This window comes from Bos indicus x Bos taurus, chromosome 18 (assembly GCF_003369695.1).
Source record: "Bos indicus x Bos taurus breed Angus x Brahman F1 hybrid chromosome 18, Bos_hybrid_MaternalHap_v2.0, whole genome shotgun sequence".
NCBI lineage: Eukaryota > Metazoa > Chordata > Mammalia > Artiodactyla > Bovidae > Bos > Bos indicus x Bos taurus.
Window position 1 is genome coordinate 6,547,555 of NC_040093.1, and position 65,134 is coordinate 6,612,688.

The following is a 65,134-nucleotide window of genomic DNA, read 5'->3' on the forward strand; positions in this document are numbered from 1 at the left end:
GTAGATATTTTTCTGAAACTCTCTTGCTTTTACAATGATCCAAAAGTTAGGTTCAGTCGCTCAGTCATGTGTGATTCTTTGTTACCCCATGAACCGCTGCACGCAAGGCCTCCCTTTCCATCACCAAATCCCGGAGTCTACCCAAACTGATGTCTATGAGTCGGTGATGCCATCCAACCATCTCATCCTCTGTCGTCCCCTTCTCCTCCTGTCCTCAATCTTTCCCAGCATCAGAGTCTTTTCAAATGAGTCAGCTCTTCACATCAGATGGCCAAAGTATTGGGAGTTTCAGCTTCAACATCAATCCTTCCAATGAACATCCAGGACTGAACTCCTTGCAGTCCAAGGGACTAAGATTCTTCTCCATCACCACAATCCAAAAGCACCATTTCTTTGGTCAACTCTGTTTATGGACCGACTCACATCTCTACCTGCTACTGGAAAAACAATAGCTTTGACATTAGGGACCTTCGTTTGCAAAGTGATGCCTTTGCTTTAAAATGCACTGTCTACTTTATGATACCTTTCCTCTCAAAGAGCAGGCTGTCTTTTCATTTCTTGACTGCAGCCATGTTCAGTGAGGCTCCAGCCGCCTCACCCTCCCACTGTCCCCACGCAAGCCTGACTTCTCTCCAGCTCGCGACCCTGACCGCTGGCTCCACTCGGGCCCCGCCTCCAGGCCGCCACGCCTTTTCACTGAGCGTGCGCACAGCGTCACACACCCGGAATCGGAGAGGGGAGAGCGGAGGTCTCAGCCGAAAGTGAGTTTCTGTCTTTCCTGTCAAATTTTCTTCTGGTAGTTAGCTTTCCTCTGTAATGTGAGTTGAGGGTCGCTATTGAACCTAAATTCCCGCGGCCGTCCCACCACCCCAAGCAAATTCAGATGTCCCTGTGTGGCGAAGAGGCGCCTCCATTTTGTTTTAAACTCGCTCTGAAGCGGATGCCTGCGTTTGGTCTGAGACGCTTCTTTTCATACCTCTTTCCTGCTTAAAACCAATTTCTGAGCTCAGTGACCCCTTTGCCATTCCTGTACCACGTGAAATTCTTTTGGGCGACGTGGGTTTATTCGCTCCGCGGTCCCCAGGCTCGCCCTCTCGACCCCTGGAGGCCGCGCCGGCCCCCGCTCCCGGAGAGGCTCGGTTCTCTCCCTGGTCCTGGGATTCTAGAGCGCCCGTCCCGCTCCTGAGACCCTCAGGCTCCCAGCCGTTCAGTCGTCGCGTCTCATCAGGCCGGTAATTCTGCCTCTCAGGCATTCCTTTCTTAGAGCGTTACCCGGACTCCGTGTGGGGGGAGGTGGCCTGGGCCAGCCACGTGACACCAATGGTTCTGTGTCTCAAGAACAACCCGCTGGAATGTGTCTCTTGCGGGTGGGGGCTTCTTATTCGGTCGCCATCCCTCCCTGCAAATAGGAGGCCAGGAGGGTTAGAAGAAGCAGAGAGAGCGACTCCGAGAGAATTAGAAATTGAAGAAAGCATGATGGAGAAACGATGGCAACGAAGAGGATTGGTGAGGAACTTGAAAAGAGATAGCAACATGAAAGAGCATAAGCCTTGAAGGTAACGGTGGGTAAAGGAGAGAAGTTTAGAGAACAGCAGGGTCTCCAGTAAGTTAAAGGTGTGCAACACAGGGAGGTGGTGTTGAGTCCAGGGATGCTGTCTAACCATCTCATCCTCTGCCGCCCTCTTCTATAGCCTTCAAGGGAGAAGAGCTGTAAATCAGGTCCCAAAGAGGGCGACAGTGGAGAGGCAGTTCACACAGAGACCCCGCAAAGGGGATAGAAGATTTGGAACCTTGACCTACAGACAATATCCTGCTGGCAGAGAAAGGGGACTACTAGTGAATGGGATCAGCGATGCACTTTATGTTCTTGGGCTCCAAAATCACTGCAGACGGTGACTGCAGCCATGAAACTAAAAGACACTTGCTCCTTGAAAGAAAAGCTATGACCAACCTGCTGCTAAGTCGCTTCAGTCGTGTCCGACTCTGTGTGACCCCATAGACGGCAGCCCACCAGGCTCCGCCGACCCTGGGATTCTCCAGGCAAGAACACTGGAGTGGGTTGCCATTTCCTTCTCCAATGCATGAAAGTGAAAAGTGAAAGTGAAGTCACTCAGTCGTGTCTGACTCTTAGCAACCCCATGGACTGCAGCCTACCAGGCTCCTCCATCCATGGGGTTTTCCAGGCATGAGTTCTGGGGTGGGGTGTCATTGCCTTATGACCAACCTAGACAGCATATTAAAACATGTAGACATTAATTTATTTGCAGACGAAGTTTTAAATAGTCAAAGCTATAGTTTTTCCAGTAGTTATGTATGGATGTGAGAGTTGGATCATAAGGAAAGCTGAGCACAAAAGAATTGGTGCTTTTGAACTGTGGTGTTGGAGAAGACTCTTGAGAGTCCCTTGGACTGCATGGAGATAAAACCACTCAATCCTAATGGCAATCAGTCCTGAATATTCATTTGAAGAATTAATTGATTCTGAAGCTCCAATACTTTAGCCAGTTGTTGCGAAGAGCTGACTCTTTAGAAAAGACCCTGATGCTGGGAAAGACTGAAGGCAGGAGGAGAAGGGGATTACAGAGGATGCGGTGGTTGAATGACATCACCGAGTGGGTGCATGTTCAGCAAACTCCGGGAGTTGTTGAGTCAAGTCGCTCAGTCGTATCTGACTCTTTGCGACCCCATGGACTGTAGCCTACCAGGCTTCTCCGTCCATGGGATTTTCCAGGCAAGGGTACTGGAGTGGGTTGCCATTTCCTTCTCCAGGGGATCTTCCTGACCCAGGAATTGAACCCCAGGTCTCCTGCATTGCAGGCAGGGGATTTACCCTCTGAGCCACCAGAGAAGCCCAGGGAATTGATGATGGACAGGGAAGCCTGGCATGCTGCAGTCCATGGGGTCACAAAGAGTCCAACGCGACTGAGCAATTGAACTGAACTGAATGATTTGAGGAGCTGAGAAAGAAATTGAGCTGAAATGAGGCATTGCACTTGGAGGTACCAGAGAGTTCGGAGGAAGGGAGGGCAGAGATGGAGGAAGAAAGGCAGAAATACAGGGAGATTTTGGATTATCAGGGAGGTTGGACAGTAAGCATCTTTATGGGGAACAAATGGCAGAGAGAGGCAGGATGGGAGTCAGGGAAGAAGTAGAAAGGAGGACAGGCACAGCCGGAGAGCAGAGGGGAAGAGGAAGGGAGACAGAGAAAGAAACAGGGAAACAGATAAACCACATAAAGTGGAAACAACTAGTGTGCAGGTGGGGGAGGGGACTAGATCCAGAAGAGTGCTGAATCAATTGGATAAAGAATTAGGACGTGATACATTGATTTTTAGCTTTACAGTCTAATAAATTTAAATCTTCCTCTAAATTATACAGAGGAGGATGAGAATTTCTAAACTGTCTGTAAGGTTTCTGGGTGTTGTAATTATTTGTATCGAAGGATAGCATCCATGTGCAGTGCCTGTTGAAGTGGGAGCTAAAGCAGTGACTTGACTCTCAGAGGTGGGTCATCCCCTGTCCTTTTCCTGGTGTGGAGTAGAGGTTGTGGGAGAGAAGTGGTCCAAGAATTGACAGACTCTGTTACTACATGGTACCTTTTCAAGGAACTTTAAACATGTTCTTAGTGATGGTTTTCCTTTTTGCTTTCTCCTTTGTTTACATTTAATTCTTTTTGTAGCTTGGGTTAAAGATTAGTTCACTTGGTGCCTACTTCCTTTTCAACAACTATTTGCTTCTGATAAGATTTCGTGGTCTCCTATAATTAGGTTGAGGCATTCTTTTCTAAATATGCTATATTAAGTTTTTTCTTTCACTTTGCACCAGAATTATTCAGTGAAAAATTTTTAATAAGCTGATTAACTTTAGGTTTGTTGCATGTTTATTTGAGGCCCTTTTGCTGTCTTCTCTTTACGTTATATCTTGGAAATGTTTTTTGGTAACTAATAAATAGTTATAGACTATTTTGATGAGCGCTTAGTAAGGATGTCAGTGATAATTTTTATTGAATCAAGACCTAATTTCAGCAGGCCGTATGATGGTCCATTTTCCTCTCTTTTATGTGGTCTGGTGACTAGTGAGCTATGAGTTGATCTGATGCTGTTTCCTCAAGTCCAGAAGGTGAGCAGCAGTGACCCCTGAAATGATGGCCAAATTGGGTGTGTGACTGTGTGTGGCAGTTCTTGGAGGGAGTTGCCACTTGTCCTTAGAATTTGAAGTGCATCAGTTTTCCACAATGCAACAAGGACAAGAGTAGGATGGAGGCGGGAACATAGGCTCAGAGTCAGAGACAATCATGAGCCGTCTTCTGTGAATAAAGGTCAATATGAAGCGACGCCTGCCACCTCCACTTGCTTCCCCGTGTCCTCAGGGCAGCATCCTGACTCCTCAGGTGGCTCTACAGCCCTTTGTCATCCTCAGGTCTCTGCCAGTGTCTCCAGCCTCATCCTGGAAGCTGACCCTATTCTCATGGTCTGTCTGTCCTGGTCACATTCACTTAGTCCTTGTTCATAGACACCAAAACCTTCTCTGTCTTGGATCTTAGTTTTTCTTTTACCTTTGATCATTACATCACCGTGGCTCTTGCTCTTTCTGTTCCTTCAGGTCTAGGCCAGAGAGGTCTCCCCATCTCCCTCTGATATTTGCTGTCACATTAACCAGATTTACTGCTTCTATATTAATCACATTCATCAGAGATGCCCTTCTTCCTTAATTATTTGTAATCTTTCCTCTTTTCCCTACACTGAAGGATGCCCCATATTCCTTTTCCTCCCAGGATGCTTGCAGCATCTCACTCTGGGGGTGAGGACTGGAAATGTGGGTTCAGCTGAAGAATTCTCAGAGGAGACAGAGGGCAAAGGGTAGGTGATGATGGTTGCTATATCTGTTCTAGACATTTCAAGTCTAATTGATCCTTATCCCATGTGTTCACTTAATTACTCAATAAAAAAAAGATGTGAGGAATCCTGAAAAGCCTGATAGATCTAGTGTGTTGAAGTGCCACCTTGTTTTAGTCTGCTGTGTCATTGCTCACTGCAGCCTCCAGGTCTTCTAACCTCTGTCCATCCAGGGACTGTTTGCCATCTGGGACAGCAGCTTTGCCTTGTAGCAGTTCATCTACTCAGAGCAGGGGATGCTGAGTTTACTGTGGTTAGAGTGACCAGAAGGTATGGAAGTTAAATGCACATGAAGGAGACATCTCCCCATCCGACAAGTGCACGCCCCCTTAATGACCTGAGGTATCTGGCAGTGAGCTGTGAGCACAGAGAAGAGGAGCCAGTGAGATGGGACCTCTCTTTTGTGACTTCTTTACCAACCATCCCTCAACTGCATAAAGTCTGCCATTGCTGACAGGTTTTCCCAAGAGGATCAGGTTCTTGGTCTCCGTTCTGAATGCTCAGTGTTCTTGGATTTACAGCTTGGGCGCGTTTTTGTTGCGATGCCCATGCCTAGTAGTCTCTGCTCTTTAGCCCTCTTGTTCAGCTGTGCCTGGAGAAGAGGCAGTGAAAAGGGTTTCAGGTCAGCTGAGGTGCCCCCTGCTGCTGTGTACATGAGGCCTCACCAGGAGGAGAGTGTGATGCCAGGGAAAATGTGGGAAAGTGCCTGTGTTGGACTCTGTGCTGGAGTTGACTGTCCTGCGTCCTTCCTGAGACAGCGCGTGACAAAGAACTGTCTGTTCCACATGGTGAGGTCCTGCCTGTGTGTGTGGTTGGTACACAGGAAGGGGCTGTGTTGACTCTAAGCATTAAACTGCATGTTTTCCACTTTCTTGATACCGCTCTGAAGCCTCCTGTTGCCTGAGGATGCCCAGAAGAGGAAGAAGAGGAAAAAACAGGCAGGAATGGCTCTTTCTCAAGTAAGATCATATTCTCAGTGGATTCTCAGTCTGTCCTTCCTGAAATACCCATCTTTGGACTCGCTAATCTTGTCTGACTCTGGAGTATCCTGTCTCACACCTTTACATGCACACTCAACCAGACACCTTCTGTCAGGGTCTGTCGTCCTCACTTAGATCCTGTCTCCCCATGACCCGGTGACCTGGACCTTGTGAGGAGGTTCCCCTGAGCACCATCCTGGGCAGGGCTTCTCACCCACGGGTTGGAGACGGGGTCTCAGTGCTGTTGGGCAGCAGGGATTGCTTAGGGCCCATCTGGATGTGCTGTCTGCTCTCTGTCAACCAGGGTAAGGAAGCTGCAGGTGGACATCAGGTATTAACATGCACTATACGTTGTAAAATATGGATAGAGACCACTAAGGGGAAATCAGTCCTGACTTTTGTAGTACATTTAAAAGTAATTGAGCCTCCTTGAAAATCTTAAGGATTTGGGGATGGAATGGAAAGCTTAGAAAGAGACTTCGGGGCTAGGGTATGTTTCATTATAACATCTAATTGAAACTATGAAATCAACACTTTTTTAAAAATTTATTTTCTGGCCACATGATGCAGCTAGTGGAGTCTTAGTTCCCTGAGTAGGAATTGAACCTGAAACCCTGCAATAAAATATGAGTACTTAACCACTTGACCTCCAGGAAATTCCCCAACTTTCCTAATCTCAGTGTAATATTTTGTTCATGGAATAAAAAGATAAGCTCTGGCTTTTGTTAATAACTGGATACCTAACATTAAGGATTAAATCATATTACTGTTTTTTAAATATTTTTATTTGTTGTACTGGCTCTTCATTGTTGCAGTGGCTTTTATCCCATTCTGTGTGGTGGCCACTCTCTAGTTGCAGTGTGTGGGCATTGTTGGGGCTTCTCTTTTCTTGCAGCATAGGCTCTAGAGGAGGCTGGCTTCAGTGGTTTCACCTTCTGGGCTCTAGAGCCTGGCTCAGAAATTGAGGCTCATGGGCTTACTTACCCCTTGGCATATGGGATTGTTCCGGAGCAGGAATCAATGCCATGTCTCTTGCACTGACCAATGGGTCCTTTACCACTTTGCTACCAGGGAAGCCCTCATATTATTTTTAAATATAGATTTTATAGAGATTGTAGTTAAAGTCTTTTGTATGTTACTTTATGCTTACACTACTTTTTATTTTTTTGAACTAGTATAAAATAATGTTGAAGACTCCTCCTAGTACAGTGGAGAAGAATGTGCCTGCCAATGTAGGGTGCACGGTTCCACCCCAGGTCCAAGAAGATCCCTCAAAGCAACTAAGCCCATGCGGCACAACTACTGAGCCTGTGCTTCAAAACAAGAGAAGGCACTGCAGTGAGAAGCCTGTGCACTGCAGCCTCAACTGGAGAAAACCCGCTCATAGCAATGTTCTGTGTGGCAAGGGCTTTGATCAAACTGCAGAGCTTGCAGTTCATCAGAGATATACTGGGGAGAAACTTTGTAAATGTGTGTGTGGAAAGGACTTCAGGCAAACTTCAAGCTGTGCAGTTCATGGAAGAATTCATACTGGAGAGAAACCTGACAAATGTAACAATTGTGACAAACGTTTTATTGCACAGTCATCCTTAACTCCGCATCAGGCAGTTCCTATAGGAGAGAAAGCATAGAAATGTAATTTGGTGGAGGAGTCTTCAGTTCCCGCTCTTACTTTGCAGTTCATCAGAGAATTCTTACCGGAGAGAAACCATGTAAATGTGATATCTGTTGCAAGGGTTTTAGTCATATTGGAAAACTTGTAGTTTATTGAGGAAGTCATACTGGAGAGAAAGCATATAAATGAGATCTCAGCGGCAAGTCCTTTAATCTAAATGCAAACCTTGAAGTTCATCGTAGAATTCATACCTTAGAAAGGTAACAGTTGTGCCAAACATATTAGTGAACAGTCAGCTTTAACTCACCGCCGTGCAGTTCATGTAGGAGAGAAAGCATAGAAATGTGATGTATGTGGCCAGTGCTATATTTGAAATGACCATGTTAGAAATCACAGATAATTGATAGTGGAGAAAAATGTTAAGAATGGAACAATTGTGAGACACATTTAGCGCAAATGTAATGAGTATGGCAAAGCCTTTAATCTGAATTCAGGCCTTATAATTCATCAGAGAATTCATACTGTATAGAAAGCATTCAAATTTGGCAGAGCTTCTAGTGCTTGCTCAGCCTTAACTGACTTTTAGGTGGTTCCTAGAGGAGAGAAACCACATAAATGTAATTTATGTGACAAACCTTTCGGTCACAAGGAATGACTTTGCCAATCATCTGAGAATCCATATGCAATGAAAACTTACAAGTATAGTAAATGCAGAAAAGTATATCCACTTTTTGACTCTCAGAAAAGTCAAACTGGAGGAAAACCACATGAAATGTGCTAGGTGTGGCAAAGCTTTGATTCTGTGTTCAGATGTAATTAACCATTAGATAATTAATTAGAATTGAAGTCTTACCCATGTAGTGCATGTGTTATGTGTTTCGGAAGCCATTTGGTTTTTACAAAATTCATACTGGTGAGAAGCCATACATTTAGAGCGCAGTCAATCCCTCCAGTCTAGAGTGGAGGGAATCATAAATTTACTGTGTGTGGTCAGAGCTTTAGTAACAGGCTGATCATTCCCATCATGAGATTATTCATAATATAGAGAGACCTTACAAGTGTATGAGGGTGGCAAATCCTTCAGTTAGCATTCAGGCCTGAAAAGATATCAGGTGATCCATCCTGGAGAGACCATCCAAATGCAATCAATGTGGCCAGGCTTTTCAGGTGTTTACACATTCAGCTTCTTGAGAATATTCCCTAGGTAGAAGCTATATCAATGAAATGAGTGCATCAGGGGTTTTAGACAACAGTCTGAAGTCAGGATTCATTAAAGAACTCATTCTGGAGAGAAAGTTTACAAGTGACATGAGTGTGTAGAACCTTTACCTCAGGGTCACACCTTACCAACCATCAGATTCTAGCAAGAACCTTGCTAGTGTACAGAATGTGGCAAGGCCTTCAGGTACTGCTTCAAACTCGTGGTTCACCAAACACTTTAGAAATGCAATGACTATTATAGCTTTCAAAATTGCGTCTCGCTCTTTAGGGATTCTGGAATTATATATGCCTTTTCTTTTTAATACAATGTCTGGTTTTATCATAAATTTCCTTGCAAGGAGCTGCTGCTACTAAGTCACTACCATCGTGTCCGACTCTGTGCGACCCCATAGACGGAAGCCCACCAGGCTCCCCCGTCCCTGGGATTCTCCAGGCAAGAACACTGGAGTGAGTTGCCATTTCCTTCTCCAATGCGTGGAAGTGAAAAGTGAAAGGGAAGTCACTCAGTCGTATCCGACTCTTTGCGACCCCATGAATCGCAGCACGCCAGGCCTCCCTGTCCATCACCAACTCCCGGAGTTCACTCAGACTCACGTCCGTCGAGTCAGTGATGCCATCCAGACATCTCATCCTCTGTTGTCCCCTTCTCCTCCTGCCCCCAGTCCCTCCCAGCATCAGAGTCTTTTCCAGTGAGTCAACTCTTTACATGAGGTGGCCAAAGTACTGGAGTTTCAGCTTCAGCATTATTCCCTCCAAAGAAATCCCAAGGCTGATCTCCTTCAGAATGGACTGGCTGGATCTCCCTGCAGTCCAAGGGACTCTCAAGAGTCTTCTCCAACACCACAGTTCAAAAGCATCAATTCTTCAGCACTCAGCCTTCTTCACAGTCCAACTCTCATATCCATACATGACCACAGGAAAAACCATAGCCTTGACTAGACGGGCCTTTGTTGGCAAAGTAATGTCTCTGCTTTTGAATATGCTATCTAGGTTGGTCATAACTTTCCTTCCAAGGAGTAACCGTCTTTTAATTTCATGGCTGCAGTCACCATCTGCAGTGATTTTGGAGCCCAGAAAAATAAAGTCTGACACTGTTTCCACTGTTTCCCCATCTATTTCCCACGAAGTGATGGGACCAGATGCCATGATCTTCGTTTTCTGAATGTTGAGCTTTAAGTCAACTTTTTCACTCTCCACTTTCACTTTCATCAAGAGGCTTTTGAGTTCCTCTTCACTTTCTGCCATAAGGTGGTGTCATCTGCATATCTGAGGTTATTGATATTTCTCCCCGCAGTCTTGATTCCAGCTTGTGTTTCTTCCAGTCCAGCGTTTCTCATGATGATACTCTGCATATAAGTTAAATAAGCAGGGTGATAATATACAGCCTTGACGGACTCCTTTTCCTATTTGGAACCAGTTTGTTGTTCCATGTCCAGTTCTAACTGTTGCTTCCTCACTTGCATACAGGTTTCTCAAAAGGCAAGTCAGGTAGTCTGGTATTCCCATCTCTTTCAGAATTTTCCACAGTTTATTGTGATTCACACAGAGGTGATTACAGTAATGAATTGTTTCTCCCCGCCACCCACCCCACCCACTGCGCCCGGAGGCCCGGCCCCTGACGCCCCGAATTCCTCCTAACACTTCCGCTGTCCCCACGCGTGTTCCGCTTCGCTCAACGCCCCGCCCCCCAGCGGCTAGGCTCCGCTGTGTCCCCGCCCCCAGGCCGCTCCGCCCTTTCACTGCGCGTGCGCGCAGCGTGCCACAAACCAGGAAGCGGAGCGGGGCGAGTGGAGGTCTCAGCTCAGCCTGAGTTTCTCTCTTTCTAATCAAACCTGCGGCCTGCTGCCTCATTTCCTCGGTACCACGAGCCTCAGGTTCGCTAGTGACTCTAAATCCCTGCGCTCGTCCCATCATCCCCAGCAAGTTAAGACGTCTTGGTGAGCGGCAAAGGGGCGCCTCCATTTTGCTTTAAAGTCGCTCTGAAGCCGCTTCCAGCTTTTGGTCCACAGCGACGCTGCTCTTTCCTGCTTCAAACCATTTACTGACGTCACTGACCCCTCTGCCCTTCCTACACCGCATACAATTCTCTTCGGCGACGTGGGTTTATTAGCTCCGCGGCCCCCATCCTCGTCCTCTCGCCCCCTAGCCGCGCTGACCACCCCGCTCCCCGGTCCTGGGATTCTGGCGAGCCCGCCCCGCTGCTGAGACCCCTTCCCTCCCAGTCCTTCTCACCTGAAGCCTCCTCAGGCGGGTCCTTCCGCCCCGCAGGCCTTGCCTTCATAGTGACGTTGCCCTGACCCGTGTCTTGGAGGTGACCTGCGCTAGCCACGTGACACCCGAGGTTCTTCCATTCCAGATTCCACCCATTGCAGTTTGGCTCTTGCGGGAACTGGGCTTCTTATTCAGTCGCCATCACTGCAAATAGGAGGCCAGGGGGGTAAGAAACAGCAGAGACAGCGACTCCTAGAGAAATATTTAATTGAGATAAGCATGAGGGAGAAGCGATGGCAATGAACAGGATTGTGAGGAAATTGTGAAGAGACAATAGCCTGAAAAAAAAATCGGCCTTGAAGGTAGCGGTTAGGTAAAACGTTTAGAGAAAAGCAGAATTTCCTGAGAATTAAAGGTGAGCAAGATAGGGAGGTAGTGGTGTTCATTCCGAGTCTTTACGACCCCCCTATTTCCCAGAGTTTGCTCAGATTCATGTCTGTTGATTCCAGGGATGTTATCTAACCATCTCATCCTCTGCGGCCCCCTTCTATAGCCTTCAAGGGAGAGGGGCTGTAAATCACAGGTCCCAAAGAGGTCAACAGTGGAGAGGCAGTTCACACAGAGAGCCCGCAAAGGGGATACTAGAGTTGGGATCTTGACCTACAGGGCAATATCCTGCTGGGAGAGAAAAGGGATTCCTAGTGATTGGAGGAGCTGAGAAAGGAAGCTGAGAGGAAGCATAGCCACTTGGGGGTGCCAGAGAGGGGAGGAAGGGAGGCAGAAATTCATGGAGATTTAGGATCATCAAGGAGGTTGGATTAGAAGCATTTTACAGGGAACAGATGGCAGAGAGGCCGGATGGGAGTCAGGGAAGAAGTAGAGAGGAGGACAGGCACAGCAGGAGCGCAGAGGGGAAGAGAAAGGGAGACGGAGAAAAAAGTAGGGAAACATAAACTAAATGAAGTGGAAACAACTAATGTGCAGGTGGGGGAGGGGACTAGATCTAGATGAGTGCTGAATCGATTTGATCAGGATTTTTAAGTCGTGACACATTGATTTTTGGCTTTAGAATCTACTAAGTTTAAAACTTTCTTTTTTAAATTATACAGATGAAAATGAGAATTGCAAAACTTCTGTCTGTAAGGCTTGTGCATTTTGTAATTATCTGTATTAAAAGATAACATCCATGTGCAGAGGCTATAGAGGTAGGGGCTGCGGCAGTGACTTGATTCTCTCAGAGGTGAGTCACCCCCTTCCCTTTTCCTGGTGCAGAGCAGAGGTTATGGAGAGGAGAAGTGGGGCAAGAACTGACTCTCTTACTACATGATGCCTTTTCCAGGCACAGTAAAAATATTCTTTGTGATGGTTTTACTTTTTGCTTTCTCCTTTCTTTATATTTCATTATTTTGTATCTTGGGATAAAGATTAGTTCATTGAATACCTACCTTCTTGTAAACAATTATTCACTTGTGAAATAAGATTTGGTGGACTCCTGTAATTAATTCATGTCATTCTTTTCTAAATACTCTATATTCTGAATTTTTTTTTTTTACTTTTATACCAGAATTCTTCAATGAAAAAAATTTTAATAAGCTGATTCACTTTAGGTTTGTTTCACATTTATTAGAGGCCCATATGCTGTTTCTTGTTTATGTTATATCTTGAAAACATTTTTTGGTAACTAATAAATAGTTATAGACCATTTTGATGAATGTTTGGTAAGGGTGTCAGTGATCTTTTATATTAAGAGTCACAACCTAATTTAAGCAGTTAGTCTGATACTCCATTTTCCTCTCTTTTATGTGATCTAGTAACTAGTGAGCTATGATTTGGTCTGATGATGCTTCCTCAGGTCTAGAAGCTGAGCAACACTGACCCCTGAAATGATTGGCCAAATTGGGTGTGTGACTGTGTGTGTGGCAGTTCTTATTGTAGGGAGAGCCCACGTGTTATTAGAATTTGAAATAGGTCCCAGTCTTCGAAAATGAAAAAGGACAACAGTAGGATGGAGGCGGGAACATAAGCTCAGACCCTGAGAGGAAGTCATGAGCCATCTTCTGTGAATAAAGCTCAGTCTGTAGGGAGGCCTCCCACCTCTTGCCAGGGTCTCCAGCCTCATCCTGGGAGCCGACCCCGTTCTCATGGTCAGTCTGTCCTGGTCACATTCACTTAGTCCTTGTTCATGAACACCAAAACCTTCTTGTCTCGGATCTTAGTTTCTACTCCTACCTTTGGTCATTGTATCACTGTTGCCCTAGCGCTTTCTGTTCCTTCAGGTCTGGGCCAGAGAAGTCTCCCCATCTCCTTCTGATATTCTCTGTCATGTTAACCAGGTTTACTGCTTCGGTATTAATTACCCTGATCAGATATGCCCTTCTCCTTTAATTATTTGGAGTCTTTCCTCTTTTCCCTTCATTGAAGGGTTCACCGTATTCCTCTTCCTCCCAGGATGCTTGCAGCATCTCACTCTGGGGGTGAGGACTGGGACTGTGGGCTGGGCTGAAGAATCCTCAGGGATGATGGAGGTTATAGGCTTGGTGATGATGGCTCCCATATTTGTTCTGGACATTTCAACTCTGATTGATCCTTACCCCATGTGGAGACTTAATTACTCAAAAGCAAAAGGATGTTGGAGTCCTAAAAAGCCTGGCAGATCCAGTGTCTTGAGGTGTCCCCATGTTTTAGTCTGCAGTGTCACTGCTCACTGCAGCCCCCAGGTCTTCTAAGCTCTGTCCATGCGGGGACCAGTTGCCATCTTGGACAGCAGCTTTGCCTTCAGTTCATCTGCTCAGCAGCAGATGCTTAGTTTCTTGTGATTAGACTGGTCAGTATCTTAAGGGAGTATGTAGGAGATGACACCTCCCCATCCCCAAACCACCCTCCCCCCGTTAATGAGCTGATGTATCTTCCAGTTAGCTATGAGCAGGGAGGACAGGAGCCAGTAATATTGGGGTCTCTCTCTCTTTGTGACTTCTTTACTGAACTCAGTCCAACCATCCCTCAACACATAACATCCTTGTTGCTGAGTGGTTTCCCCAAGAGGACCAGGTTCTTGGTCTCCATACTGAGTGTCCAGTGTCCTTGGATTTGCAGCTAGGGCGCATTTCTTTTGCAATGCCCACGCCTAGAGGTCTCTGCTCTTGTTCAGCTGTGCACGGAGAAGGGGTAGAAAAATAGGAGAAAGTGAGGGGGAGCTTGTCGGGGTTTCCAGGAGGGTTGTGGGAGCAGGGGTGTGCCTTTTAATGAACCCGATGAATCGTGTGTGTGTGTGAGAGAGGGAGAGACAAGCATAGTTGTGAGATCACGGGGTGTATGGACCTATTGACACAGCCGGTCTCAGTTCTGGCTGGAGGCCCTGGACGTGGGCTCATGGCTAATTGTGGGCTGCGTGGAATGGGGGGCGTGCCAGTGTCTTAGCTCAGTTTTCCGGGGACACAGATGCTGTGACTGAGGTTTGCATGACTGGGTTTAATTGGGAATCTCGTGATCACACCTGTGGAGGAAGGAAGGCTGTGGGATTGGGAAGAAGAATGTTATCCTGCAGTGTGTTAGAAGCAAGGGCTGAGCTGAGCCCACAGGGAGGTGTGGGTGCAGGAGGATGGGCACAGTGGTCCCAGAGAAGGGGGATGTGATCCAGGAGGTGCCCCACAGCACCCCCTCCACACAGTGGATTTTTTGTGGTCTTTAGGGAAGGCGAGAATTAAGTATGCAACCCATAGAATAACTGTCAGTAAAACCACAGAGATCACTTTGTGGGTTACCTTTGGTATTCCTGTTATCTTGAGTTGCTCATGAAGAAAGTTTCAGATGCAATTTGGAAGTTAAAAAAAAAACACAAAACTTGGAGTGTTTCTGTGGAAGATATTGAAGTCACATTGAGATATGTGCATCAGCCTACATATCTGATGTACATATCTCAATGTGATATCTCAAAAAACTCTGTCTTTTATTATTAGAGTTTGGAGATAACAGTTTGGGAACTGGCTGGTGTCACTCATGTCTGACTTTTGCAACCCCATGGCCTGTAGCCTGCAGGCTCCTCTCCATAGAATTCTCCAGGCAGGAATACTGGAGTGAGCTGCCATTCTCTTCTCCAGGGCGTCTTCCCAACCGAGGGATCGAACCCGGGTCTCCAACATCGGCAGCGGATTCTTTAACGTCTGAGCTACCAGAAAAGTCCTGGTAGGTAGCATACACTCAGAGAAACACAAACACGTATATAATGACATGCACCCATAAAAATGGCGATTTTTGTCACTTGGGATCACTTGGATGAATGTAGAGAATATTATGCTAAGTGAATTAAGGCAGGTAGGCAAAGACTGATTGTATGTGCTCACATATATGTGGAATGTAAAAATCTGAAACCACTAGTAGCAGACAGTGGAATGGTGGTTATCTGGGGCTGGGAGGTGGGGAAGATGGGGAGATGTTGGTCAAAAGGTACAGAATGAGTTGTAAAATGAGTGCATCCTGGGGCGGTGTGTGCAGCACGCTGACTGTAGTTAATCCTATTCTGTTACTGCATGCTGGGAATTTGTCAGGAGAGTATGTCATCAGTGTTGTCACCACACACAGAACATGGGAATTTGGAGGTGATGGATGTATTGGTTCGTGGATTGTGATAAATATTTCACAGTGTAGGACGTGTGTCACATGGTCATATTGTGCATGGTATGTATACACATCCCTTCTTGTTAGTCAGTTCAATGTCAGTCAGGCTGGAAAAGAAGAAAGTGGGAGGTAGGCTGGACTTGACCCCTTGAGTGGTATTTAACCCAGGCTTCACATGAGATCATGAGGCATTTTGCCCGGGCATCTATTGTACCCCTCCCCCAACAGACATGCTCCTCAGGTTCTCGTTGTGAGGCCTTGCCCCAGGAATGTGCACAGGCCGCAGATGATTCTGATCTGGACACTGCATTGAGCACCAGGGCTCTTAGTCTCCACTTCTGAGACAGATCAAGCCCTGGGAGAGGGGAGGGCACTCTGCTCTGAGTAGGGCTGGACCAGGGCCTGCTGTGTGACCTGAAGGGCATCAGGTGAACGGAGGTGCTCCCTCCTGCTGTGTACATGAGGCCTCACCGGGAGGGGAGTGTGATCCGAGGGAAAGTGTGGAAAAGTCCCGTGTTGGACTCTGTGCGGGAGTTGACTGTCCTGAGTCCCTCCTGAGACTGTGACCACAGAGGACTGTCCGTTCCACACGGTGAGGGCTTCCCTGTATGTGTGGTTGGGGCTCAAGAAGGGGATGTGTTGGCTCTAAGCATTAAATACCATGTTTTCCACCTTCTTGACACTCCTTTGAAGACTCCTGTTACCTGAGGAATAAGTCCAGAAGAGGAGGAAAGTGAAAGAAAACGTGTCAGTAATGGCTCTTTCTCAGGTTAGGTCATATTCTCAGTGGATTCTCAATCTGTCCTGCCTGAAATACCCATTTTTGGACTCTCTAATCTTGTCTGACTCTGCAGTGCCTTGTCTGACTCCTGTACATTCACACTCACCTGGGGCCTTCCGTCAGGGTCTGTTGTCCTCACTTAGATCGCGTCTCCCCATGACCCGGTGACCTGGCCCTTGTGAGGAGGCTCCTCTGTGCACCGAACGGCAGGGCTTCTCACCCACAGGTTGTAGACGGGGTGTCTCAGTGCTGTTGGGCAGCAGGGATTGCTTAGGGCCCATCTGGATGCGTTGTCTGCTCTCTGTCAACCAGGGTAAAGAAGCTGCATGTAGATGTGAGATATTAAAATGCTTAATACATGCCAAAATCTGAAAAAGAGTCCAATGAGGGAAAATCAGTCCTACTTTTTATAGTACGTTTAAAACTAAGTGAGGATCTTCTTGAAAATCTTAAATTTTTGGGAGTGAAATGAAAAGTTCAGAAAGAGACCTCAGGGCTAGAGAGTGTTTCATTACAGCATCTAATTTAAACTATGAAATATAGTTTGCTAATTATTTATTCTTCCTTTTTGGCCACACGATGCAGCTTGCAGGGTCTTAGTTCCTTGAGGAGGACTTGAACCTGAAACCCTGTGGTGTAAGTGCAAGATCTTAAACCCTGGACCGATAGGGAATTCCCCCAGCTTTGCTAACCTTGATGCAATATTTGGTCATGGAATGAAAAGATAAACTTTGGATTCTGTTAATAACTACATACCTAACATTAAGAATAAGATAATATTACTATATTTAAATATACTTTTCTGCTGTACTGGCTCTTCATTGCTTCACTGGCTTTATCCAGTTCTGGCGAGTGATGGCCACTCTCTAGTTGTGGTGTGTGGGCTCCTCATTACGGTGGCTTCTCTTTTCTTGCAGCCCAGGCTCTAGAGCATGCTGGCTTCAGTAGTTTCACCTGCTGGGCTCTAGAGCTCTAGCTCAGAAATTGAGGCTCACAGGCTTAGATGCCCCTTGGCATGTGAAATCTTACCGACCAGGGATCAAACCTGTGTCTCTTGCACTGCCCAGTGGTTTCTTTATCACTGAGCCTCCAGGAAAGCCCTCATATTTTTAAATACAGCTATTATATACAGATTAGAATACATCTTCTGTATGTTACTTTCTGCTTGTATTTTCATTTTTTTAAACTAGTATACTGAGCGACTGAACTGAACTGAACCGAAGATAATATTGAGGACTTCCCTGGTAGTACAGTGGATAAGAATGTACCTGCCAATGTATGGTGCACAGGTCCCATCCCAGGTCCAGGAAGATGCCTCAGAGCAATGACGCCCAGGTGCCACAACTACTGAGCATGAGCTCTGCAGTCCGGGAGCCATAACTACTGAAACCCACACACTCTATGCTCCAAAACAAGAGAAGCCACTGTAATGAGAAGCCCGTGCACTGCAGCTGCAAATAGAGAAAGCCTGCTCACAGCAACAAAGACTCAGCAAAACCCAAGTAAATAACTTAAAAAAGACAGAATGAAGATAAATTACTGAAGTACAAATTGATGCATTTTTAATGTCCCAAAGATGTGGAAATACAGATGAATAAAAGAAAATGAGAGTATCATCCCAGAATGTGTCAAAAGGCATCACCTTGGAGTAGGAAATGGCCACCCACTCTAGTATTCTTGCCTGAAAATCCCATTAACAGAGGAGCATGGCGGGCTACCACGAGGTCGAAAAGATCTGACACGACTAAGCGACTAAGGAGCAGCAACCTCCACACACAGCAGAGTGAGCTCTGAAAAACAAATCTAAACCTCTGGTTTACCTCCTGTAGATTCTTCAGTGACTTCTAGTTACTTTTGGAATAAAGTCCTAAGTCCAAAGACCTTGTAGAAAGCAGCCTCTACCTGGCATCACCCCTCTTTGTTCCCTGTGTCCCAGATAGACTGGCTTCTGTTCACTAAATATCTTCGTGCCTCAGAGCTGGCACTCAGGCTGTTCTCTCTGCTTGCAACACTCTTCCATTTCCCACCTTGCCAATTCTAAGTGTTTCCTCCTCACGGAGACCTTGTGTGATTTCTTGATGTATGTCAAGACTTTCCAATAAATCTTATCTTAGCATCAGGCCTGTTTCAGAGCACATGTTGCAATAGTAACTTTAAAATTATGGATGTAACTGGATGGCTGGCTGCTAGACTGTAAGCTCCATTATGTTCACTGCTGTACTCCCAGTTTGGGGCCCACGTTGACACTCAGTAAATTTGGATTGAAAGAAAAAATAGACAGGTCTTCCTTGTTTCAACCAGTTGTGTGTTTACATTTGCATGTGAGTGCATGGATCTGTAATTCCATGGATTTATTACAGAACATCATCTCATAAACATGTTTTATGCTTTGTAGCAGTGGAAATTGTATCTGAAGTGTTTTCCATTCCCTTAAGTTTTTTTCTACCTCATCACGTGAACGATGGAAACAGTAGTAAGAGTATTGACATTGTGTGGTTGGTGGGAAGAGCGGGTGGCCCTGTACAGTGACCATTTATCCTATAGTCGTGTCCGATTCTTTGTGACCCAATGGGCCATAACCCTTCAGGCTCCTCTGTCCCTGGAATTCTCCAGGCAAGAATATGGGAGTGGGTTGCCATGCCCTCCTCCAGGGGGATCTTCCCCCCGTAGATATCAACACCATGTACCCTGCATCGCAGGTGGATTCTTTATCACTGAGCCTCAGGGCAACCCAGATACCTACATATGATACTGCATATTATAGTGTTCCCTGTGCATTCAGAAGGAAGTAGATAGTAAATTAATTTGTGAATATTTTTCTGTCCATCTATCATGTCTGTCTTTCCATGGCTGACAAAAGATCTGGGGTTCTACACCTCCATTGCACTTCAGCTTTCTTGTATTTGTTTCAGATATTCTCAGGAAACTCTGTCATGCACTTTGCTGCTCTGGAACTTAAGTTGTCAGTCCCAACCACCTGACCTCAGGTGTTGTTGCCTCATTTCTTAACTGTTCGATGTGCATGAATTCTTAGAATGACAGAGTTTTCTCTCCAGTCAGAGGGACACAGATCTTTCTCTAATGTGCTGTTATGTTGATGATAAGTTCATCTGTGTAAAGTCTTTAGAGTAATGATTCGTGAGTAGGAAGTGTTAAAACACCTGTCATCAGTGTGATGATGTCATAATCAAAACAGTGTGTGTTCTTTAAAGCCGCTGGGACTTTGTCATCTCTGAAGACACTAGTCTTGTAACTCATCTAGATAGTGAACGTCCCTCAGTGTGTATAGTGTAATGCTTCTGCATAAAGAACTCACTGATTGAATTTATTTGTATATTCTGCATGTACTGTCCATACAAGTGACAAATTCATGTTGACTGGAAGATGTCATAGTCTTATGAAACAACAGGAAAATTACCTGAATTGATCATTACCCCTCTAACCTCTTCTCATTTTGAGTGAAAATAAGAATCCTCCCGAGCGCCTGTTAGTGAAATGTGCTTTCATTTCAGACACAGTTGACCATCGAGGATGTGGACATCAAGTTCACTCCAGAGGAGTGGGAATGCCTGGACCCTGCTCAGAGGGCCTTGTACCGGGACGTGATGGTGGAGACCTACAGGAACCTGCTGTCTGTGGGTGAGGATCACTTCCCTGTGAAATTGGATTCTGGTTTGGGGGTATCTCTGCATTTTCCCTCTGTGTCTCTTGGGATCCTCTGTTTTGCTTGACTGAGTTCATAGCCTTGTCCTTTCTTCAGGTGATCTGCCCACTGTGTGATACACAAGTTTCTACACAGCTTAAGTATTTATAAAGCTGATTTCAAACTTTAAAATATCCAATTCCCTGTTTTCTACCCCTGTGTTCTTGGTGCAGTAGTTCTTGGAAAGAACTAGATACATGGATGCCTGTGTGCTCAGTTGGTACAGTTTTGCCTGACTCTGCGACCCAGTGGACCGTAGCCCTCCAGGCTCCTCTATCCATGGGATTCTCCCGGCAAGAGTACTGGAGTAGGTTCCCATGCCCTCGTCCAGGGGGCTCTTGCCCCACAGGGGTCGAAGCCGCATCTCCTGCATGGCAGGTGGATACTTTACCTTTGAGTCCCGGGGAAGCCCATGTATCTGCATATTATACTGTATATTATACTGTTTCCTGTGCATTCAGAAGGACGCCGATAGTAAATTAATTTGTGAATATTTTCTGTCCGTCTATATTGTCCATCACTTCTTGGCTGACAAAAGAAGTTGGATTCTACACCTGGCAATGCAGGAGGCACAGGGTCTAGGTCCTCTCTAAAGCAGGCCTCTGAGCTTGCTTCTAACTGGCTGGACACTGCCCTGACTGTGAGTGCCCTGACTGCTTGCTGTGAGTGCAAGGCTTGCAGCACCAGAGATGAGACAGGGGACAAATCTTGAGGTTGTTGAGCCCTTGGAGGGACCCTGGCCTACTCAGCTGCAGGCTTAGCAACATTATAAGTTTTGTAAGACAAAGAATAGTATTAACATGCAACCAGAGCTGCTATTTGCTCACAGATTACTGATGATATCAATTAGCATCCTGGGATTATAAGGGGGAACCCCAAACTGCAATCTTTGAAGTCTCACCCAGGACTGTAACATGCTGCCTGGGACCTTTTCCCCACTGGGTCTCCAGATGGGCTGTGTCCCAGGACTTCCCAGTGCTGTTTGATTCTGGATGTTGGTCAGAATCCAATTTGGTGATGTATCTTCTGCTCTTTCTACTTTTCTTTTATTGTTAGCATATTGAAAGTCAGCTTGACAATTCTATAATAAGTATTTGTATTATTTATTTCTACAGAACGAGTGACTTATTTTGTTAACAAATCTTTGAACTTGAGACGAAAGTGACAACGTTTGGCAAAACTTTAATGGGCCCTGTGAGCAGTATTTGTGAGACAAAATACCACTCTGTAAGAAAAAAGAGGTTAAGGTTGATGAAGTTTTTATTCCCTAATAGGAAGATTTGCATTACTACTAGTTAGCTGATACACGGGATGTCTTCACTGGATACTGTGAGAATTGGAACCTTAAATTAAAGAGGGCTGTACCCTTAGAAGTTACTGAATATTTGTGACTCTCACCCTTTGAGAAAGGATAAGAACGTAATGCTGGATGAGAGGCTGGATCCTTCTCTCTCCTACTGTAAGGTACATAAAATGAAAGGGAAACTCGCTCAGTCATGTCGGAGTCTTTGCGACCCCATGGACTATAGAGTCCATGGAATTCTTCAGGCCAGAATTCTGCAGTGAGTAGCCTTTCCCTTCTTCAGGGGATCTTCCCAACCCAGGGATCGAACCCAGGTCTCCCCTTCATTGCTGGAGGATTCTTTACCAGCTGAGCCACCAGGGAAGTACAGGAGGTACATAAAGCGATCTTAAAATTGTTTGAATAGAAGTTACAACTGGAAACAGAATTATGCGATTAGTGATGATGGTTGTCCATATTACAATGTCAAATTATATATTAGCTGATCAAATTCTCACATTTTAAGTGGGCTCTCTCCTGTGCTGGCCCACATCTCTTAACAGTGTCCCCCACTGCTTTTCTGTTTCCATTATGTCCCGTTGTGGCCTTTCACCCCTCCCACTCCTCTGTCTCCCTCTCCATCAGCTAGTCCCCTTCTAACTTCTCCTGTCTTTCAGTGGGGAGGGGGAGCCCAGCTTCCCCCACTCCTGCCCCGACTCTAGCAAATTTCGTTTCCCTTTCAGATTCTTCTGATCAAGTGAAGACCTCCATTTCCCCAGACAGATGATGGATTTTCATCATCCATCTGCCCCAGTTAATCACAGTCAATTTGAGCACTGTTTGCTCTGTATTTTAGATATAAGACTGTGAGTATTGAAAGGAAAGATGTTTTTTGACACAGGGATTGCTGTGATATTCTTTAAACTCTGGAGAATACTGATTAAAATGATTTTTCCTTTATTTTTTTTTTAAGTACAAAACCATTTCTTTTTGCATATGGAATAGAAACAGCTAGCTTCTTAAAAGCCCTGCCTACAGAAAAGCTTGAAGTTAACCTTTACCAGGAATCCCAGATGACTCTAGTGGTAAAGAAGCTGCCAGCCAGTGTGGGAGATGCAGGAGATGTGGCTTCAGTCGCTGGCTTCTGAAGATCCCCTGGAGGAGGATAACAGCTCCAGTAGAGTCAGAGAGACATTTAAAATCTGTCTGGACTTATGCATGTCTCAGTGTGTGTCTTTGATTTTGGATAATATTGCTGAGGTTTATTTGTAAATGAGCTCTTACTCAATTGGCTTTAAAAGAAAGGAAGCACTTGGGCTTCCCTGGTGGCTCAGTGGTAAAGAATCCACCTGCCAGTGCAAAGGACAGGTTCTATCCCTGGTACAGGGAGACTCCACATGCCGCAGAGCAGCTAAGCCCGTACACCACCACCACTGAAGCCCACGTGCTCTAGAGCTCATGGTCCACAAGAGAAGTAGCTACAATGAGAAGCTCATTCACCACAACTAGAGGGTAGTCCCTGCTTGACATAACGAGAGAAAGACAGAGCAGTGATGATGACCCAGTGAAGCCAAAAATAATAAATGAATTAAAAAAAAAAAAAAAACAGTAAGTGCATACAAATCAATTAGAAGGGAAATTAACCTAAATGAATTTCAGGTTCATGTGAACTGGGAAATATTCAATATTAAATATCTAGTATTAATGTTTACTCATCTAATTAAGACTTATCTTGAGTCATCCACATTGTGTAATAATTCTGTTGTGTTACATTGAGAGATTTAGGACTATTGATGAATATGTTTGGTGCTACCCTGAGATGCTCTCTATAAGAAAGCAAATGTTTTTAGAAGTTATCAGTAGTATTTATGTTCACTAATCTAGAAAATGCAATATAAAGCACAGTTCATGGTTGCTTAAGGAAGGTAAGATGTGTGTTTTCAGTGAGAAAGGTGTGAGAAATGAAATTGAGTTTGGATGCTCGTAGCAATGAGTGGAAGCGAGTGGAAGCTGAAAACAAGGTCTTCATTTCCCAGGCCAAGAGTCCTGACCATTGGACCACAGCAGCCAATAATTAGGGCTAAGGTCCCTGGTCTTGCCTGCCTAGTCAAGAAAGAATTCAGATGAAGAGGCACAAGGTAAAGAGTAAAGGAAAATGTTTATTGAAAGGAAAAGTACATGCAGAAAGGCACATGGGCTAGCTCAGAGAGAGAGCCCACCTTTGGTAAGTGTCAGTTCTTTTTAAAGGTACAGTTTTCCAGGTCTTTGTCTCCCCTCGGGCCAGTCACCTTCTTTTGTCCCCTCTGGTTAATTTGTCTCAGGCCCCTCCCCTGGGATGTGAATGCACACCCTAACCAAGCTGTATCTCTAAGTTAAGGAAGGCTTCTGGGAGAAGCAAGACTTGTTATGGCCTGAATTACCCTCTGACTTGACCTCAAGCAACCTTTCTGCACATGTGTAGTCACGTCTCTGTTAATAGACAGGGTTTTTTCCTTTCTTTGTCCTTGCCATGATTATTCCCTTGAAGTAAGAGACAAAGACTGGCTATTTACCCTGTATTTGTTGGCTGTAGATTCCTCAACTGGAGCCCAGCTATCTCTTATCTCAGGGAATGCAGAGAGAAGGGTGACATATTGTAGATATCCAATCTGAAGCCCATCTGTCTCCTACATAAAAATTACGTTTTATTACGGAAAAAGAAATTCGGTCTGACTTACAGGTGGCTGTTTACAAATGAAAAAAGTGATTTAAAAAAAAGGAGAGAGGTTTATGGAAAGTGGATGCCAAGGAAAGAGGTCCCAAAGGGTAGGTCTTTCTATGATCTGTAATTTGACTCCTGTCAATGTTGTTGCTTGACTTTGGGGAGCATGTGATGAGGTGTTTCAAAGGGATCTAATTCCTCTTTGTCCTCCTTCTGTGCTGGATTCCGTGGGATGTCCACTTTTTGGTCCATGTCGAGCAATGGTAACACCTCCAGAGCTGTAATCCTGGAGCCAGCCTGGTTCTCTTCCTATTTGCTGCACTTGGGAGACCTCATTGGAAGAAGGGAAGAGAATGGCCAATCTTTGATTGCATTTGGTGTCTCAGATCCTACACAGAGCTGCCTTCAACCTGTCTTCCTGTTCAGAACCCTCAGCTGTTCCTGTTGTTACTGCTTTTACCACAACCTTCACGGGTGTGTGTAACAGGAATGTGGTTTGGATCTTCTGTGATTGTAACTCAGGAAGCCTGTAAGGACAGTGGACTCTGAGATCTTCTCTTGTATCCCGTCTTGGATATATGAATCAGGCTCCAGGTTCCTTCCGTCCATGCTCATACTGTACAGAATGACCCGTGCTCATCCACTGAACCACATTTTCAGGACACGACTTGATATGTGGGGGGGTGGTACTTGGGAAACCATTTCTAGGTGAGATGGCTGAGTAAGGTTGTTAGTTACACAGATCAGTTCTTGTGTCTCACTTGACCTTATGTTTTTAAAGTCCTGAAGTTTGTTGTAACCTTTTGTAATCTGTTCTGCCTAAGTGGGCCCTCGTGATTAAGAACATGTATGAATTTGTAGGTCTGGGTTTCACTCCTGCTTTGCTCTTTACTTTCATGTGCCATGGAGTTGTGTTCATGAACCCTGGGAATCTACTACCTTTATTTGAAAAATTGAGGTAATTCATGCTTTTAGGTGTCATAGAATTTTGACTGTTTTATTAAAAAGGTCAAAAGTTAACTTTTTTTTTTTTTCCTGAACCATGTGGGAGGCGGGATCTTAGTTCTCCACTCAGGGATGGAATCTCTACCCCCTACAGTGTAATCATTTAATGCTGTCCACTAGACCATCAGGAAATTTGCCTCAAAGGTTACTTTTGCTTAAAATGCATATTTACTTCATGTCATGGTTATTGTGACATGTCTCTTTGTTTGCATTACATCCTGTATATTGTTAGTTTACATTTCATTCTGAATAGTTTGTCTCTGACTCTAATTAGTAAGTTTTCAAATAATATTTCTCTTCTATAGCAGATTCTTTACCTCTCAGATGTAAGAAACGCCCCAAAGCTTGTTCCTTTACATATATCTTAGAGCTGATGAACCGAGTAAGTGAAGGATACTGTATAGATAGGCAATTGCTATATTGAGTGGCTGCTATTTAAGTAGAGATTTCATTTATTAATTCTTTGTCATTTAAAGATGACGGTCTTTATGTTTTACACAGTATAACTCACATGAACCACTTGTTATAAAATGCCTGTATGTCTATCTACTTATAGATTTATAAAAGGTATTTAGAAAAGTGTTCTATCTTTTTTGTAAAAATTATTTTAGGGAATTCCCTGACAGTCCAGTGCATAGGATTCAGCACTTTCACTGCAGTGATCCTGGGTTTAATCCATGGTTAGAGAACTAAGATCTCATAAGCCCTGATGGGGAGGGGGGCTGTTTTAACAAATTGTTTATTTTCACTATGCAGTGTTTGTTGAACAGTTGTCAACTGCCATTTATGTTTTACAGTTTTCGTTAGAATGCTTCCTGTGGATTATTTACCATTACAGTGTATTGCCTTGTTGATCCTTTCTTGCTCAGTCACTCAGTACTGTCTGACACTTTGTGGTGTCATGGACTGTAGCCCGCCAATCTCCCCATCCATGGAATTTTTAATATTTTTTTGTCCTCAATTATGAGACAGAAGTGTGTTTACTACCAAGTAGAATGAGCTTTGAGATCATGGTGGGAAAAGATCTTTTTTGTTGAGAACTGACATGGGTTTGCATAAAATGAATGTTTTCCTGATTGTGTCTTTCAAACTTGGGTACCCTAAAATTAATTTGAGTTCTGTGTGATCGCTCTTTTCTTTTTTAAAGAGTTGTTTTCCAATAGTGTTCCTTATGTTTTTAAGTTCATCATTGGGGAGATTCATAATACTATTCAGGATGGGTATGACTTTGGTATAATATCTTGTGTTCAACAGGAAAAAATTTATCTATGAATTGTAATTAATAGGATACCTATGGTTCTTTATCGGAGAAGGCTCTGGCACCCCACTCCAGTACTCTTGCCTAGAAACCCCCATGGACCGGTGAGCCTGGTGGGCTGCAGTCCATGGGGTCAATAAGAGTCGGATACGACTGAGCGACTTCACTTTCACTTTTCACTTTCATGCATTGGAGAGGGAAATGGCAACCCACTCCAGTGTTCTTGCCTGGAGAATCCCAGGGACGGTGGAGCCTGGTGGGCTGCGGTCTGTGGGGTCGCACAGAGTCAGACACGACTGAATCGACTTAGCAGCAGCAGCAGCATGGTTCTTTATATCTTGTAGATGTGTCTCGTATAGATATGACCATGAAATTACAAGCAAAAGGAAACAGTGGAAAAGGAGAAATTTTTCAAAGAGTGATATTTGGGAGAGCCGAAACTTCTGAAATTAAAGATTTTTTTCCTCAGGAAGATACAGGAAAATTTGGATGGTTGGGAGAGTCTGTGGACAGATAATGAAAGAAGAGACAACGGAATATCTATATCTCATAACAAAAATCTCACTGATGGAAGAGATCATCAGAGTAGAAATGATGCAGGAGATAAGCCTGTTGAAAGGCTCGGATCAAGCTTTCATGATGAATTGCAGATGCTTCAGTCTGAAGGACAATTTTTGAATGTAGTCAAGTTGTGACGAATATCAACAGTAGCACCTCAGTTTTGCCAATTCAGAGAACTCATAGTGTCTGCAAAGGCAATTCTCATAAAAATGAGTGTGCTGTTATGCATCCCTCAGAACAGGCCCCAGACCCAGAAGTACACAAGAAAAAATCTTACAAAAGTAATGAGTGTGGCATAACCATTCTTCAGGACTCAGAACTCACTAGATATCAAAGAATCCATACAGGAAGATTACCATATAAAGCTGACGTATGTGGCAAGGCGTTTAATGATAATGTGAGCCTTGCAGTTCATCAGAGAAATCATACTGGAGAGAAAGCATATAAATGTGATGTATGTAGCCACAGCTTTAAACAGAACACAGCCCTTCAAATTCATCTGAGAGTTCATACTGGAGAGAGAGCATATAAATGTAATGTATTTGGCTACTGCTTTAAGCACAATGCATACCTTCAAAATCATGGGAGAACTCATACTGGATAGAAACTATATAAATGTGATGTGTGTGCAAAGGCCTTTACTTGGGAAGAAAGCCGGGCACTTCATCTGCTCCTTCATACTGGAGAGAAACCATATAAATGTGATGTATGTGGCAAGGCCTTTAGTGTAAATGGAAGCCTTGGAACTCATCGGAAAATTCATATGGACGAGAAACCATATAAATGTGATGTATGTGGTAAGGCCTTTAGTGTAAATGGAGGCCTTGTATCTCATCGAAAAATTCATACCAAAAAGAAACCATAAAAATGTGATGTATGTGGCAAGGCCTTTAGAGTAAAAGGAAGCCTTACATCTCATCAGAAAATTCATACTGGATAGAAAGCATATAGATGTGATGTATGTGACAAGGTCTTTAATTTCAAATCAGCCTTAACTCTCCATCAGGCAGGTCATACAGGAGAGAAAGCACAGAAATGTATCTATGGGGCAAAGTCTTCAATTCCAGCTGTTACTTTGCAGTTCATTGGAGAGCTCATATTCTAGAGACGTTTGTGGCAAGGCCTTTAGTCAAACTGCAAAACTTGCAGTTCATCGGAAAATTCATTCTGGAGAGAAAGCATATGAATGTGTTGTCTGTGGCAAGGCCTTTAGTCATATTGGTAAGCTTGCAGTTTATCCAGAATTCATACTGGAGAGAAACATATAAATGTGTTGCATGTAGCTGATCCTTTACTTGAAGTGCACAACATGGAATTCATCAGAGAACTAATACTGGAGAGAAAACATAAATGTGATCTCAATGTCGAGGCTTGTAATCTAAACACAAACCTTGCGGTTCATCAGAGAATTTATATTAGAGAGAAACCTTACAGTTGAAACAATGATTACCAACTTTAGTGCTCAGTCAGCCTTAATGGAGAGAAAGCATGGAAATGTGATGTATGTGGCCAGTGTTTTACTTGAAATGACCATCATAGGAAGCATCAGATAATTCACAGCGGAGAAAACTGTTACAAATGAAACAATTGTGAGAAGCATTTTAGTGCAACTGTAATGAGTGTGGCAAAGCCTTTAATCTGAGTTCAGGCCTTATAATTCACCAGAGAATTCATACTGTATAGAAAGCGTACAAATGAAATGAATGTGGCAAAGCTTCTAGTTCACGTTCAGCCTTAACTGACCATTCGGCAGTTCATACAGGAGAGAGCCACATAAACGGAATTTATATGACAAAGCCTCCAGTCACAAGGATCATCTGAAAATCAGTACTGCAGTGAAAACATACAAATGTAGTGACTGAAGTAAAGTACAGGAAGTTTTTGACCTTCCGAAAAGTCAAACTGGAGGAAACTGCACAAATGTAGTCGATGTGGGCAAAGGCTTGATTCTGTATTCAGATCTAACTAATCCTCAGGTAATTAATTCTGAATTGAAATCTTACCCACGTAGTACATGTGGTAAGTCTTTTGGACGGCATTCAGTTTTTTACAAAAATGAGAAAATGCCTACCGGCAAGATTCCATACATTCAGAGCCACAGTCAATCCCTCCAGTGGAGGGAATCATGTAAATGTGTGCAGCCAGGATTTCAATAACAGGCTGATCATTCCCATCATCAGAGAATTCATAATGCAAAGAAACCTTTGCAAATGTGAGTGTGGCAAATCCTTCAGGTGGCATACTGGCCTAAAAAGATATCAGGTGACCCACACTAGAGAGGATTTCCAAAGATAATCAATGTGGCCAGGCTTTTTGTTTACACCTTAGGCTTCTTGAGAATATTCACACTAGATGAAAATTGTATCAATGTAATAAGTGTGTCGGGTTTTTAGGCAACAGTCCAAATTCAGGCTTCAGTAAAGAAGTCATTTTGCAGAGAAAGCTTACAAGTGACATGAGTATGTAAAACCTTTACTCGGGGTTCACATCTCACCAACCATCAGATCATCCATGCTACAGAGAAGCTTATTAGTGCAGAATATGTGGCAAGGCTTTTAGGTGCTCCCTGTATCTCAGTGTTCAGCAAATACTTTATACTTAGAAATGCAACTTTTATGGCAGTTGTCACAATTACTGCTCCTTCTTTAGGTATCTAAGAACATATATCCTGGAGATAAACCACACAAATACAATATCTGTGGAAAGAATTTTACCCAAACATCAAAGTTGGGAAACATTCTGGAGCAATGCTTTACAAATGCAATGGAGGTGGAGAAAGTTTCAGCTTGAGTTGAAGTATTAGACAACAAGACTCCATAGTAAAGAGGAGTCTTGGAATTGGATGGCAAAGGCCTTTCTGCAGGCTTCAGAGTACACTAGACTTCAGAATATATGTTTCAGAGAAACCACACAGAAGTAATGTGCTCACTAAAGCGTTAACACAAAGATCAAAATGATGGAACCTAAGAGGGCAAGCTTACAGAAGTAATGAATTTTTTCATGAGATATTCACACCTTGGGTGTGATTTATGCAGGCCAGAAACTACAGATACACTGAATTTGGAAATACATTTAAGAAAACGTATTTCCTCAAGATTCCCCCCAAGATTCATATCGGGGCAAATCCTTAGAATTGTAATGACTTTCGTAAAATTTTGGGACAGTTCTTACAACAGATCATGTGAGATGATTCATTTTAAGAATAAATAAATCTTTAGTTTTCCAACAATTAACCTCCTGTGTTATGGCAATATAATTATGTTAAGTATTTTGAAACTTCATGACCTGTGGAAATAGTCGCTAATCTTCAGTGTATATTTAATTACTTGAGTTTTCTTGAGAAGGTGACGTTATTTTTTATGACATTTCCGCAAGGTTTGAAAACTTTTATAGCTTTCTTAGGGATTTTCATGATGGCCTCTGCAAAGAAATCAGTAAGATGAAGGGGCAGACTTCATTAGGTGTGTTTCGTTAATATCCATCTTTCATGGGTAAACAGGGACACTAAAATATCGAATTCAATGGTGTGTGAAGTAGGATCAGTGAGGGACAGGGAACCATGTCAAACCATGACAGGACTCAGCATGCTCATTATGTTCAGGATGCCCTTCTGTACACAGGCCACTGTGATTATAGGACTGAATGATGTACCATCTGCCTATGCAAAGAGCAACCTGGACATTAAGAGACTTGGGCTTTTCATGGGAGGGGAGTTGACAGGTTACTGAAGACATTACGTGGGAGAAATTATAGCAGGAAAATGCTGGTCATTTTCTCCCTTAACTCCCTTAACATTGCCACTGCATATAAATGATTAATGGAAACTTCTTGGAAGTTGAAGAGAAATGGGATCAAAAGAACCAGAGAAGTATGCGTGTGTATCTGTTTCATCACTGATTGCTGCCATTTATGTTGTACTTCTGTTTTCTTCAGAATGTATCCTAAGTCTTGTGATCTAATAAAATTTGTATCATTTCCCCCATAACCCTGAATGGATCATGTTTCTTCCAACAACACAGTTTTTCACCACCTCAACTTCATAACAGAAACTAGGAATGCACCAAAGGCTCTTCAGGTAGAAAGAATGTAGAATTTCTTTTCATGACAACATCAAACAATAGACAATTTTGGGATTATATACTAATAATTTGCACTTCAGTTATTATACCACACTCTGTCCATAACGGAACAATTATATTTCCAATGTCCGCTTGTGCCAAAATGAAACTAATAGCATGTGCCTAATTTACATGAAGTGAAAATAGGAATAATAAATGTGCAAAAATTAGGAAATAAAAAACTTCGGAAATAAGGTTAAAAGTGATAGCTCTTTTTGATCTGGGAGGATTCTGAAATAAATTATATTTTGTTATTCATTTGTTTTTGGTTGTATAGTTGTGGCTTAGGCATATCTCCAAAGCATGTAGGAATTTTCTAGACCAGGGATCTGTCCCATGTCTCCTATTTGGCAGGCGGATTCCTTACCACTGAGCACCAGGGAAGACCCAGAAATACTTTAGAATCCACACTATATGATGGGAATTTTTTTTTGTTTGATAAACTAGAAATTTCATATATTCAGTCCCCAATATGTTGGATCTTGTTACTTTGCAGTCACAGAAAGAACAAGATGGAACCAAACCCAAAATTTGGTTTGAATTTTGAGACAAATCAAGCCATATGTTAAACTCTTATGAGAATGTTTGTTAACTGTTGAAGCTTTCTAGTAGAAGCATGGTAGCCTACCAAGCTGTTCGGTTCAGTTCAGTCGCTCAGTCGTGTCCGACTCTTTGCGACCTCATGGACTGCAGCATGCCAGGCTTCCCTGTCCAGTTTTCAAAATTGCTTCTCACTCTTTAGGTATCTGAGAATATGTATTCTGGAATTAAATCACACAAATACAGTATTTGTGAAAAGGATTTTACTCAAATGTCTAAGTTGGGGAACATAACTGGAGCAGTGCTTTACAAATGCAACGGGAGTGGGAAAAGTTTCACCTTGGATTGAAGTATTAGGTAAGAGTCCATAGTGAAGAGGAGTCTTGGAAATGGATGGTCAGGGGCTTTCTCTAGGGTTCCGAGTGTACTAGACTTCAGAATATATGTCTTTCAGAGAAACCACACAAATTGTGCACACTGAAGCTTTAACCCATTGATCAAAACTGAAATGTGAGAGGATTTATATGGAGAGCAAGCTTGCACAGGTAATGAATATTGTGTGTTTTTTTACATCAAATATTCACCTTGGATATAATGAAGTGATTTGTGCAGGTCAGAAACTGTACAGATACACCGAATTTGGAAACACATTGAAGAAAACCATATTTCCTCAAGATTCCTCCCAAAATTCATATCGGGGAGAATCTGTGTAGTGGTAATGAATTTGGTAAAATTTTGGACTTGCAACAGATCATATAAGAGATAATTCATTTTAGGAATAAATAAGTCTTTAGTTTTCTAACAATTAACCTATTATATTAAGGCAGTATACTTACGTCGTGTGTTGAAACTTAATAACGTGTGGAAATGACCCATTACCTTCAGTGTGTATTTAGTTACTTGAGTTTTCTAGAGAAGGTGACATTGTTTTTCATGATATTTCCACAAGGTTTGAAAACTTTTATAGCTTTCTTTGAGACTTTCATGATGGTCTCTGCAAAGAAATGAGTAAGAGGAAGGGGCAGACTTCCTTAGCTGTGGTTCATTCATATCCATTTTTCGTGGGTAAACAGGGCCACTAAAATATGAAATTCAATGGTGTGTGAATTAGAATCAGTGAGGGACAGAGAATCATGTAAAAAGTTAAGACATCATTCATATTAGGGTGCCTTTCCGTAGACAGGCCACCTTGGGTTATAGGACTGAATGCTGTACCGTCTGACCATGAAAAGAGCAGGCTAGACATTCTGGGACTTGGGCTTTTCTTGGGAGGAGAGTTGACAGGTTACTGGGGACTGACCACGTGGGAGAAGTTATACCAGGGAAATGCTGGTCGTTTTCTCCCTTAACTGGGAACTGCTGTTGTATATAAATGAACTGGGAATTCCTGTTGTATATGAATGATTAATGGAAACTTATTCTTTGAAATTGAAGAGAGCAGTTTTCTTGGAAATTTAGTCAAAAGAACCAGAAAAGTATGTGTGTGTATCTGCTTCAAATTAATTGCTGTCACTTATGTTGTGCCTCTGTTTTATTCAGAATGTATCATAAGTCTTGTGCTCTAATAAAGTTTGTATCATTTGTTCCATAACTCGGAATGGATCATGTTTCTTCCAGCTACACAGCTTTATGCCACCTCAGTTCTTCATAACAAACTAGGAATGTGCCAAAGGCTCTCAAGGTTGAAAGAAGGTAGAAGAATTTCTTTTCATGATGAAATCAAAGAATAGACAATTTTGGGATTATATACTAATAATTTGCACTTGAGTTATTCTCTCCACACTGTCCATAGTGGAGCAATTATATTTCCTGATGCCTTTTTTTGTGCCTGAATGAAACTAATAGCATGTGCCTAATTTACATGAAGTGAAAATAGGAATAATAAACGGGCAAAAATTAGGAAACAAAAAACTATGGAAATAAGGTTAAAATGATAGCTCTTTTTGAGCTTGGAACATTCTGAAAGTATTATTATTATTATTATTTATTATTAGCCCAATAGTTGTGGCTCATGAGGTCAGTAACTCCACAGCATGTGGGAATTTGCCCAACCAGGGATGTGTCCCATGTCTCCTGCATTGGCACGTGGATTCCTTATCACTGAGCCACCAGGGCAGCTGTGGAAATAATTTAGAACCCACACTATATGATGGGAATTTTTTTTGTTTGATAGAGTAGAAATTTCTTATATTCAGTTGACAACGTATTGGTTCTTATTACTTTGCAGTCACCCACTGGAACAGGATGGAACCAAACCCAAAGTTTGGTTTCAATATTGAGACAGATGTAGCCATATGCTAAAATGTTATGAGAATGTTAACTGCTGAAACTTTCTAGTGGGAGCAGGGTAGACTTAGAAGCTGTTGGGAGAAAAAGCTTGACTAACAAGGAATGGTGACATTTGTGGAGTGTTAAGATGATTACTGATGGCAAGGAGAAGCTACCTGCTCTGGTAAGTTACCAGTTGGTATCGAAGAAAGGAGGCCTTAGTCTTTTGTCTCAGTCTGCCCAGAGAAGCAGCACAGGAAGTGGTTTTTTTTAAAGTCTAAAGAAGTCAGTAGTCAAACATGGGAAAACCACAGTGAGACTGTGTAAGAAAACACTGAATGTTTACTCATGCTATGAATTTATAACATTCCTTTTACTGCAGTACCAATATGTTCCATTGTTCTGTACAGTTTTTGAAGATGGTAGTAGCTTACTATTTGTCTATCTTACTAGACAGATAAATTACTATTTACTGTCTCTTGCCTAAGGAACTTTTACAGTAGCCTAATGAACATTAACGTTTGGAAATATTTATTAGGTAATAAATACTAAACAGAAGTCCAGTTTTCCAGAGGATATTAGTGTTAATGTCACATTATAGAAATAAGTAATATGCTCCATGGTTCTTGTCAGCTGTAGTAAAATTTCTTTTTTTTAACAATATTGTGATGGTGTTTGCCGCACATTAACATGAATCGGCTGTAGGCATACATAGCTTCCATCCTTCCTAAACCCACCTCCCTCCCCAGCCTATCTCACCAGGTTGTCACAGAGCAGTGGCTCTGGTGCCCTGTGTCATACATCAAACTCCCACTGTCTATTCTACATATGGTAATATACATGTTTGAATGCTATTCTCTCAAATCATGCCACCTTATTTCTTTTGTTTTCTCAATGGTTTTTCCTTAGCATTCTTGTCTGTCCACATGTTGTGAGCTAGGTTTAATGTTTAATTTCTATTTCTTCCATGCCTTACACTAACAAATACATAAGCCTATAGGTTATTTTGAGACTTGTAAGATTAAAATGCACATAAGACAATGAAAGGGGACGTAGTACATGCCTTATAAATATGAAGAAAGTTCCTTTAGGACTTGAGTTCAGTCAGTTAATACATGTAGAAGTATTTATAAATAGTGCAAAGTTGATAATTTTGGTGAAAATAAACTCTTCTCAAGACTTTATATTTTACCGTCTTTGTTGTCCACATCTGACAGCTTTCTGGAACAACAAAGAAAATATATTACAATGTTTAAACAAAAAGTAACTGACATTCCCTTTCATTGAAGAAGTATTGACTGAAGTATTATATATTATGATGTATACAAGTTTTTCTCAAAAGTATTTGAAGCTATGTCATCACAAGCATGGAACAGAAACACTTTTTATAAAGAATGCAGTTCTTGGTGAAGGACTTTTTTTTTCTCTTTAATAATTATAAAATGTATTTTTGGCTGTGGTGGGTCATCATTGCTGCACTGGCTTTTCTCTCCTTGCAGTGAGCGGGGGCTATGAATTTTGTACATAAAATACATAAACCTGGCTGGGGCTTGCTTGGAGACAGGAGTCCTGACGCCCCTTGTTTTGGTCAGTGCACAGCACTCAATGTCTTCTCTGTTTCCGGCTGTGCTGATTTGGTTTTGCTGCACGTGGACTTTCTCTAGTTGCAGCCAGCAGGAGCTACTCTCTAGTTGCTGTGTGAAGGCTTCTCACTGCTGTAGCTACTCTTGTTGCAGAACACAAGCTTTAGAGGACAAGCTCAGTACTTGTGTTGCACAGGCTTGTTGCTCCTAGACACGTGGTATCCTCACAGACCAGGGATCAAACCCACGTCCAGTGCATTGGCAGGTGGATTCTTTACCACTGGACCACCAGGGATGTGCCACTAATTGTCCTTCAACTGAGAAAATCCCAGTATCTTTCAACCAGGATCCTCATGCACATTTTAACTGGGGGGCTATGTATGTTAATATAGTGCCAAATAAAATTTGGTGTCCTTAAGCAATAACTAGGTGATCTGAAACCAGGAGAGAATCCCCTAAACTTATCTGGACTGCCTGAGGAGGAGGATGGGCCCAAGCGGCCCTTCCTGGTCTACCAAGGCCGGAATGTCCAAAGCACAGAGCAGTGCCTGCCTTTCTCCGTCCTGCATTCCCCTCAGGGTGCACTGTCGCTGGGCCACTGCAGTGACTACTAAGCTTGATCCTTGAAGAAGTGGAATGTCAAGACATTTTTCTCCTTAGAACCGTTAGTATGAAGTAGCCCATTCTAAGAGTTGTGTGTTTTATATTCTAGCTTGTCATTCCCACACAAAGTTAGTTCTTATTTACTTAAACTGCTAAATAATTCTAATTCCTGGAATATTCCTGGGTCCAGCCACCACCCTACATTAATCCCCACCCCACTCCCACCTACCCCCAGCCCTGTGGCCACGCCTGGTTTTAGTTCCCAGGCCTCTGAATCGCTTCAGCCTCATCAGCAGGAAACCTTACTTTTGACAGTTATTATCCCACAGAATTTCCAGCTTTTATTTTGAAACTGTTACCGATAGTTACTTAAACTAATGAAGAATCAGTGGTGCAACTCAAGACGTGAAACACTGTGTGTGTGCTTAGTCCCTCAGTCATGTTAACTCTTTGGGTCCACATGAACTGTAGCCTGCCAGGCTCCTCTGTCGATGGCGTTGTCCAGGCGAGAAGACTGGAGTGGGTTGCCATGCCCTCCTCAAGGGGATGTTCTCACCCCAGGGAGCGAACCCAGACTCCTGCATTGTGGGTGGATTCCTTTACCATCTGAGCCACCAGTAAAGCACCAAGTACTTCTAAAGGCTGACCAAAGGCCTCGGCAACTAAAGGATGGAACATGCCAGTATCTGCTCTGGCCCACTTGGGCCCGCCCCTCATGCCCAGAAGCAGAGTTCAAAGCAAATGGTAGGTATAGTCACTGTTGGAAACGTGTGGTACTGTTTTTGTTCTTTTTTTCTTGTTAAACTGCGCCTCTGCTCCCTATCTGTGGTCTCGGGTCACCGGACTTTCCTACTCATCCACCCGTTCCTCCACCCCAAGTAAATTCAGTTGTGGACATGAGAGGTTTGATTCCTTTCCATGTAAAATCCTGACACACATAGTGCATAAAATATACAGTAAATTTTGGGGAAAATCATTTTAATTAAGACATGGCACTTAATAATTTTACAAATAACCTGAAATAAGTGTTCAGGAACTAGTTTAGAATTTCAACTTTCGGGATCAGTGATGGAGCTGGAGTTTTTTCTCCAGTGTTAGGGAGGCTTATTACTGTCCTTTTCTGGTTTATATGACCAGAGTAATAAATTGACTACAAAGACTCTTCATTTTAGGAGATTATTTTCAGTGATGCTAGGTACTTGTATCAGCACAAGAATCATTGTATCAGCACTAGAGTCCAAGAGAAATATAGAATGGTTGCTGTGCTCTGTCGCCTCTGACTCTTTGAAACCCCATGGAGTGTAGCCTGCCAGGCTCTGCTGTCCATGGGATTTTCCAAGCAAGAATACTGGGGTGGGTTGCATGTCCTAATCCTGGGGGTCCTTGACTCAGGGATTGAAGCCCCATCTCTTGTAGCTCCTTCATTGCCCGGCAAATTCCCAACTGAGCCACCTGGGGAGCCCTATGGTCTGATACTAGTGTAGAAAATTTTCTTCGAATTAAAGAAGTGGGTTTTTGTTGGATGTTTTCCAGTCAGTGAAACCCAGTGGGGATAGGGCTGAATTTTGGACTGCTGACAAGTGTGGTGGATAGTGCTGTGTAATAGTGGGGAAAGGTCCTAAGAGACTGGAGAATGTGAAGACATTTGAGGGATAATTTTACATGTTGTGCATTAAGGTTGATTGCCAGTGCTAGACCCAAGCCTGAGATGATTTTATGGGATGGGTGGGGCGAGGAGCAGTTACTGTTCTGTACCTCAGTCGTATTCGGCTCTTGGCGACCCCATGGACTAAAGCAGCCAGGCTTCCCATCCTGCATCTCCTGGAGCGTGCTGAAACTTGTCCATCCAGTCGGTGATGCCATCCAACCATCTCGTCCTCTGTTGTCCCCTTCTCCTGCCTTCAGTCTTTCCCAGCATCCGGGACTTTTCTAAGAGTCAGGTTTTCCCATCAAGTGGCCCAAGTACTGGAGCTTCAGCTTCAGCCTCACTCCTTCCAATGAACATTCAGGACTGATTTCCTTTAGGATTGACTGGTTTGATCTCCGTGCAGTCCAAGGGACCCTCAAGACTCTTCTCCAGCACCACAATTCAAAAGCATCAGTTCTGCGATGCTGAGCCTTCTTTATGGACCATCTCTCACATCCCTGACTACTGCAAGAACCATAGCTTTGAGTATAGGGACCTTTGTTGGCAAAGTGATGTCTTTTCTTTCTAATACAATGTCTGGTTTTATCATAACTTTCCTTGCAAGGAGCAGGCCTGTTTTAATATTCTGGCTGCAGCAGCAGCAGCGGTCACCTTAAGAGGTGATTACAGTAATGAATTGTTTCTCCCTGCCCACCGCACCCCAAGGGCCTGCAGGCTTAGACCTGTGCGCCCCCCCGCCGCGCCGTGCCGCCCCGCCAACTGCGCCCGGAGGCTCGGCCCCTTACGCCTCGAAGCCCCTCCTTACACTTCCGCCGTATTCCCGCGTTTTTGTCCTCGCTCAATGCCCCGCTCCCCGACGACCAGGCTCCACTGAGTCCCCGCCCCCAGGCCGCTCCGCCCTTTCACTGCGCGTGCGCGCAGCGTCCCACAAACCCGGAAGTGGAGCGCGGGGAGTGGAGGTGTCCCAGCTCAGCGTGAGTTTCTTTCTTTCTAATCGAACCTGAGTTCAGTCTCCTTTCCTCTGTATCCCGAGCCTCAGGTTCGCTAGTGACTAAATCCCTGCGCCCGTCCTACCATCCCCAGCAAGTTCAGACGTCTTGGTGAGCGGCAAAGGGGCGCCTCCATTATGCTTTAAAGTCGCTCTGAAGCTGCTTCCAGTTTTTGGTTCATAGAGACGCTTCGTTTCGCAACTCTTTCCTGCTTCAAACCATTTACTGACATCATTGACCCCTCTGCCTTCGTACACCGCATAGGATTCTCTTCGGCGAGGTGGGTTTATTAGCTCCGCGGTCCCCATCCTCCTCCTCTCAGCCCCTGGCCACGCCGACTCCCCTCCTCCCGGAGAGGCCGCGCCAGCTCCCCGTTCCTGGGATTCTGGAGAGCCCGTCTCGCTGCTGACACCCCTTCCCTCCCAGTTCCTCTAACCTCAAGCTTCCTCAGGCGGGTCCTTTCGCCCCGCAGGCCTTGCCTTCATAGTGACGTTGCCTTGATCCGTGTCGGGGGAGGTGACCTACTCCAGCCACGTGACACCCGAGGTTCTCCGTCCCAAATTCCACCCGTTGCAGTTTGGCTCTTGCGGGTGGGGGGCTTCTTATTCAGTCGCCATCCCTTACATTAGGAGGCCAGGAGGGGTCAGAAGCAGCAGAGACAGCGACTCCTAGAGAAATAGATATTTGAGAAAAGCATGAGGGAGAAGCGATGGCAGCGAAGAGGATTGTGAGGAACTTGCGAAGAAACAATAGCGTGAAAAAGAATCGGCCATGAAGGTAGCGGTTAGGGGAAAAGTTTAGAGAAAAGCAGGGTTTCCTGAGAGTTAAAGGTGAGCAAGAAAGGGAGGTGGTGGTGTTCATTCCGAGTCTTTACGACCCCTTTATTTCCCAGAGTTTGCTCAAATTCTTGATCGTTGACTTGGTGATGGTATCTAACCATCTCATCTTCTGCCGCCCCCTTCTATAGCCTTCAAGGGAGAGGGGCTGTAAATCAGGGGTCCCAAAGAGGGCAACAGTGGAGGGGCAGTTCACACACAGAGCCCGCAAAGGGGATACAAGAGTTGGGACCTTGGCTTACAGAGTAATATCCTGCTAGAAGAGAAAGGGGACTCCTAGTTATTGGAGGAGCTGAGAAAGGAAACTGAGAGGAAGCATAGCCACTTGGGGGTGCCAGAGAGGGGAGGAAGGGAAGGCAGATATGGAGGAAGAAAGGCTGAAATACGGAGATTGAGGATCACCAGGGAGGTTGGAAAGAAAGCATCTTGACGGGGAACAGATGGCAAAGAGAGGCAGGATGGTAGGTAGGGAAGAAGTAGAGGAGGACAAGCACAGCAGGAGAGCCGAGGGGAAGAGGAAGGGAGACGGAGAAAGAAGTAGGGAAACAGATAAACCAAATGAAGTGGAAACAACTAGTGTGCAGGTAGGGGAGGGGACTAGATCCAGACCAGTGCTGAATCGATTTGATCAGGATTATTAAGTCGTGATACATTGATTTTTGGCTTTAAAACCTACTAAGTTTAAAACATTCTTTTTTAAATTATACAGATGAAAATGAGAATTGCAAAACTTCTGTCTGTAAGGCTTGTGCATTTTGTAATTATCTGTATTAAAAGATAACATCCATGTGCAGAGGCTATAGAGGTGGGGGCTGCGGCAGTGACTTGATTCTCTCAGAGGTGAGTCACCCCCTTCCCTTTTCCTGGTGCAGAGTAGAGGTTATGGAGAGGAGAAGTGGGGCAAGAACTGACTCTCTTACTACATGATGCCTTTTCCAGGCACATTAAAAATATTCTTTGTGATGGTTTTAACTTTTTGCTTTCTCTTTTCTTTATATTTCATTTTTTGTATCTTGGGATAAACACTGAACACCTACCTTCTTGTAAACAATTATTCCCTTGTGAAATAAGATTTGGTGGATTCCTGTAATTAATTCATGTCTTTCTTTTCTAAATATTCTGTATTCTTAATTTTTTACTTTGCACCAGAATTCTTAAGTGAAAAAAAGTTTTTAATTAGCTGATTCACTTTAGGTTTGTTTTACATTTATTAGAGACCCATTTGCTGTTTCTTATTATATCTTGAAAACATATTTTGGTAACTAATAAATAGTTATAGACCATTGTGATGAATACTTTGTATGAATGTCAGTGATCTTTTATATTAAGAGTCAGGACCTTATTTAAGCAGTTAGTCTAATACTTCATTTTCCTCTCTTTTATGTGATTTGATAACTAGTGAGCTATGAACTGATCTAATGATGCTTCCTCAGGACCAGAAGCTGAGCAACACTGACCCCTGAAATGATTGGCCAGATTGGGTGTGTGACTGTGTGTGTGGCAGTTCTTCTTGTAGGGAGAGCCCATTTGTTATGAGAACTTAAAATGGGTCCCAGTCTTCCAAAATGAAAAATGACAATAATAGGATGGAGGTGGGAGCATAGGCTCAGAGAGAGAGAATCATGAGCCGTCTTCTGTGAATAAAGGTCAATGTGAAGGGAGGCCTCCCACCTCCACTGGCTTCCCTGTGACCTCAGGGCAGCATCCTGACTCCTCAGGTGGCTCCACAGCCATTTGTCATCCTCAGGTTGCTGCCAGAGTCTCCAGCCTCATCCTGGGAGCCGACCCCCATTCTCTTGGTCAGTCTGTCCTGGTCACATTCACTTTAGTCCGTGTTCATAAGCACCAAAACCTTCTCTGTCTTGGATCTTAGTTGCTACATCTACCTTTGATCATTATATCACTGTTGCTCTTGCTCTTTTTGTTCCTTCAGCTCTAGGCCAGAGAGGTCTCCCCATCTCCTTCTGATATTCTTTGTCATGTTAACCAGGTTTATCGCCTCTATATTAATCACCCTCATCAGAAATGCCCTTTAATTATTTGGAGTCTTTTCTCCTTTCCTTCAATTGAAAGATGCCCCTCCTCCTCCCAGGATGCTTGCAGCATCTCACTTTAGGGATGAGGACTGGGAATGTGGGTTGGGCTGAACAATCCTCAGGGGAGACAGAGCATACAGGGTCAGTGATGATGGTTCTTGTATCTGTTCTGGACATTTCAAGTCTAATTGATCCTTACCCTATGTGGACACTTCATTACTCAAAACCAAAAAGATGTGAGGAATCCTGAAAAGCCCAAAAGATCTAGTGTCTTGAGGTGTCCCCATGTTTTAGTCTGCTGTGTCACTGCTCACTGCAGCCCCCAGGTCTTCTAAGCTTTGTCCATCCAGGAACCAGTTGCCATCTTGGACAGCAGCTTTGCCTTCCAGCAGATCAGCTGCTCAGCGGCATATGCTAAGTTTACTCTGATTAGACTGGTCAGTATCTTAAGGGAGTATGTAGGAGACAATACCTCCCTATCCCCAAACCACCCTCCCCTCTTTAATGAGCTGGGATATCTTCCAGTTAGTATGAGCAGGGAGAACAGGAGCCAGTGAGATTGGGGCCTGTCTCTCCTTCTGACTTCTTTACTGAATTCAGTCCAACCATCCCTCAACTACTTAACATCCCCATTGCTGACAGGTTTTCGCAAGATGACCAGCTTCTTGGTCTCCATTCTGAGTGTCCAGTGTCCTTGGATTTGCAGCTAGGGTGCATTTCTTTTGCAATGCCCACGCCTAGAGGTCTCTGCTCTTGTTCAGCTGTGCACGGAGAAGAGGTAGAAAAATGGGAGAAAGTGAGGGGGAGCTTGTCAGGGTTTCTAGGAGGGTTGTGGGAGCAGGAGTGTGCCTTTTAATGAACCCGATGAATCGTGTGTGTGTGTGAGAGACGGAGAGACAAGCATAGTTGTGAGATCACGGGGTGTATGGACCTATTGACACAGCCGGTCTCAGTTCTGGCTGGAGGCCCTGGACGTGGGCTCATGGCTAATTGTGAGCTGCGTGGAATGGGGGGCGTGCCAGTGTCTTAGCTCAGTTTTCTGGGGACACAGATGCTGTGACTGAGGTTTGCATGACTGGGTTTAATTGGGAATCTCGTGATCACACCTGTGGAGGAAGGAAGGCTGTGGGATTGGGAAGAATGTTACCCTGCAGTGTGTTAGAAGCAAGGCCTGAGCTGAGCCCACAGGGAGGTGTGGGTGCAGGAGGATGGGCACAGTGGTCTCAGAGAAGGGGGATGTGATCCAGGAGGTGCCCCACAGCACCCCCTCCACACAGTGGATTTTTTGTGGTCTTTAGGGAAGGCGAGAATTAAGTATGCAACCCATAGAATAACTGTCAATAAAACCCCAGAGATCACTTCGTGGGTTACCTTTGGTATTTTCTGTTATTTTGAGTTGCTTATGAAGAAAGTTTCAGATGCATTTGTAAGGTTAAAAAAAAACAGAGCTTGGAGTGTTTCTGTGGAAGATATTGAAGTCACATTGAAATATGTGCATCAGCCTACACATCTGTCTTTTATTATTAGAGTTTGGAGATAACAGTTTGGGGACTGGCTGGGGTCACTGACTAAAATGAAGATGCCTTGAGTCTGGTCGGTGTTTGGCTGTCTTGAGTATTATTCCATCATAAGTGCAGGAGTTGTTAAGACTTTGAACTTTCTGGGGTTTGCATAGCAAGATGGGTCGATTATTACTAGGTGTCTGGGGAGTGTGTTGGAACAGATGGAGGTTTTAAAGTTTCTTTCGGCCTTGAAGGCAGAAGGATTCTGTCAGGGTGGGGCCTTCAAATCGCCTGATGTCGGGAAGGAGTGTTCCTAGAATCCAGAGACCTCAACTCTATAGCAGCTTATACTACAAAGGCTTGTTCTGGATGTTCAGTGTGGAGGTTCCCCAATGATTAAAAACAGAACATACATAGGATCTCACATTCTTACTCCTGATTCTATTTCCAAAGGAAGAAAAATCAAAATTTTTAAAAATGGTTATGTATTTGGCTTTGCCTGCGTCCTGCAGAGTCTGGTTTCGGTGCACGGACTCTCTAGTTGTGGTGCTCGGGCTTAGTTGCTCCACCGCATGTGGGATCTCAGTACCCCCACCAGCGTTTAAACCAACATCCCCTGTGTAGCTTGGCAGGTTCGTAACCACTGGACCACCGGGGAAGTCCTGTGCAAAACCAGTGTTATGAAGGAGTTACCTGCACTCTCATAACCAATACTGCATGATTTACAACAGCCATTTGTTAGAGAAATAACCTGAATGTCTGTTGTAGTCAAACTGGATAATGAAAACATGTTGTGTGTATGACACAGTCTGTGTCCTGGGGCCCTTTACTGCACTGCACTGCACCTGGACAAACCCTTTGACAACAGACCACAACGAAAGTGTAACAAAACGAAGAAACCATAACCACACTCCTGTGGGGTCAGCAATTCTGAACAATAAGGAGGAAAAGGGCCAAAACCAACTGTTATCTGAGTCTCCAGAAGCAAAAGAGGTCACTGCCTGTTACCCCTGCCCACAGCACTACCAGGGGATCTGGGGGTCAGATCACCCCAGCTTCTGACCTTAACCACCAATGCACACCTACCTGCACCCTCACTTAAGGGACCAGCTTGCCCCCCTTTTTGGGAGGAGCAAGGACACCCACTTCTTGTTCTCACTTCCCCTTACTGTAGCAGGAGTCCCATTAGCCTTCCCTGAATTTCTCCTCTGATGTCTTAACTATTTCTATTGATTAAAGAGCCCAAGCATCCAGGTTGGTAACCTGTAAGTGTAAGTAAGTGTAACTTAGTCATTCAGTCGTGTCTGACTCTTGCAGCCCCATGGAGTGGAGCCTGCGAGGCTCCTCTCCATGGGATTCTCCAGGCAGGGATACCGGAGTGAGCTGCCATTCTCTTCTCCAGGGCGTGTTCCCAACCGAGGGGTCGAACCCAGATCTCCAGCATTGCCAGCGGATTCTTTACCATCTGAGCTACCAGAGAAGTCCTGGTTGGTAGCATACACTCAGAGAAATACAAACACGTATATAATGACATGCACCCACAAAAATGGCAATTTTTGTCACTTGGGACCACTTGGATGAATGTAGAGAATATTATGCTAAGTGAATTAAGGCAGATAGAAAAAGACTGATTGTATGTGCTCACTTATATGTGGAATGTAAAAATCTGAAACCACTAGTAGCAGACAGTGGGATGGTGGTTATCTGGGGCTGGGAGGTGGAGAAGATGGGGAGATGTTGGTCAAAAGGTAGAAACTTTGAGTTGTAAAATGAGTGCGTCCTGGGGAGGTGTGTGCAGCACGCTGACTGTAGTTAATCCTGTTCTGTTACTGCATGCTGGGAATTTGTCAGGAGAGTGTGTCATCAGTGTTGTCACCACACACAGAACATGGGAATTTGGAGGTGATGGATGTGTTGGTTCATGGATTGTGATAAATATTTCACAGTGTGGACGTGTGTCACATGGTCACATCGTGCATGGTATGTGTACACATCCCTTCTTGTTAGTCCATTCAGTGTCAGTCAGGCTGGAAAAGAAGAAAGTGGGAGGTAGGCTGGACTTGACCCCTTGAGTGGTGTTCAAACCAGGCTTCACATGAGATCATGAGCCATTTTGCCCAGGCATGTTTTGTACCCCTCCCCCAGTAGACACATTCTTCAGGTTCTCGTGTGGGGCCTCGCCCCAGGAATGTGCACAGGCTGCAGATGATTCCGATCTGGACCCTGCATTGAGCACCAGGGCTCTTAGTCTCCACTTCTGAGACTGAGATCAAGCCCTGGGAGAGGGAAGGGCACTCTGCTCTGAGTAGGGCTGGACCAGGGCCTGCTGTGTGACCTGAAGGGCATCGTGGGGTCAGCGGAGGTGCCCCCAGCTGCTGTGTACATGAGGCCTCACCGGGAGGGGAGTGTGATCTGAGGGAAAGTATGGAAAAGTCCCGTGTTGGACTCTGTACGGGAGTTGAGTGTCATGAGTCCCTCCTGAGACAGTGGGCACAGAGGACTGTCTGTTCCACGTGGTGAGGGCATCCCTGTATGTGTGGTTGGAGCTCAGGAGGGGGGTCTGTTGACCCCAAGCATTAAACAGCATGTTTTCCACTTTTCATAATAGACCTCTAAAGACTCGTGTTACGTGAGGAAGAAGCCCAGAAGAGGAGGAAAGTGAAACAAAACGTGTCAGGAATGGCTCTTTCTCAGGTAAGGTCATATTCTCAGTGGATTCTCAGTCTGTCCTTCCTGAAATACCCGTCTTTGGACTCTCTAATCGTGTCTGACTCTGGAGTATCCTGTTTCACTCCTGTACATGCACAATCGCCTGGGGCCTTCCTTCACGGCCTGTCGTCTCCACTTAGATCCCATCTCCCCATGACCTGGTGACCTGGCCTTTGTAAGGAGTCTCCCCTGGGCACCGTCCTGGGCAGAGCTTCTCACCCACAGGTCGGAGATGGGGTCTCAGTGCTGTTGGACAGCAGGGATTGCTTAGGGCCCATCTGGATGTGCTATCTGCTTTCTGTCAACCTGGATAAAGAAGCTGCACATAGACATGAGGTATTAACATGCACAGTACATGCCAAAATTTGGAAAAGAGACCAATGAATCAGTCCTGACTTTTTATAGTACATTTAAAACTAAATGAGGACTCCTTGAAAATCTTAAGTGGGAGTGAAATGGAAAGTTCAGAAAGAGATGTCAGTGCTAGGCAGTGTTTCATTACAGCATCTAATTTAAACTATGAAACATAGTTTGCTAATTATTTATTCTTCCTTTTTGGCCACATGATGCATCTCGCAAGGTCTTAGTTCCCTGAGGAGGCATTGAACCTGAAACCCTGTGGTGGAAGTGCAAGATCTTAAACCCTGGACTGACAGGGAATTCCCCCAACTTTCCTAATCTTGATGGAATATTTGGTCATGGAATGAAAAGATAAACTTTGGATTCTGTTAATAACTACATATCTAATATTAGTCGGGAAGCAACAGTTAGAACTGGACATGGAACAACAGACTGGTTCCAAATAGGAAAAGGAGTACGTCAAGGCTGTATATTGTTACCCTGCTCGTTTGACTTATATGCAGAGTACATCATGAGAAATGCTGGGCTGGAAGAAGCACAAGCTGAAATCAAGATTGCCGGGAGAAATATCAATAACCTCAGATATGCAGATGTCACCACCCTTATGGCAGAAAGTGAAGAAGAACTAAAGAGCCTCTTGATTAAAGTGAAAAAGGAAACTGAAAAAGTTCGCTTAAAGCTCAACATTCAGAAAACTAAGATCATGGCATCCGGTCCCATCACTTCATGAAAAATAGATGGGGAAACAGTGGCTGACTTTATTTTTCTGGGCTCCAAAATCACTGCAGATGGTGATTGCAGCCATGAAATTAAAAGATGCTTACTCCTTAGAAGGAAAGTTAGGACCAACCTAGACACCATATTAAAAAGCAGAGACATTACTTTGCCAACAAAGGTCCGTCTAGGCAAGGCTATGGTTTTTCCAGTGGTCATGTATGGATGTGAGAGTTGGACTATAAAGAAAGCTGAGTGCCAAAGGATTGATGGTTTTGAACTGTGGTGTTGGAGAAGACTCTTGAGAGTCCCTTGGACTGCAAGGAGATCCAACCAGTCCATCCTAAAGGAAATCAGTCCTGAGTGTTCATTGGAAGGACTGATGTTGAAGCTGAAACTCCAATACTTTGACCACCTGATGCGAAGAGCTGACTCATTTGAAAAGACCCTGATGCTGGGAAAGATTGAGGGCAGGAGGAGAAGGGGACAACAGGGGATGAGATGGTTGTATGGCATCACCCACTCAATGGACATGGGTTTGGGTGGACTCCGGGAGTTGATGATTGACAGGGAGGCCTGGCATGCTGCGGTTCATGGGGTCGCAAAGAGTTAGACACGACTAAGCGACTGAAGTGAACCTAACATTAAGAATAAGATCATATTACTATATTTAAATTTATTTTTCTGCTATACTGGCTCTTCATTGCTTCAGTGGCTTTTATCTAGTTCTGGCGAATGGTGGCCACTCTCTAGCTGCAATGTGTGGACTTCTCATTGTGGTGGCTTCTCTCATCTTGCAGCACATGCTCTAGAGCCCACTGGCTTCAGTAGTTTCACCTGCTGGGCTCTAGAGCTCTGGCTCAGAAATTGAGGCTCATGGGCTTAGTTGCCCCTTGGCATGTGGGATCTTACTGGACCAGGGATCAAACCTGTGTCTCTTGGATTGGCCAGTGAATTCTTTACCACTGAGCCACCAGGGAAGCCCTCATATTATTTGTAAATACAGGTATTTTTATACTGAATAGAATAAATCTTCTGTATATTATTTTCTGCTTGTATTTTCATTTTTTTGAGGTACTATAAGATAATGTTGAGGAGTTCCCTGGTAGTACAGTGGATAAGAATGTACCTGCCAATGTACGGTGCACGGGTCCCATCCTAGGTCCAGGAAGATGCCTCAGAGCAACTACGCCCATGTACCACAACTACTGAGCATGAGCTCTGGAGCCTGGCAGCCATAACTAATGAAACCCACATACTCAGGAGCCTGTGCTCCAAAACAAGAGAAGCCACTGCAATGAGAAGCCCATACACTGCAGCAGCAAATACAGAAAGCCTGCTTACAGCAACAAAGACCCAGAAAAACCAAAATAAATAACTTTAAAATACATAAAATGAAGACAAATTACTGAAGTACAAATTGATGCATTTTTAATGTGCCAAAGATGCTGAAATACACATGAATAAAAGAAAATGGGAGTATCATCCCAGAATGTGTCCAAAGGCATCTCATTGGTGTAGGAAATGGCCACCCACTCTAGTACTCTTGCCTGAAAGTCCCATGAACAGAGGAGCATGGTGGGCCACCATGAGGTCACAAAGATCTGACACAACTAAGTGACTAAGGAGCAGCAACCTCCTTACACAGCAGAGTGAGCTCTGAAAAACAAATCTAAACCTCTGATTTACCTCTTGCAGATTCTTCAGTGACTTCCAGTTACTTTTGGAATAAAGTCCTAAATCCAAAGACCTTGTAGAAAGCAGCCTCTACCTGGCATCACCCCTCTTTGTTCCCTGTGTCCCAGTCAGACTGGCTGGCTTTCTGTTCACTAAATATCTTCGTGCCTCAGAGCTGGCACTCAGGCCGTTCTCGCTGCTTGCAACTCTTCCATTTCCCACCTTGCCAATGCTAAGTGTTTCCTCCTCACGGAGACCTTGTCTGATTTATCGATGTATGTCAAGACTTTCCAATAAATCTTATCTTAGCACCAGGCCTGTTTCAGAGCACATGTTGCAATAGTAATGTTAAAATTATGGATGTAACTGGGTGGCTGGCTGCTAGACCGTAAGCTCCATCATGTTCACTGCTGTATTCCCAGTTTGGGGCCCATGTTGACACTCAGTGTATTTGGATTGAAAGAAAAAATAAAGACAGGTCTTCCTTGTTTCAACCAGTTGTGTGTTTACATTTGCATGTGAGTGCATGAATCTATAATTCCATGGATTTATTACAGAACATCATCTCATAAACATGTTTTATGCTTTGCAGCAGTTGAAATTGTATCTTAAGTGTTTTCCATTTCCTTAAGTTTTTTTCTACTTCATCACATGAATGATAGAAATAGTAACATTATTGACATTGTGTGGTTGGTTCGAAGAGGGGGTGACCGTATACAGTGACCATTTATCCTATAGTCGTGTTCAACTCTTTGTGACCCAATGGGCCATAGCCCTTCACGCTCCTCTGTCCCTGGAATTCTCGAGGCAAGAATACAGGAGTGGGTTGCCATGCCCTTCTCCAGGGGGATCTTCCCCATGCGGATATCAACACTATGTCATCTGCATTGCAGGCAGATTCTTTACTGCTGAACCTCCACATAAGACCAGATACATATGTATTATACTATATATTATAGTGTTCCCTGTGCATTCAGAGGGAGGTAGATAGCAAATTAATTTGTGAAAATTTTCTATCTATCGTGTCCATCATTTCTTGGCTGACAAAAGATCTGGGGTTCTACACTTCCATTGCACATCAACTTTCTTGAAGTTATTTCAGGTATTCTCAGAGAACTCTTTGTGGATACACTTTCCTGCTCTGTTACTTAACTCGTTGATTCCTTAGGTTCAGTTGTCAGTCCCAACCACCTGACCTCAGATGCTGTTGCCTCATTTCTTAACTGTTTGATCTGAGCAATTTCTTAGAATGTTGACAGAGTTTTCTCCCCAGTCAGATGGACACAGATCTTTCTCTAACGTGCTGTTATGTTGATTCCAGGTTCATCTGTATGAAGTCTTTAGAGTAATGCTTAGTGTGTCAGAAGTATTGAACACCTGTCATCAGTGTGATGATGTCATCATCACCACAATGTGTGTTCTTTTAACACTGCTGTGGACTTTGTTGTCTGAAGACAGCAGTCTTTGCTGTAAGTCATCTAGATAGTGAATGTCACTTAGTTTGTAGAGTGTAACACTTCTGCATAGACAACTCACTGATTGAATTTATTTGTATATTCTTCATGTATTCTCCACAGAAGTGACAAATTCATGTTGATTGGAAGATTTCATAGTCTTATGAAACAACAGGAAATTACAGACCGACAGTTTGTTCCAAATAGCTTTTAATGGATCTGTCATAATATTACATTACCTGAATTGATCCTTACCTCTCTAACCTCTTCTCATTTCGTGTGAAAATAAGAATCCTCCTCAGTGCCTGTTAGTGAAATGTGCTTTCATTTCAGACACAGTTGACTGTCGAGGATGTGGACATCAAATTCACTCCAGAGGAGTGGGAATGCCTGGACCCTGCTCAGAGGGCCTTGTACCAGGATGTGATGGTGGAGACCTACAGGAACCTGCTGTCTGTGGGTGAGGATCACTTCCCTGTGAAGTTGGAATCTGGTTTGGGGTATCTCTGCATTTTCCCTCTGTGTTTCTTGGCAGCCCCTGTTTTGCTTGACTGAGTTTACAGCCTTGTTGATTCAGAGATAAAAAAGCTTCATGATTGGCATCAGGACTATAAGCTTGTCCTTTCTTCAGGTGCTCTGCCCAGTGTGTGATACACAAGTTTCTCTATAGCTTGAGTATTTTTAAAGCTGATTTCCAACTTTAAAATATCGAATTCCCTGTTTTCTACCCCTGTGTTCTTGGTTCAGTAGTTCTTGGAAAGGATCTATACATGCATGTCTGTGTGCTCAGTTCCTACAATTGTGCCTGACTCTTTGCAACCCAGTGGACCATAGCCCTCCACGCTCCTCTATCCATGGGATTCTCCCGGCCAGAGTACTAGAGTGGGTTCCCATGCCCTCGTCCAGGGGGATCTTCCCCATGCAGGGGTCGAACCCGCATCTCCTGTGTGGCAGGTGGATACTTTACCTTTGTAAAGATATCTGGGAAGCCCAGGTATCTGCATATTATACTGTGTATTATACAGTTTCCTGTGCATTCAGTAGGATGCAGATAGTAAATTGTGAATATTTTTCTGTCCGTCTATAATTTAAATCACTTCTTGGCTGACAGAAGAGGTGGGATTCTACACTTGGCAAAGCAGGACGCACAAGGTCTAGGTCCTCTCTAAAGCAGGCCTCTGAGCTTGCTTCTAACCTGGCTGGACAGTGCCATGACTGTAAGTGCCCTGACTGCCTGCTGTGAGTGCAAGGCTTACAGCATCAGGGATAAGATAAGGGACAAATCTTGAGATTGTCGAGCCCTTGGAGGTGCCCTGGCCTACTCATCCCCAGGCTTAGCAACATTATAGGTTTTGTAAGACAAACAAATAGCATCAACATAAAAGCAGAAGTGCTATTTGCTCACAGATTGCTTATGATAACAGTTAGCATCCTGGGAATATAAACGGAAACCCCAAACTGCAATCTTTTAGTCTCACCCATGACCCTAACATGCTGCCTGGGACCTTTTCCCCACTGTGTCTCCAGATGGGCTGTGTCCCAGGACTTCCCAGCACTGTTTGAGTCTGGATATTGGTCAGAACCCAATTTGGTGATGTATCTTCTGCTGTTTCTACTTATCTTGTCTTTTAATGTTAGCATATTGAAAGTCAGCTTGATAATTCTATAAGTATTTATATTATTTATTTCTACAGAACGAGTGGCTTATTTTGTTAACAAATCTTTGAACCTGAGACGAAAGTGACAACTTTTGGCAAAACTTTAATTGGCCCTGTGAGCAGTATTTGTGAGACAAAATGCCACTCTGTAAGAAGAAAGCGGTTAAGGTTGATGAAGTTTTTATTTCCTAATGGGATGATTCACCTTTCTACTAGTTAGCTAATACATGGGACGTCTTCACTGGATGGTGTGAGAATTGGAACCTTAAATTAAAGAGGGCTGTACCCTTAGAAGTTACTGAATATTTGTGACTCTTGCCGGTTGAGAAAGGATAAGAATGCCATGCCGGATGAAAGGCTGGATCCTCCTCTCTCCTATCATGAGGTACATAAAATGAAAGTGAAAGTCGCTCAGTCATGTCGGACTCTTTGCGACCCCATGGACTATAGAGTCCATGGAATTCTCCAGGCCAGAATACTGGAGTGGGTAACCTTTGCTTTCTTCAGAGGATCGTCCCAACCCAGGGATTGAACCCAGGTCTTCCACATTGCATGGGGATTCTTTACCAGCTGTGCCACCAGGGAAGTACATGAGGTACATAAAGCAAGCTTAAAATTGTCTGGAGAGAAGTTATAACTGGAAACAGAATTATGTGATTAGTGAGGATGATTGTGGATATTACAATATCAAATTATGTATTAGCTGATCAGCTCCTCACTTTATAAGTTGGCTCTCTCTTGAGCTGGCCCACATCTCTAACAGTGTTCCCTACTGCCTTTTCTGTCTCCGTTATCTTTGTTCTGTTCTGGCCTTTCACCCCTCCCACCCCTCTGTCTCTCTCTCCATCAACTAGTCCCCTTCTAACTTCCCCTGTCTCTGAGTGGGGAGGGGGTGCCCAGTTTCCCCCAATCCTGCCCCAACTCTACCAAGTTTCTTTACCCCTTCAGATTCTTCTGATCAAGCGAAGACCCACATCTCTCCAGATGGACAATCTATTATTTTTATCATCCATCTGCTCCAGTTCAGTTCAGTTCAGTCACTCAGTCGTGTCCGACTCTTTGCGACCCCATGAATCGCAGCACGCCAGGCCTCCCAGTCTATCACCAACCCCCGGAGTTCACTCAGACTCACGTCCATCGAGTCAGTGATGCCATCCAGCCATCTCATCATCTTCTGTCGTCCCCTTCTCCTGCCCCCAATCCCTCCCAGCATCAGAGTCTTTTCCAATGAGTCAATTCTTCGCATCAGGTGGCCAAAGTACTGGAGTTTCAGCTTTAGTATCATTCCTTCCAAAGAAATCCCAGGGCTGATCTCCTTCAGAATGGACTGGTTGGATCTCCTTGCAGTCCAAGGAACTCTCAAGAGTCTTCTCCAACACCACAGTTCAAAAGCATCTGCCCCGGTTAATCACAGTCAATTTGAGCACTGTTTGCTCTGTATTTTAGATATAAAACTGTGACTATTGAAAGGGAAGATAAGTTTTTTGACACAGGGATTGCTGTGATATTCTTTAGACTCTGGAGAAAACTGGTTAAAATGATTTTTCCTTTATTTTTTTGAAAGTACAAAACCATTTCTTTTTGCATATGGAATAGAAACAGCTAGCTTCTTAAAAGCCCTACCTACAGAAAAGCTTGAAGTTAACCTTTACCAGGTATCCCAGATGACTCTAGTGGTAAAGAAGCTGTCTCCCAGTGTGGGAGACACAGGAGATGTGGCTTCAGTCGCTGGCTTGGCACGATCCCCTGGGAGAGGGAATGATACCAACTCCAGAAGAGTCAGAGAGACATTTTAAATCTGTCTGATTTATGCATGTCTCAGTGTGTGTCTTTGATTTTGGATAATATTGCTGAGGTTTATTTATAAATAAGCTCTTACTTAATTGGCTTAAAAAGAAAGGAAGCACTTGGGCTTTGCTGGTGTCTCAATGGTAAAGAATCTGCCTGCCAGTGCAGAAGACGGGTTTGATCCCTGGTCCAGAGAGACTCCACATGCCGCAGAGCAGCTAAGCCCGTACACCACCGTGACTGAAGCCCACGTGCTCTAGAGCTCATGGTCCACAAGAGAAGTAGCTACAATGAGAAGCTCATTCACCACAACTAGAGGGTAGTCCCCACTTGACACAAGAGAAAGCCAGAGCAGTGATGATGACCCAGTGAAGCCAATAATAATAAATTAATTAAAAAAAAATTAAGTGTGTACAAATCAATTACAAGAGATATTAACCTAAATGAATTTCAGGTTCATGTGACCTGGGAAATATTCAACGTTAAAAATCTAGTATTAATGTTTGCTTATCTAATTAAGACATGTCTTGAATCATGCACATTGTGTAATACTTCTATTGTATTGCACTCAGAGATTTAGGACTATTGATGAATATGTTTGGTGCTACCCTGAGATGCTGTCTATAAGACAGCAAATGTTTTTAGAAGTTGTCACTGGTATTTATGCTCACCAATCTAGAAAATGCTAATAGAAAGCTCAGTTCATGGTTGCTTAAGGAAAGTAAGATGTGTGTTTTCAGTAAAGATGTGAGAAATGAAATTGAGTTTGGATGCTCATAGCAATGAGTGGAAGCGAGTGGAAGCTGGAAGCAAGGCCTTTGTTTCCCAGGCCAAGAGTCCTGACCATTGGACCACAGCAGCCAACAGATAGGGCTAAGGTCCCTGGTCTTGCCTGCCTAGTCAAGAAAGAATTCAGATGAAGAGGCACAAGGTAAAGAGTAAAGGAAAATGTTTATTGAAAGGAAAAGTACATGCAGAAAGGCACATGGGCTAGCTCAGAGAGAGAGCCCACCTTTGGGAAGTGTCAGTTCTTTTTAAAGGTACAGTTTTCCAGGTCTTTGTCTCCCCTCGGGCCAGTCACCTTCCTTTGTCTCCTCTGGTTAATTTGTCTCAGGCCCCTCCACTGGGGTGTGAATGCACACCCTAACCAAGCTGTATCTCGAAGTGAAGGCTTCTGGGAGAAGCAAGACTCCTTATGGCCTGAATTATCCTCTGATTTGATCTCAAGCAACCTTTCTGCACATGTGTAGTGTCTCCGTTAATAGACAGGTTTTTTTTCCTTTCTTTGTCCTTGGCATGATTATTCCCTTGAAGTAAGAGACAAAGACTGGCTATTTACCATGTATTTGTTGGCTATAGATTCCTCAACTGGAGCCCAGCTATCTCTTATCTCAGGGAATGCAGAGAGAAGGGTGACTGATTGTAGATATCCAATCTGGAGCCCATCTGTCTCCTATGTGAAAATTACATTTTATTAGGGAAAAAAAATTCTGACTTACAGGTGGCTGTTTACAAATGAAAAACGTGATTTAAAAAGAAAAAGGAGAGAGGCTTATGGAAAGTGGATGCCAAGGAAAGAGGTCCCAAAGGGTAGGTCTTTCTATGATCTGTAGCAGTGTGTCATTTGACTCCTGTCAATGTTGTTGCTTGACTTTGGGGAGCATGTGATGAGGTGTTTCAAAGGGATCTAATTCCTCTCTGTCCCCCTTCTGTGCTGGATACCATGGGATGTCTACTTTTAGGTCCATGTCGAGCAATGGTAACACCTCCAGAGCTGTAATCCCTGGAGCCAGTCTGGTTCTTTTCCTATTTGGTGCACTTGGGAGACCTCATTGGAAGAAGGGAAGAGAATGGCCAATCTTTGATTGCATTTGGTGTCTCAGATCCTACACAGAGCTGCCTTCAACCTGTCTTCCTGTTCAGAACCCTCAGCTGTTCCTGTTGTTACTGCTTTTACCACAACTTTCACGGGTGTGTGTAACAGGAATGTGGTTTGGATCTTCTGTGATTGTAACTCAGGAAGCCTGTAAGGACAGTGGACTCTGAGATCTTCTCTTGTATCCCGTCTTGAATATATGAATCAGGCTCCAGGTTCCTTCCGTCCATGCTCATACTGTACAAAATGACCCGTGCTCATCCACTGAACCACATTTTCAGGACACGACTTGATATGCGGGGGGGTGGTACTTGGGAAATCATTTATAGGTGAGATGACTGAATAAGGCTGTTAGTTACGCAGATCAGTTCTTGTGACTCACTTGACCTTATGTTTTTAAAGTCCTGAAGTTTGTTGTAACCTTTTGTAATCTGTTCTGCCCAAGTGGGCCCTGGTGGTTAAGAGCATGTATGAATCTGTAGGTCTGGGTTTCACTCCTGCTTTGCTCATTACTTTCATGTGCCACGGAGTTGTGTACATGAACCCTGTGAATCCACCTTTGAAAAATTGAGGTAATTAGTGCTCTTGGGTGTCATAGAATTTTGACTGTTTTACCGAAAGGGCAGAAGTTACTTTTTTTTTAAGTTTACTGAGCCATGTGGCAGAAACAGTATCAGACTGTATTTTTTTGGGCTTCAAAATCATTGCAGATGGTAATTGCAGCCAAGAAATTAAAAGATGCTTACTCCTTGGAAGGAACGTTATGACCAACCTAGATAGCATATTCAAAAGCAGAGACATTACTTTGCCAACAAGGGTCTGTGTAGTCAGGGCTATGGTTTTTTCTGTGGTCATGTGTGAATGTGAAAGTTGGACTGTGAAGAAAGCTGAGCACCGAAGAATTGTTGTTTTTGAAATGTGGTGTTGGAGAAAACTCTTGAGAGTCCCTTGGACTGCAAGGAGATCCAACCAGTCTGTTCTAAAGGAGATCAGTCCTGGGTGTTCTTTGGAAGGAATGATGCTAAAGCTGAAACTCCAATACTTTGGCCACCTCATGCAAAGAGTTGACTCATTGGAAAAGACTGTGATGCTGGGAGGGATTGGGGGCAGGAGGAGAAGGGGATGACAGAGGATGAGATGGCTGGATTGCATCACCGACTCGATGAACATGAGTTTGGGTGAACTCCGGGAGTTGGTGATGGACAGGGAGGCCTGTTGTGCTGCAATTCATGGGGTTGCAAAGAGTCGGACATGACTGAGCGACTGAACTGAATGAACTAAACTGTGGCAGGCGGGATCTTATGTCTCCATTAGGTATGGAATCTGTACCCCCTACAGTGTAAGCGTATAATGCTATCCACTGGACCATCAGGAAATTTGCCTCAAATGTTACTTTTGCTTAAAATACATATTTACTTCCTGTCTCTTTCTTATTGTGACATGTCTCTGTCTACATTACATCTTGTTTATTGTTAGTTTACATTTCGTTCTGAAGAGTGTCTCTGACTGTATTTAATAAGTTTTCAAATAATATTGCTTCTTTATCGCAGATTCTTTACCTCTCAGCTATAAGAAACAGCCCAAAGCTTGTTCCTTTATATGTATCTTGCAGCTGATGAACCGAGAAGTGAAGGATACTGTATAGATAGGCAATTGCTGTAGTGAATGGCTGTTATTTAAGTAGAGAATGTTTCATTTATTAATTCTTTGTCATTTAAAGATGACGGTCTTTATGTTTTACACAGTATAACGGACATGAACTGCTTCTCATAAAATGCTTGAATGTCTATCTACTGATAGATTTATAAGAGGTATTTATAAATGTGTTTTTGTTTTTTTAATTATTTTAGGGAATTCCCTGACAGTCCAGTGGATAGGATTCAGCACTTTCACTGCAGTGATCCTGGGTTTAATCCGTGGTCAGGGAACTAAGATCTCATAAGCCTTGTGATGGGGGTGGAGAGGGGACTGTTTCAACAAATTGTTTATTTTCACTATGCAGTATTTGTTGAACAGTTGTCAACTGCCATTTATGTTTTTCAGTTTTCGTTAGAATGCTTCCTTTGGATTATTTACCATTACAGTGTATTGCCTTGTTGATCCTTGCTTGCTCAGTTGCTTAGTCATGTCTGACTCTTTGTGATGTCATGCACTGTAGCCCACCAATCTCCCCAATCCATGGAATTTTTAATATTTTTTTATCCTCAATTATGAGACAGAAGTGTGTTTAGTACCAAGTAGAATGAGCTTTGAGATCATGGTGGGAAAGATCTTTTTCTTTGAGACGTGACATGGGTTTGCATAAAATGAATGTTTTCTGATTGTGTCTTTGAAACTTGGCTACCCTAAAATTAATTTGTCTATGTAATCACTCTTTTTTTTTTTTTTAAGAGTTCTGTTCCTTTAGTGTTCCTTATATTTTTAGTTCATCATTGGGAAGATTCATAGTACTGTTCGGGATGGGTATGACTTTTGGTATAATATCATGTGTTCAACATGAAAGAATTTATTTATGAATTGTTATTAATCGGATACCTGTGGTTCTTTATATCTTGTAGATGTGTCTCGTATCCATATGACCATGAAATTACAAGCAAAAGGAAACAATGGAAAAGGAGAAATTTTTCAAAGAGTAATGTTTGGAAGAGCCAAAACCCATGAAATTAAAGATTATTTCCTGAGGAATATACAGGAAACTGTGCGTGGTTTTGAGAATCTGTGGACAGATGATGAAAGAAGAGACAATGGAATATTTATATCCTATATCAAAAATCTCACTGATGGAAGAGATCATCAGAGTAGAAATGATGCAGGAGATAAGCCTGTTGAAAGGCTCGGATCAAGCTTTCATGATGAATTGCAGATGCTTCAGTCTGAAGGGACAATTTTTGAATGTAGTCCAGTTGTGACGAATATCAACAGTAGCCCCTTAGGTTTGCCAACTCAGAGAACTCGTAGAGTCCGCAAAGGCATTTGTCATAAACGTGAGAGTGCTCCTATGCATCCCTCAAAACAGGCCCCAGACCAGGAAGGACACAAGAAAAAATCTTACAAAAGTAATGAGTGTGGCATAACCATTCTTCAGGACTCAGAACTCACTAGACATCAAAAAATCCATACAGGAAGAAAACCATATAAAGCTGACGTATATGGGAAGGCCTTTAATGAAAATAAGAGCCTTGCAGTTCATCGGACAAATCATACTGGAGAGAAACCATATAAATGTGATGTATGTAGCCACAGCTTTAAACGGAACTCAGCCCTTCAAATTCATCTGCGAGTTCATACTGGAGAGAGACCATATAAATGTGATGTATGTGGCCACAGCTTTAAACGGAACACAGCCCTTCAAATTCATCTGAGAGTTCATACTGGAGAGAGACCATATAAATGTGATGTATGTGGCCACACCTTTAAACGGAATGCAGCCCTTCAAATTCATCTGAGAGTTCATACTGGAGAGAGACCATATAAATGTGATGTATGTGGTCACAGCTTTAAGCACCAGACACACCTTCAAAATCATGGGAGAACTCATACTGGAGAGAAACCGTATAAATGTGATATATGTGGCCGTGGCTATCCTCGAAAGGCACAACTTGGAATTCATCAGAGAGTTCATACTGGAGAGAAGCCATATAAGTGTGATGTGTGTGGAAAGGCCTTTACTCGAAAAGAAAGCCATGCACTTCATCAGATCCTTCATACTGGAGAGAAACCATATAAATGTGATCTCTGTGGACAGGCCTTTACTCGCAAAGAAAGCCACACACTTCATCAGATCCTTCATACTGGAGAGAAACCATATAAATGTGATGTGTGTGGCCGTGGCTATACTCGAAGCAGACAACTTGCAATTCATCAGAGAGTTCATACTGGGGAGAAACCATATAAATGTGATGTGTGTGGCCATGGCTATCCTCAACAGTCACAACTTGTAATTCATCAGATAGTTCATACTGGAGAGAATCCTTATAAATGTGATATATGTGGCTGTGGCTTTACTGGAAAGAGACGACTTAGAATTCATCGGAGAATTCATCCTGAAGTGAAATCTTACAAATGTAACAGCTGTGGAAAACTTTTTTTTGCACTGTCATCTTTAAATAAACATCAGGAAGTTCAAACAGATGAGAAAGCATCCAAATGTAATTTGTGTGGCAAAATGTTCACTTCCAGATGTTACCTTGCTGTTCATCAGAGAAGTCATACTGGAGAGAAACCATATAAATGTGATGTGTGTGGAAAGGCCTTTACTTGGAAACAAAGCCATGCACTTCATCAGATTCTTCATTCTGGAGAGAAACCCTATAAATGTGATGTATGTGGCTGTGGCTATACTCGAAAATCACACCTTGAAATTCATTGCAGAGTTCATACTGGAGAGAAGCCGTATAAGTGTGATGTATGTGGAAAGGCCTTTACTCGCAAAGACAGCTGTACACTTCATCAAATCATTCATACTGGAGAGAAACCGTATAAATGTGATATATGTGGACGTGGTTATACTCGAAAGTCGCAGCTTGGAATTCATCGGAGAATTCATATGAGAATTCATACAGGAGAGAATTCTTATAAGTGTGCTGTATGTGGCCGTGGTTTTACTGAAAAGAGACAACTTGGATCTCATTGGAGAATTCATACTGAAGAGAAACCTTTTAAATGTAACAGCTGTGACAAACGTTTCCTTGCATGGTCGTCCTTAAATACACATCAAGCAGTTCATACAGATGAGAAAGCACATAAATGTACTTTCTGTGGCAAAGTCTTCAGTTCCAGGTGTTATCTTGCAGTTCATCAGAGAATTCATACTGGAGAGAAACCATATAAATGTGATGTATGCGGCCGTGGCTATACTCGAAGCAGACAACTTGCAATTCATCAGAGGGTTCATACTGGAGAGAAACACTATAAATGTAATGTATGTGGTAAGGCCTTTAGAGTAAATGGAAGCCTTACATCGCATCGGAAAATTCATTCTGGAGAGAAACTCCCGGGAGCCAGCACAGGAGTCCCCACCCATGACAAGGTCATGTGGGAGAGTTCTGGTGGGCAAGGCGAGCCAGAACTCGAGGAGTGCCCCTCTGGGCCTGCCTGAGTGTCTACCCCAAAACCAGAGTCTGTCTGTTTTACTGCTTCATGACTTTCACCAACTCCTCTGACATTAACGGGGGGCTATCCCCGACCACCTTTTCTCTGAAGGAAATCAACTTAGAGCTCTAGCTAATTAGCCTCCTGGGCATAATAAAGAGTGTTTCAATCCAAACCCCTCAGATGGCTCTCTAACTTGCCTGACAGGTTTACCTGGACTCCTACAGCTACGCATACGATTGTTTACAGTCTCCCAACTGCGAGAGGCACGGGAAGTTTAAGATACTCAAATAGTATAGAGCCTCTTGGAGAGTTAGAAATTGTTAAAATAAAACTAGTAGATTTCATTGTTGAGCCAATACTTGCTGCCAAGTTTCCACATCCCCTGTATTGTATTCTTGGAAGTGTATTAATTAATATAGTTGGTATATAGAAAAAATAAGTAGTGGCCTTGGTGTTAACAACTTTAGACCCTTAAGGTAATAAATTCTTTCCTTTGTTGTAAGCCCACTGCACCTTTGCCCTATAGGAATGCAACTTTAACACCTTCGGAGGATGGCGCCAAACTTTAAAATAATTGCTCTTAGAGAAAATAAGTCTTATGGTTGACAAACCTTTATCAGAGTCATAAAATGTTAACAGGCCTTCTGGCCAGAAGATGATGTAAATCACCTAAACCATTTGTATACAGTAAATTTGCAGAAAAGAAAGCCTGGTCTCAATAAGGATCAAAGACTGCTGACTTTGCATGATTTCACACCCCCTATTATCTTCTATGCACAACTTAAGGTATATAAGCTCCCTTTGAAAATAAAGCTACGGGCCTTGTTCAAAGCTTGGTCTCCCTGTGTCTTTCTTTCTCTTTCCTTTTCCTTTTCAGGCTAATCCCCTGGAGTGCAGGGGCTCTCTGCGTTCACTTTCCTGCCTGGGCTTCTAAGACCCACTTGAGAAGGTGCCTAAGGTGGGGTATCTTCAGCGATTCGAGAGGGCACCTGCAGTCTACGTGAACAGAGCAAGTCCTGTGCTGGGGCTTTATTAGCTTTCTGTGTAAACCAAGGAATATCAGCCTCTTTTCTCTCCTCTGTTTTCTTAACTGCAAAATTCTTTCCTTATCTCTTTCTCTATTTCTATCCTTTTCGCCAATGCCGTAATCCTGAGGGAATCACTGGATCCAACCAGGGCTGGACCCTGGTAAGAAACCATATAAATGTGATGTATGTGGCCAGGGCTTTAGGGTAAATGGAAGCCTTAGAACTCATTGGACCCAGCTGGCAGGAGCCGGGTTTGGAGAGTCCCGGGCACTCAGAGAATCCGGGTAGCCCCGGCTGGAGCCATGTCCCGGAACCTGCGCACTGCTCTCATTTTCGGCGGCTTCATCTCCCTGATCGGCGCCGCCTTTTACCCCATCTACTTCCGGCCCTTAATGCAGCTGGAGGAGTACAAGAAGGAACAAGCCATAAATCGAGCTGGTATTGTTCAAGAAGACGTGCAGCCACCAGGGTTGAAAGTGTGGTCGGATCCATTTGGCCAGAAATGAGAAGACTAACACCACCTCTAATTATGAAAGTAGACAAGAGACTTCATGCTTTCAGTTCTGCAGCAAGTTCAATAAGTCACCTGGCTAGAGAACGCTGGCTGGAGCAGAAAATTCTAGAAGGCCATAAAAAGTCCTATGCATGAGGAGTATGTCCCTTCTTAAAAGGACCCTGGAACAAATCATACTATTAGGAGGGTTTTCATGATTTGGTTTCCTTTCTAAAAATGAAGCTGTCTCATTCAGCTGGACTTGAAGGCTATCTACATATTATTCAGTCTCTACCTCTTAGCCAGCCAAGCTGTGATATGAATACAAGCAACTAGTAGCCTGGGGAAGATTCTAGACTGTTTTGCCATCCTCCAAATAGGAAATTTCAGGGGGAAACTACCATATTGAGCAGCCTCATAGGGCTCTTTGAAAATGTTAAAGTTGATAAAACTTTTTGAGGACAAGGTACATTGTACTCTTTAAGAATAAATAGTTCAACTCAACTATCTCATTAGGAAGGTTGCTGCATGTTGAGATATAAACAAATTTGAAGCAAACTAAATGGGTCTGCATGCCTATTAGAAATCATTGTTGAATTGACTGAAATGAAAATATATATATTAAAATGATTTCTCTTACTTAAAAAAAAAAAAAATTGGAAAATTCACACTGGAGAGAAACCATATAAGTGCGACATATGTGGCAAGGCCTTTAGTGTAAATGGGAGACTTGTATCTCATCAGAATATTCGTACTGGAGAGAAACCATATAAATGTGATCTATGTGGCAAGGCCTTTAGTGTAAATGGAGGCCTTCCATCTCATCGTAAAATTCATACTGAAGAGAAATCATACAAATGTGATGTATGTGGCAAGGCTTTTACAGTAAACGGAAGGCTTACGTTTCACCAGAAAATTCATACTGGTTAGAAAGCATAACTATGTAATGCATGTGGCATGGTCTTTAGTTTCAAATCAGCCCTTGCAGTTCATCAAATCATTCATACTGCAGAGAAACCTTACAAATTAACAATTGTGACAAGGGTTTTAGTGCACAGTCATCAACTCTCCATCAAGCAGTTCATACAGGAGAGAAGGCATAGAAATGTATCTATGGGTAAAGTCTTCAATTCCAGCTGTTACTTTGCAGTTCATTGGTGAACTCATATTCAAGAGAAACCCTTTTAAGTTAGATGGATGTGGCAAGGCCTTTAGTCAAACTGCAAACCTTGCAGTTCATTGGAGAATTCATACTGGAGAGTAAGCACATGAATGCGTTGTATGTGGCAAGGCCTTTAGTCATATTGGTAAGCTTGCAGTTTATCCAGAATTCATACTGGAGAAAAACCATATAAATGTGTTGTGTGTAGGTGATGCTTTACTTGAAGTGCACAACATGGAATTCATCAGAGAATTAATATTGGAGAGAAAACATAAATATGATCTCTGTCGAGGCTTGTAATCTAAACACAAACTTTGCGGTTCATTGGAGAATTCATATTAGAGAGAAACTTTACAATTGAAACAATGGTGACAAGCATTTTAGTGTACAGTCAGCCTTAACTCACCATCAGGTAGTTCATACAGGAGAGAGAGCATAGAAATGTGATGTATGTGGCCAGTGTTTTACTTGAAATGACCATCACAGGAAGCATCAGATAATTCATAGTGGAGAAAACTGTTACAAATGGAACAATTATGAGAAGCATTTTCATGCAAATATAATGAGTGTGGCAAAGCCTTTACTCTGAGTTCAGATCTTATAATTCATCAGAGAATTCATACTGTATAGAAAGCGTACAGATGAAATGAATGTGGCAAAGCTTCTAGTTCATGTTCAGCCTTAACTGACCATTCGGCAGTTCATACAGGAGAGAAGCCACATAAATGAATCGCCACAAGGAATGACTTTGCAGACCATCTGAGAATCAGTAATGAAGTGAAAACTTACAAATGTAGTGAATGCAGTAAAATACATGAAGTTTTTGGCCTTCAGAAAAGTCAGGAGGAAAACTGTGGTAGATATGACAAAGCCTTGATTCTGTATTCAGACCTAACTAATCCTCAGGTAATTCTGAATTGAAATCTTACCCACATAATGCATGTGGTAAGGCTTTTGGAACGTGTTCAATTTTTTACAAAACATCAGAAAATGCCGACTGGCAATAATCCGTACATTCAGAGCACAGTCAATCCCTCCAGTAGAGAAAATCATATTATGTGTGCAGCCAGGATTTCAATAAAGGGCTTATCATTCCCATCATCAGAGAATTCATAATGCAAAGAAACCTTCCAAATACGTGTGTGGCAAATCCTTCAGGTGGCATTCAGGTCTAAAAAGACATCAGGTGACCCACACTTGAGAGAACTTAGAAATGTAATCAGTGTGGCCAGGCTTTTTGTTTACACCTTAGGCTTCTTGAGAATATTCACACTAGATAAAAACTGTATCAATGTAATAAGTGTGTCGGGTTTTTAGGCAACAATCCAAATTCAGGCTTCAGTAAAGAAGTCATTTTGGAGAGAAAGCTTAAAAGTGACATGAGTATGTAAAACCTTTACTCAGGGTCACATCTCACCAACCATCAGATCATCCATACTACAGAGAAGCTTACTAGTGCAGAATATGTAGCAAGGCTTTTAGGTACTCCCTTTATCTCTGCTGCTGCTGCTAAGTCGCTTCAGTCGTGTCCGACTCTGTGCGACCCCATAGATGGCAGCCCATCAGGCTCCCCCGTCCCTGGGATTCTCCAGGCAAGAGCACTGGAGTAGGTTGCCATTTCCCCTCCAATGCATGAAAGTGAAAAGTGAAAGTGAAGTCGCTCAGTCGTGCCCGACTCTTAGCGCCCCCATGGACTGCAGCCTACCAGGCTCCTCCATCCATGGAATTTTCCAGGCAAGAGTACTGGAGTGGGGTGCCACTGCCTTCTCCGCCCTGTATTTCAGTTCAGCAAATACTTTATACTTAGAAATGCAACTGTTACTTCAGTTGTCACGATTACTGCTCCCTCTTTAGGTATCTAAGAACATATATCCTGTAGATAAACCACACAAGTACAATATTTGTGGAAAGAATTTTACCCAAACATCAAAGTTGGGAAACACTCTGGAGCAATGCTTTACAAATGCAATGGAGGTGGAGAAAGTTTCAGCTTGACTTGATTAGACAAGACTGCATAGTAAAGCGGAGTCTTGGAATTGGATGGTGTAGAGCTTTCTGCAGGCTTCAGAGTGCACTAGACTTCAGAATATACATCTTTCAGAGAAACCACACAGAAGTAATGTGCACACTAAAGCTTTAACCCAAAGATCAAAATGATGGAACCTGAGAGG

At 43.5% G+C, this 65,134-nt stretch overlaps 2 protein-coding genes and 1 long non-coding RNA gene across 3 annotated transcripts; all 3 read left to right on the top strand.

The window, feature by feature from the left end:
• The first annotated feature begins 19,743 nt into the window (after nucleotides 1-19,743).
• On the top strand, nucleotides 19,744-28,948 carry LOC113876107. The gene is made up of 2 exons (XR_003506422.1): nucleotides 19,744-19,956; nucleotides 26,611-28,948. It is a non-coding gene; the product is annotated as an uncharacterized LOC113876107 (long non-coding RNA).
• Nucleotides 28,949-38,509: 9,561 nt separating this feature from the next.
• LOC113875839 (zinc finger protein 665-like) lies at nucleotides 38,510-60,284 on the top strand. Its single transcript, XM_027514504.1, has 4 exons — nucleotides 38,510-38,561; nucleotides 45,559-45,644; nucleotides 50,198-50,324; nucleotides 57,745-60,284. The coding sequence occupies exons 2-4, from the start codon at nucleotides 45,630-45,632 to the stop codon at nucleotides 60,282-60,284; spliced, it is 2,682 nt and encodes an 893-aa protein (XP_027370305.1). The 5' UTR covers nucleotides 38,510-38,561; nucleotides 45,559-45,629.
• A 1,267-nt stretch (nucleotides 60,285-61,551) lies between these two features.
• Nucleotides 61,552-61,933, top strand: LOC113875735 (small integral membrane protein 20-like). Its single transcript, XM_027514427.1, has one exon. The coding sequence runs from the start codon at nucleotides 61,611-61,613 to the stop codon at nucleotides 61,812-61,814; it is 204 nt and encodes a 67-aa protein (XP_027370228.1). The 5' UTR covers nucleotides 61,552-61,610; the 3' UTR covers nucleotides 61,815-61,933.
• Nucleotides 61,934-65,134: the final 3,201 nt, after the last annotated feature.

Coding starts and splice junctions, on each gene's coding strand:
- LOC113875735 (XM_027514427.1), top strand. CDS start 61,611: ATGTCCCGGAACCTGCGCACTGCTCTCATTTTCGGCGGCTTCATCTCC.
- LOC113875839 (XM_027514504.1), top strand. Junction 50,325..57,744: donor CAGGAACCTGCTGTCTGTGG/GTGAGGATCACT, acceptor TATATCTTGTAG/ATGTGTCTCGTATCCATATG.